Source organism: Microcaecilia unicolor, chromosome 6, assembly GCF_901765095.1.
Source record: "Microcaecilia unicolor chromosome 6, aMicUni1.1, whole genome shotgun sequence".
In the NCBI taxonomy this organism is placed as follows: Eukaryota; Metazoa; Chordata; class Amphibia; order Gymnophiona; family Siphonopidae; genus Microcaecilia; species Microcaecilia unicolor.
In genome coordinates, this window is record NC_044036.1 from 334,205,474 (window position 1) to 334,277,562 (window position 72,089).

General features: G+C 44.1%; 1 protein-coding gene across 10 annotated transcripts; it reads left to right on the top strand.

Moving 5' to 3' along the window:
* Positions 1-6,653: 6,653 nt before the first annotated feature.
* Positions 6,654-59,070, top strand: KCNJ16 (potassium inwardly rectifying channel subfamily J member 16). Of its 10 annotated transcripts, XM_030208509.1 has the most exons (5): positions 6,659-6,837; positions 7,113-7,197; positions 16,236-16,320; positions 25,220-25,273; positions 54,107-55,471. In XM_030208509.1, the coding sequence occupies exon 5, from the start codon at positions 54,189-54,191 to the stop codon at positions 55,395-55,397; it is 1,209 nt and encodes a 402-aa protein (XP_030064369.1). In that variant the 5' UTR covers positions 6,659-6,837; positions 7,113-7,197; positions 16,236-16,320; positions 25,220-25,273; positions 54,107-54,188; the 3' UTR covers positions 55,398-55,471. The 10 variants fall into 10 exon arrangements, 7 of the variants coding, with proteins under 7 accessions (XP_030064369.1, XP_030064368.1, XP_030064371.1 ...); XR_003942672.1 differs by lacking the exons at positions 25,220-25,273; positions 54,107-55,471 and adding an exon at positions 58,709-59,070 and having other exon boundaries at positions 6,654-6,837; XR_003942671.1 differs by lacking the exons at positions 25,220-25,273; positions 54,107-55,471 and adding an exon at positions 29,491-29,522 and having other exon boundaries at positions 6,654-6,837.
* The last annotated feature ends 13,019 nt before the right edge of the window (positions 59,071-72,089 follow it).

The window sequence follows — 72,089 nt, forward strand, 5'->3', positions numbered from 1 at the left end:
AATCCCATATCATTTCAAATGAAAGCACATCCCTAGTTCATTATGGATACCCTGTAAACCGTGTTAACTGTGCCGAGAGGACAAGGTTGAGAACCACTGCCTTATCCTATTTTGTTAAATCCAACCCTTGCTGCCAATGCCCAATTTTCACTTGTTCAGCATTTTTTTCAGACCTTGCAGCTTGTATCAAAACTGTGCTTGGAGGCGCTCTGCCAAATGGCACAGCAGAACTCTCAGTCATTCCATAACAGTAGGTGTGGTTGTGGGAGAGGCCTTAACATGGTTGAAATGACGATTGCTTCTCTGTGAAGACACGCAAACCAGGGAAAACAGCTACAGTGCTGTTTGTCTGTTGCAGCTTCCAGATGAATGACTGCAAAAGAATTTCCTTTCTAGTTAAACCAAGGTCTTTGGAAATTGCTTGTATTTTAGAGGTTTAACAAAAAAAAAAAAGTATTCCTGGTAATATGGAAAGTATTTAATTGGGTTCCCCACATAAGACAGACCCTCTGCTTTGTAGGCAGCAGGGACTAGAACACAAGGACTGAGATATTCACAGTAATCCCCAAACATTTAGCAGAAATGAAAATGTCCAAAGTTCAAGAAAGAAAGAAAGAAAGAAACATCAAGAATCATAAAAGTGTTGTGAGCTGGAATTGATGAAAAGGGTGGTTCCAACAAGGACCCAACTTGATCTCAGAACAAAGGGTTTCCTTCACCTTTTTATTTTTAAAAGCAATCACCTGAAGAAAATGTTTCTCTTCCCAGCTCTTCTGCCTCAATCCCCATGAAAGTCAAAGAAAAGTCTCACCTCAAATGAAGGGTTAAATAGCAGTTCGTCAGTGGAGACAAAACACAGCGACGCACAGACAGTCTGCAAACGCCAAGATCTGACAACCACCCGATCTGAAAGAAAAACCTCAGAAGCTAACTGAACGGAAAATTAACAAATCCAATTCTGGGCTTTATTTCATAATTCTAATCCCTTTGTGCTTCTGAGTGTAAGGTTCCCAAGGCAGGAAAGTTCATAGCTACCATGGAAAATAACATTGTCAGTATTCTATTTCTTGGGATGGGGGGAGGGATTTGTAAATGTTTTCATTTTCTAGCTCTTAAATAAAATGTACTTAACTAACTGGCACCAAATACATAAGAATGACCTATTAAGGGTTTTAGTCTTTTGTTGCAGCAGGAAAAGTTGTCATAAATTAGTTTAGACAATAAATATAAATCAGAAACTTGCAAAGCTAATTGAATTCATCCTAACCCACAACTACTTCATCTTCAATAATGACTTCTATTTACGGATTGTGGGAACTTCTATGGGCACCAAAATGGCATCACGGTATGCCAAGCTTGGAGGAAACATTCCTATCAAACCTTTCAGATATTACCAGTACACAGACGATAATCATCATAATTGGGAATGATGGAGAAGAGAACCTTAAAAGTTTCTACAACTCCTTCAGTGCATCCCAGCCCATAATCGAACTCAAAATGGACTACTCTAATGAAAATATCAATTTTTTTAGACATTACAGTCTCGACCTGCAATGGTTATTTAACATCAGTACACAGAAAACCTACCAACAGATGCAACTACCTTCATAGCTCCAGTTATTGTCCTTCACACATAAAGGGGGGGAATTCTATAAATGGTACTCAAAATTCATCACTGAAAAAAATTGGTACTGAACGGTATTCTATAACAGGTGTTCTGGGATTAGTGCCCTTTAGCAGTGGGATTTGCACTCAACTTTGGGCGTGTGGTGTTACACCAAATGAAATCAGATGTAAATCCCAGCACACAAATTGGGCATGGCTCCCTGAATTCTATAACACTGCACACATTTTAAGGGAACGCCCATGGCCCTCACATGGCCACGCCCCCTTTGCTGATCTGTGCGGAAACAATTAGGCACTATTCTGTAAATGAGCTAGTAAATGTGTTTACATGTGGCTCTTCCATTCTGCCTTGTTTTGCACCTTGCATTTATTAGAATGCTTTTTCATGTCAAAAATTTGGCACAGAAGTAGCACCTAATCTTCTGCACCATATATTGAATTTTCCCCCGAATCCATTAAATATAGTCAAGCCATAAGATCACTGCATTTTCTCTGACCTAGAAGCCAGGAATAAACACCTTAAAGTTCTGACAGACTACTTTAAACAAAAAAGTAAGAAAATACCATTCCTCACTCAAAGCACCTAGGGAAAGCCTACTAGAATACAAGGAAAGGAAGACTGCGGAATGTGGTCCACTTGTATTAACATACAATCCAGAACTAGAAAACCTAAGAAAAATTAAGGGGTCCTTTTACTAAGGTGTGCCGAAAATGGCCTGCGACGAAAAATGGCCTGCATTGTTGTATTGGATGCACCCAGGTCCATTTTTCAGCAACCCTGTAAAAAAGGCCTTTTTTTTGCCCCAAAATTGGTGAGTATCCATTTTGTGCCTGAGATCTTACTACCACCCCACTGACTTAGCGGTAAGGTCTCACGGATTAACTAGGCGGTAATTGTCAGTGGGCATACAATGCCGATTACTGCCTGGTTAGTGCCACGCGCAGGAAAATAAGAAATATTTTCAGGCGTGCGTACTGGATGCGCGTAAAAAATGAAATTATCACCTGGGCCACGTGGTAGCCAGGCGGTAGTTACAAATGTACATGCATTGGACATGTGTAGGCACCTATGACGCTTATTTTCAAAAGAGAAGGACGCCCATCTTCCAACACTAATCCGGAGATGGGCGTCCTTCTCTCAGGGTTGCCCAAGTCGGCATAATCAAAAGTGGATTTTGGGCATCCTCAACTACTTCCTGTCATGGGGACGACCAAAGTTCACGGGGGCGTGTTGGCACCGTAGCGAAGGCAGGACTGGGGCGTGATTAAGAGATGGGCGTCCTTGGCTGATAATGGAAAAAAGAAGGGCGTGCCTGACGAGCACTTGGACGACTTTACTTGGTCCATTTTTTCTTGCGACCAAGCTGTGAAAAGGTGCTCGATCTGACCAGATGACCACTGGAGGGAATCAGGGATGACCTCCCCTTACTCCCCCAGTGGTCACTCACCCCCTCCCACCCTAAAAAAAAAACTTAATTTTTTTTTTTTGCCAGCCTCAAATGTCATACCCAGCTCCATCACAGCAGTATGCAGGTCCATGGAGCAGTTTTAGTGTGTGCAGTGCACTTCAGCCAGGCGGACCCAGGCCCATCCCCCCCCTACCTGTTACACTTGTGGCGGTAAATGTGAGCCCTACAAAACCCACCAGAAACCCACTGTACCCACATGTAGGTGCCCCCCTTCATCCCTAAGGGCTATGGTAGTGGTGTATAGTTGTGGGGAGTGGGTTTTGGGGGGGGGGGGTTGGGGGGACTCAGCACACAAGGTAAGGGAGCTATGCACCTGGGAACAATTTCTGAAGTCCACTGCCGTGCCCCCTAGGGTGCCCGGTTGGTGTCCTGGCATGTGAAGGGGACCAGTGCACTACAAATTCTGGCTTCTCCCATGACCAAAAGGCTTGGATTTGTTCGTTTTTGAGATGGGCGTCCTCGGTTTCCATTATGGCCGAAAACCGGGGACGCCCATCTCTAAGGTCGACCATTTCAACATTTAGGTCAACCATCTCTAAGGTCGTCCTAAATGTTGAGATTTGGGCGTCCCCGACCGTATTATCGAAACGAAAGATGGACACCCATTTTGTTTCGATAATACGGGTTTCCCCGCCCCTTCACGGGGACATCCTGTGAGGACCCCCTCATGAAAACTTGGGTGCCCCATTCGATTATGCCCCTCCATGTGACTCTTTTGGTACCAAATTCATTTCCAAGGGAATATTCAACAGCTGAGGCATGGAGGGCATAAGACTGTGCAGGTACGTAATTTGGGATCATTTAAATGCACCCCTCTCAAAACAAATGCATATCATCACAGTTTCCAAGTGCTTGAGTAAACAACAAGAAACATGCAGAAGAAAAGCCGAGGCAGACATGTGATAATCCCTTGCTATGTATGGAAAAAGTACAATAGAAAGCAATTTGAATTATGCGTGCTTTTTCATGTATTTGATTTCAAATGCTGGTGTAAACCACACAGGAATAAGTGGTTTTGTTTATGACAGAATTCAATTCCACAGCTTTCTGAATAAGCAAGGGATTACTGGAGGAGAAAGCGAAAGAGAACTGGTTTATGAGAGGTGGGAAAGAATTTCTAAATGTGCAGGAGTTACAAACTCTTAGTTAAAGGAAAACTATTAGGATCGCTCTGGAAAAGAAGGCACGAGGGCACTTGGAATGTTCTCCCTGGCTCCTTGTGTCTGGGATACGCTGACATCCTGTCTCAGCAGCAGGTAAAGTACTGCAGAATCAGTTCATTTAGAGGTACTTTTACTAACATGCGCTGAAAAATGGCCTGCGGTAGTGTAGACAGGGCCGTCGAGAGACTGGTCCGGGCACGGGGCAAGGCCGCCCACGTGGACCCGCCCCCGCCGCCCCCCCGAGGTCGTCGTCGTCGTCGCCGCCCCCCTCTGTCCACCACTGGGCCGGGCCCTCCTGAATTCAAATCATAGCGCCTCACCTCGACCTCGCTTCGTGTGAAAGAAGCGCAGCAGCGGCAGTCTGCAGATCACCTCCCTTCGGGCCTTCCTTCCCTGTGTCCCGCCCTCACGCAAGTTACGTCAGACGAGGGCAGGACACAGGGAGGGAAGGCCCGAAGGGAGGCAATCTGCAGACTGCCGCTGCTGTGCTTCTTTCACACGGAGCGAGGTCGAGGTGAGGCGCTATGATTTGAATTCAGGGGGGCCCGGCCTGGTGGTGGACAGAGGGGGCAGGTGGAGGGGACTACGGCGCCGGGCCCTCCTTGGAGGCCCGGAGAATTTTGTCCCCCCTGCCCCCCCCATCTCGGCGGCCCTGAGTGTAGACGCGTGTTTTGGGTGCGCGTAGAATTATTTTTCAGCGCACCTACTACAGACAATGCCTTTTTAATATTTTTGCTGAAAATGGACCTGCGGCAAAAATGAAAACTGCCAGGCATCCATTTTGGGTCTGAGACCTTACCGCGGCCATCGACCTAGCGGTAAAGTCTCATGCGGTAACCGAGTGGTAATGACCTACATGTGTCAAATGCCACTTGGCATGCATCCGATACGCGCATCCAATAATAAAAATAATTTTTGGGACAAGCGGCAAAAATGAAATTACCGCAAGAGCCATTTGGTAGCTGGGTGGTAATTCCATTTTGGTGCGCGTCGGGCACGCATCGATGCTTACGCAGCTTAGTAAAAGGGCCCCCTCGGGATTTCAAGTTTTAACAGAAATATGTTCAGGTCTGCAAATTTTGGCCTTGTGGTCACCATGTCTTCGGCCTTTCCCTGGGAATGGAGAACAAGAAGATTGGTTTTGGACCTGGGTGCCTATCACGGGAGGCAGCCTGATCTTTGCAGGTGCTAAATGCATAACCGTGGCGATGCTGATAATGGAAGTAGGGATTGCGATCTTATTGGAGAATCAAATTCAAAAATTTCATATGACTTCAATCCAAGCAGGGTGGGTGCTGTGTCTGGAAGGAAAAAGAACCCCCAAAGTAACCCCCCAAACAAAAGAAACCCTGTGAAAGATCCTGTGTGCTTCTGAAAACCATATCAACAGTGGGGGAGCAGCTCACTGAATTGAAGCGGTGCAAAGAAAAGCTAGGAGAATGGTATGGGATTTGCGTTACAGGACGTATGAGGAGAGACTTGCTGAACTAAACATGTATACTCTGGAGGAAAGGAGAAACAGGGGTGATATGATACAGACGTTCAAATATTTGAAAGGTATTAATCCGCAAACGAACCTTTTCAGGAGATGCGAAGGCGGTAGAACGAGAGGACATGAAATGAGATTGAAGGGGGGCAGACTCAGGAAAGATGTCAGGAAGTATTTTTTCACGGACAGAGTAGTGGATGCTTGGAATGCCCTCCCGCGGGAGGTGGTGGAAATGAAAACGGTAACGGAATTCAAACATGCGTGGGATAAGCATAAAGGAATCCTATGCAGAAGGAATGGATCCTCAGGAGCTTAGTCGAGATCGGGAGGCGGGGCTGGTGGTTGGGGGGGCGGGGATAGTGCTGGGCAGACTTGTACGGTCTGTGCCAGAGCCGGTGGTGGGAGGCAGGGATAGTGCTGGGCAGACTATACGGTCTGTGCCAGAGCAGGTGGTGGGAGGCGGGGATAGTGCTGGGCAGACTTATACGGTCTGTGCCCTGAAGAGCACAGGTACAAATCAAAGTAGGGTATACACAAAAAGTAGCACATATGAGTTGCCTTGTTGGGCAGACTGGATGGACCGTGCAGGTCTTTTTCTGCCGTCATCTACTATACTATGTTAATATGTTACAACCAGGGAAACCCAGTTCAAATCAACACTGCTGCTCCTTGTGATCTTGGGCAAGTAGTTAATTAACCCTCCATTTTCTCAGGCACAAACTTAAATTGTGAGCTCTCCAAAGACAGGGAAATACCCAGTGCACCAATGTAACTCAGCTCAAGCTGCTACTGAAAAAGGCGTGAGCAAAATGCAAAGAGATAAACATCCCATTTTTCTTTTTTGCTTGTCACTCCGCCATCCCTAGCAGGTAATTCCGGTTATTTTCTAGGATCGTCTTACAAGGCTGGAATAACAGGTTGCCCTGAAGCTGCTGGTACTGCTTAACATTATCACCCCAAATCAATCTCAGTCTTTCAGGGACCTTGATCACTAGAAGCTCTGTGCCAGGTTTGCTTCTTGGAAAATGGCTTTAGAAAAATGGAAAACAACCTTTTCAAATCTTTGAAATGCTCATTGTTTTTTCAGCAGGTATTCAACTATAATGCATGATACTTTCTCCTCTGGGTTCTCATTGATGGGATGAAACCTTAGTGTTTCAAAGTACAGTGTTAATGTTGTTTTGGTTTTTTTTGTCTTATTCCCAACGTAGCAATAAATTTTATGGCTGACTGACTCACCTGTTTAACAAGATGCCATTCACTACCTAACCAGATCGTTGGGGTTAAAATGTAAAAGAAAACTGAAGTAAATATTTAACTTGAATTCCTCTGTCATAACTTTTATTTTTTGCTTATTAACCCAAGCAGTTCTTTACGATTCCATGTGTGAAGATACACAGCCAAGAAAGGGGCATTTAAACCTACTTCAGGTACAGAAGAGCGAGTTAAGGTAAGAGTCATAGGTTTTTTAAAATGTATTATTTCCGTATAAATTTGATAGGACCTAAATGCTTATGTGTTTAATTTTGCTACAGGTGCTATGAAATATCTATTCACACTGAAAAAGAAGAATCAACCCTACGCTTGCTTACTCTTTCCAAAAATAGTAGGACTAGTTACTAAGTAGCAAATTTGAAACAAACCGGAGAAAATATTTCTTCACTCAATGTGCAATTAAACTCTGGAATTCGTTGTCAGAGAATGTGGTAAAAGCAGTTAGCTAGCAGATTTTTAAAAAGTTTGGATACTTTCCTAAAAGAAAAGTCCATAAGCCATTATTAAGATTGGAAAATCTACTGCTTATTTCTAGGATAAGCAGCATAAAATCTGTTTTACTGTTCTGGGATCTTGCCAGGTATTTGTGACCTGGGTTGGCCACTGTTGGAAACAGGATGCTGGGCTTGATGGACCTTTGGTCTGTCCCAGAGTGGCAACACTTATGTACTTGGGATTCTGAATGGAATCTTGCTACTCTTTGGGGTTCTACATGGAATGTTGCTACTCTTTGGGTTTCTGCCAGGTACTTGTGACCTGGATTGGCCACTGTTGGAAACAGGATGCTGGGCTTGATGGACCTTTGGTCTGTCCCAGTATGGCAACACTTATGTACTTGGGATTCTGAATGGAATCTTGCTACTCTTTGGGGTTCTACATGGAATGTTGCTACACTTTGACATTCTGCATGGAATCTTGTTGTTCTTTAGAATTCTAGAATCTTGCTACTCTTTGGGGTTCTACATGGAATGTTGCTACTCTTTGGGTTTCTGCCAGGTACTTGTGACCTGGATTGGCCACTGTTGGAAACAGGATGCTGGGCTTGATGGACCTTTGGTCTGTCCCGGTATGGCAATACTTAGGGCTCTGTTTACTAAGGTGCACTAGCGTTTTTAGCCCGTGCACACAATTAGGGCATGCTGTGTAAGCACCCATAGGAATATTGTGGGCGCTTACACAGTTAGTGCGTGCTAATGGTTGGCGTGTGCTAAAAGCACTAACGCGCCTCTAGCATGGCTTTAGTAAACAGGGCCCTAATGTTCTTATCTACATTACCTTTTAAAATGTAAATATTTGCTCAACTATGTCAGATACAATGAAGTAACATTAAAAAACAAATATTTGGAAAACAAAGTAAGAGTTGTTCTTTTTTTATGAAGCTTATGGGGGCTCTTTTTCAAAGAGGAAAAATGTCCAAAAAGTGTCATAAAGCACCATTTGGATGGATTTCTCCTCAAAATGTGCAAATCGGTATTTTCAAAACCTGTTTTTTTTATGTCTATTTATGCATTTCATCTGCAGTGTGTCTAAATCAGAAGGGGGCATGTGGGGGCATTCTGAAGGTGGGCTTAGGGCAGGCCTAACACTTGGATATTTTACAGCCATAATGGCACAAAACGAAAACATCTAGGGTGAAAACTTCAACGTTTTGGTCTAGACCTGTTTTCCCAACAAATAAGACACAAAATAGTGTCCTAAATGACCAGCTGACCACTGGAGATATTCAGGGACAACCCCCTTACTCCCCCAGTGGTCACTGACTCCTTCCCACCCCTCAAAAATGTGAATAAAAATAGTACTCACCAACCTCTGTGACAGCCTCAGATGTCATACCCAGGTCCATTAGAGCAGCATGCAGGTCCCTGGAGTAGTCTAGTGGTGGGTGCAGTGCACTGTAGACGGGTGGACCCAGGCCCATACCTCCCCCTTATCTGTTACACTTGTGGTGGAACCTGTGAGCCCTCCAAAACTCACCAGAAACCCACTGTACCTACAAATAGATGCCCCCTTAACCCATAAAGTCTATTGTAGTGGTATACAGTTGGGGGAAGTGGGGTTTGGGTAGGTTTTGAAGGGCTCAGCAGACAAGATAAGGGAGAAACAGTGAGATGTGTACCTGGGAACATTTATATGAAGGCCACATCAGTGTCCCCTAGGATGCCCCATTGCTCTCCTGGGATGTCTGAGGGGGGGGGGGGCAGTGTGCTAAAAATGCTGGCCCCTCCTACATCCCAATGGCTTGATTTTCTACATTTTTTATTTGAACATTTTTTTTTCAAAAATGGCCTGAAAAAAATAAATGCACAGAGCACAAAACCTTGTTACAAATGATATTAAAAAAAAAAAGATAGAAATATTGCGATTTCGAAAATTGTCATGTTTTCAATTTGGATTTGGGATGTTTAGTGAAAAGCGTCCAAAGTCCGACTTAGACGTCGTATTAAAAATGACGCTCTTTATTTTCCATCAATAGTTATTACCTAAAGGTAGATCTATTAAATCGATTATCTCTCTGCTGAATGAAACTGCCGCAGTCATTATTGAATATCGCTTGAGAATGAGAGATGCAGAAATTTAGGGTTACCATATGGCTCCAGAAAAAGGAGGACAGATTGAGCCAGTCTGGGTTTTACTTCCATTGCTTTCAATGAAAGCAAAACCCGGATTGGATCAATGTGTCCTCCTTTTTTCTGGAGTCTTATGGTAACCCTTTACACCTTCCCAACTGCAAAGGTATTAAGTACAAGACCTCCTATGCATTCAGTTTCTCCTTTTTTGGGCAGCCAGCTTTGGAACGCTCTGCCAAGATCCATCCGAACAATCAACAGCCATCTACCATTCCGAAAAATGTTGAAGACCCATCTCTTCAAGAAAGCTTACCCTAATGACCCAACTTAACTTTTTAAGCCCACCCACATGATTCCTGCCCCGAATATTATTATACCTTTGACCATGTCTCACAATCTCCATATGCTCATTCCTCAATCTCTTCCTCTCCATCCTTCCTACTCCTTACCCCTCCTTTTGCTCATCCTATCTTTGTTTACCTCTCCGTGCCCAATTTACATATCCTCAAAACCCCACTACTACTATGTTTACTACAACTTATGTACTTATGTACGTATTCTCCTTCAAGACTTTGTAATTCTATTTACTATATAAGCCGCATTGAACCTGCTATGTGTGGGAAAGCGCGGGGTACAAATGTAATTAATAATAATAACCCTAGCAGAATTACCGCTTGATGTCTCTGTTATATATTTTTGCCCCACCTCACTCTGCTATGTAATTATTCACATGCATAGAACAAAGAATGCCTTCTAGGAGGTGGAATTGCAATCTTTGTTTGAGAAACCGAACAAACACACAATGCCTTGGATGCAAAACATAGAGAATGATATCAAGAAGCCCAGACATTTAGAATGTGCCACACAAGAGAGTTCTGGAATTCATACTTGCTTTAATACATAGACAGGTGACCCCCACCAACAAAATGTATTAATAGGGTTCTGATTTTAGACTTTACTGATAAATACTGATAAAACATATCTGGTGTAAAAACATTTTTTTTAAAATACCTTTTTATTGGATAAGTACCAGAAAAACACATCCACCAATTTCCCTGGTACTCTCCTCACTCCCCCGGCATGTTTTGTATCTTCCATTCAATTTTCATGCCTTTTCTTTGCTTAAGGCTCCTGAGTAACACAACTGTACATATTTGATTCACTGGAAAAGATAATCAATAGAAATCAAACAAAATAAAACATGGAAAAGAAAATAAGATGATACCTTTTTTATTGGACATAATTTAATACATTTCTTGATTAGCTTTCGAAGGTTGCCCTTCTTCGTCAGATCAGAAATAAGCAAATGTGGTAGATGACAGTATATATAAGTGAAACATCAAAGCATTTCATTGACAGTCTAACAGGATGGGGGTGGATAGGTGAGGGGAGGGTGATAAACAGAGAAATACAACTTTATGGTTTATAATGGGCCAGAAAACCCAGATCCTTGTTAAGTCCTGTCTGTTGGGTGTTAAAATATTCAATCATTCTGACTTCAAAGGTCTTACGTTCCTGTATTGTTTTAAAGTTACCTTTGAGGGTTCTTACTATGAAATCACTGGTACAGTGTTCTGGTTTTGTAAAGTGCTGCCCCACAGGGGTGGGAACCTGGCTGGCACCGGCATTCTTCATGTGATGTCTATGTAAATTAAATCTTGTCTTTAGCATCTGGCTTGTTTCTCCAATATAGCATCCTTCGTCACATTTTTTACACTGGATACCACATTGGAAGATGAGCATGTGAAAGATTCCTTTATGTTGAATATTTTTCCTTTGTGAAGGACTGTGGGGTCCTGTGAAATGTTTTGGCATAGCTTGCAGCTGGATATATTGCAAGGATGTGTGCCCTTCTCTTCTTTTTCAGTCTGTGTTTGCAGCTTACTTCTGATTAGCTTGTGTTTTAAGTTGAGTGGTTGTCGGAAAGCCAGCACTGGTGGGGATGAGAATATCTCTTTCAGTAATTCATCCTCTTGGATTTCTATTGATTACCTTTAAAAGTGGACTAACACGGCTACCACACCTCTCTACTGGAAAAGATACAAAGAATAGTACCCTCTAGTATAAAAGCACCGATAAACACTGCTATTTTGTACCCAATGCCCTCAGGGAGGAAGTTATCAATGTGGGATACCTTTAAGAAGTGTTATTTCACTGTTAACCCCAGTTATTACTCACTTGGTCTCACTGCATAAAATGGGACCTGTGCTAAAATTGCACGAGTTAGTGGTAAAATAAGACATCTTAACAGTAGACCACAACTTAGTAGGCCTATACGAAGCAAAAAGAGTGGATGGCAATAGTGCACAAACTAAATGCAGTCTTCCACACGGATAGAGATGTGGAAGACTTCAAGCGCAAGTGGAGGAAGTTTAAGTGGGATTTTATTTATTTTAAAACGTATACCCTGCCTAAAAATCTAAGCAGTTTACAGAAATAAAATAAAATAATATACAAAAAATAACATTAAATATAACAAAATACATATAAGTACACTCAGTGATGCTATGGTGTCAGGCATGCCCCCTGGTTGTTGGATACACTGTTGGTAGATTTTGGCTATTTTGAGGGTGGTGCTGGCTGACTGCTGGCTCCCCTGGTGGCAGTTAGGGGGGAAGGGGCCCACTGGGTAGGCTGAGCAGCAGTCTGGCCTACCAGGTTAGCCTGTATGTCCCTCCAGAGACCCACAAACTGTATCAAAAAGGTTTCCCAAGCCTCCAGGGAGTCCTGCGGCATCTCCTGCAGTGCCAGCAGGCTGCTCTCCTGAGCCTCCATGCCACAGTGCTGCAGCTGCACAGCCTGGAGGAGCAGCTTGACCTTTTCACAATGATAGCCCACCATCAGCTGGTTTTGCCATAGAATTTTGCAGGCTAGATTGAAGACCTGGAGTTGGTGTAAGGACAATCCCGTTCAGGACCCCCTTGGCTCATCATGCTGCTCAGCTCTCTTAAATGAGATTTACTCCCACCTTGACAGACACAAAGCTGCACTGCCTTCCGGTACTATGTAAGCCACATTGAGCCTACAAATATGTGGGAAAATGTGGGATACAAATGCAACAAATAAATAAATAAATAAACTTCCCCCCCACACCCCCAGATTCTGTATAGGTCGCCAAAACTTATATGAATGAATTTGCGCAGATGCACTTGCAAATCGATTAATTAACAAGGCATAAACAATCAGCAATTAGATTTAATTGGCACTATTTTATGGCATCTACTCGTTAGGGTGTGGCCATGGTAGAAGCAGGGTCGGATCAGGGCATATAAGTTTGGTGGGATATTATAGAATAATATGATTTGAATGGTCAACTCCCCAAAATTAGGTGCTAGCAATTTACCTCAGGTTTTAGCAGGCATTAATGCTGATATCTGGGAATCATCTCTAAGCCTTATTCTGTAAAGGGTGCTCATCCAGGAGCGCCCTTTCTAGAATAGTGCTTATTGCCAATTTTTTCCCGGCACTGATTTTTCAGTACCATGTATAGAATTCCCCCCTGAGTTTGAAGAGTTTCGGGCTCTGGTAACCAGAGCTGATATTGTGATGTCATAATGCCTCATTCCACCAACGCCTAAGAGCCAACCTCATCAATGATGTCACAATGGTTTAATTGCCCTATTACATATAGCAGTGGTTTAACCAGAGCTGATATTGTGATGTCATAATGCCTCATTCCACCAATGCCTAAGAGCCAACCCCATCAGTGATGTCACAATAGCTTGATTGTCCTGTACTTGGCTCACTTTTATTATATGTAACAGTGATTTCAAATTCTAGAAACATTTATTTTTTCTTTAATTAAGGGGGAAGTTATCAACATGGGCCGCTTCAATAGTAAAATAACATGTCTTAATGGTAGCCCACATTGATAAATTGTCCCTCTATTTTACAATTTGTAAAATCCTAAGAACAGAAACCCTAGTTTTGAACAGCACCAAAAAAACAGCTCTTATTTTTGCAGTATAAATATATTAATTATTATAAAGGACTTAGGGGCCCTTTTAGTAAGCCACATAGGCACCTACGTGTTCCCAACGTGCGCCAATTTGGAGTTACCACCCAGCTATCACATGGCTTTTGTGGCAATTTCATTTTTGGTGCGCATCTGCTACACGTGTCTGAAAAATAATTTTCTGATGGGCATCCAATATGTGCTTCAACTGGCATTTGGCACACATGTCATTACTGCCTGGTTACTGCGTGAGACCTTACCGCTAAGCCAATGGCTGGTGGTAAGGTCTCAGACCCAAAATGGACGCGTGCCTATTTCTATTTGCCGCGTGTCCATTTCCGGCAAAAATTAAAAAAGGCCTTTTTAACAAGCGCACTGAAAAATGGATCTTCGCGCGCCCAAAACCTGCGCCTACACTACCACAGGCTATTTTTCAGCGCACCTTAGTGAAAGGACCCCTTACAATTAAAATACGTCAATAACAGTAAACATTTGGAAACTTTTCACTGTTAAGCTTTTCTGTTTTTATTCACTTTTATCTTTGCATTTCCTTTACCCTGCTTCTTTGTCAAGTAAAAAACCTTCTGTGAGTTTATCTAACAATAGGATTCCGAATTCTTTGTCCATAACCAGGAGCATTGAAAAGGGCATATTGGCATTTCTTGCATGCTTGACTTTTTCTAATCCATTCTAAGCTTGAAGTTTGAAGTTAGCCAACCTTTGAATTGATTGAGAAACTTACCCTAAATCTCTCCCTTTCTCAGTTGATGCGTGATCCTTAAACATGCACACAAACTTTATGTTCATGCATTAAGCCCAGTCACGCACCCACGTCTGCCAACCACACAATCAAATTAGTTAAAGAAATTCAGAAAACCAGTTTGGTAATCATGAGGTGTTTATATAGCTACTCGTGAATATTTCAAATGAAAACGTTCAGTAACAGTAAGATCCTTTTCTCAGGTAATATCAGAAACTTACTTATTAGAGGGGTGCAGAAAATTTAAGATTGAACTGAAAACTGGTGGTTTTCACTTAACCTATTTAGGGGCCCTATAACGAAAGCGCGGCAAACCTATCGTGGGCTTGCCGTGCAGCAATTTGGCTCTACCGCTGGTCTCCTGGGGAATCCTGGCGGTAGTTCCTATCCCCACTGTGTGCCATTTCCGGAACACCAAAATTTTTTTCTTCAAGTGTGGGGGTGTGCCCAGTTACCGCCAGGCGGGTAAGGGCTCCCGCAGGAAACGGCCACACAGTAAGTGTTGAACTTACCGCACGACTATTTCTTTCCTTTAAAAAAATATCTTTTTTCTGGCAGCAGTAAAAGTGGGCCTCAGTGCGTGGCAAACTCTCGGGTCAATGCCTCCGCAGGGTCCTTTTTACCGCCGCTTGATAAAAAGAGCCCAACATGCGCACGCCCAACATGCGCCAAAATGGAGTTACCACGTAGCTCTTGCAGCAATTTCATTTTTGGCCCGCGTCCGATACACGCATCCAAAAGTAATTTTTATTTTTGGCCGCACGTATCAGCCGCGCACCAAGTGGTATTTGACGCACGTAGGTCATTACCGCCCGGTTACCATGTGAGATTTTACCGCTAGGTCAATGACTGGCGGTAAGGTCTCAGACCCAAAATGGACGCCCACCAATTTTGATTTTGCCGCACATCCATTTTCGAAATTTTTTTGAAAAAGGCCTTTTTTACAGGCACGCTGAAAAATGGATCGGAACCTAAGAAATTACAAGAGTTTGTGGAGTTGAAAGAACAGATGAAGAACCTTCTGCAGCAACTTCTTTTAGTTACCACTGTACCGGCTACAATTACCGATTAACCTTCCTTCCTCAGAAAAAGTGAATTGTAAGATTAACCATTTTGAGTTTTTCTTATTTTCTTTGAGATTGTTTTCCTGATCTTGGATCTCCCAGTTGTGGACGATTATATAACATATATTGATGGGAGAAAATGTTTTCTTTTTTAATATCAATTTCTGTTTTCCCTTACATTTATGTGATAAATGTGACTGTAATTAAGTAAAATGATTTAAAAAAATGAAAAATGGATCGGCGCATGTCCAAAACTCGTGCATACACTACTTCAAGCCATCTGTGAGCGCGCCTTTGTAAAAGGACCCTTTGTTTGCTACAAATTTTAGAGCTTCTCTTGATTCACTGGGAAAATCCATCAACATTTTCCCTTGAGAACTTGGAGAAAATAGGAAGAGACTCAACATGAATTTGCCACAGTTTTGCTGATTTATGGGCATCAATGCCTGACACAGACCCTACAGTTAAAACTGCAGTATGAATTTGATGAGACAAGGGAGTCATGGTGGTTTTGTCTTTTAGAGGTTCACCAAACTAGTTCCACGAAAATGTAAGCTTCTTGTGCGTTCCTCAAACTAGCTAGGAAATTTTTTTTTTAAACTTAGTTCAACTAAACCCGATTTCATCATCTGTTTTCTATCTGATCTTGCATTTGATCTCACCTAATAGAATATACCCAGACTGAAGCTGAGGGGTCACAACTCAAAATTTCTCACCGGTCTTTATAACACCAAAATCATTCTTTTCAAAAGTCCTTCTTTCTATTCTTAACAACCCCGAGGCTGTTCTCTAAATATAAATGTACAGTTCAGTGAATGACAATGCATGATCAAGATTACAATCTTCAACATTTCTTTTTTTTACTAGACATATGATTGGATGAAATTTCGGGAACGTTTTGGATATGGTTGAAAGATGCCTTTCTCATTGATTGGCTAGATGCATTGTAAAGGTAAGTCAATGAACAACCAATGCTCCTGAAATAGAGTAAGTTGTAGGAGCTGATTCTCTGTCTCATGGGTATAGATCAAAGCTAAAAACATATCAGTCCAGAAAGAGATAGACTGGAAATTATAGATCATTTTGTGTTGTAAATGCTTAGTATGGTGGAAGCCCTTATGGAATCATGATACCTCTACCCAATCCACGAGAAAGGCAATAAAGACATCAAGTTGTGTCCTAAGCATGGCGAGGAAGTGTAAGTAAGTCTGGGAAATCAACTCCCCCACCCAGCCCCACCTTGAGCAAAAGGAAATGAATTAAAAATGAATAGAAAATGGGCAATCACGTATATAAAATGTATAGAATAATTCAGAGCTGTAGAGAATCTTCTAGTTTTGGGTGTGGAAGCTCATCTTTTGCCTTCATGTCTGAGCTTGAAATTTGTTCCTCAAATCGTTACACATCTCAGTAAATATAGAAGCCACCTGGTGTCTAGACATACATAATTTGGGGAACTGAGAAGCCATTAACAGGTGAAATCTACAGGATTCTGGGAGTTGCCCACTTAAATGTCGGCACTGCCTACGCCCTGCTCATTCCCCTCCCCTATGAATGCCTCTCTAACACGTATGCACTATGCCATTTAAGCACATATAGAAGGGCGCTTCATCATGCTCCTGCCAGTTTCACACATAGGGTGGCAGGGATGGCAGTATTCTATAAATTTGAGCACGCAAAAGGGGCATAAATTTCAGTCGAATGAGGGGATTGAGGGCTATTTTAGAAGCATGTCCATGTGTAACTAGCAGCATTGGAGGGTGCATGTAAATTCTGATTTCAGAAAGCCACTCTTTACTTGTGGAGATCCACCCCAAGCAGAGATGTCAAGGGGGAGGATAGTGGGGGGGGGAGGGGGGGGGTTGGATATGCCTTGTATGGGAAAAATTCTACACATGTATTCATTGTATGTTTATTTATTTGTTACATTTGTATCCCACATTTCCCCACCTAATTGCAGGCTCAGTGTGGCTTATATGGTACCGTAAAAGCGATCGCCAGTTCCGGTGTGAACAAATACAAAGTGATGTAGTGGTAGAATAAATATCATGTGTTACATACACATTAGGGAATCATAGAAAAGAAGGGTTAATTTGTGTCCAGTACTAGCTTTGGTTTAGTTGTCTTGCGGTTGTTCAAGCATTTACATTCAAGCATTTAAGTTGGGTCGGTGGGGTATGCCTTTTTGAACAGGTTGGCTTTTTAGTAATTTCTGGACGTTTAGGTGGTTATACGTTGTTTTCACGGTCTTCGGTAGTGCGTTCCATAGTTGTGTGCTTATATAGGAGAAGCTGGATGCATAAGTTGATTTGTATTTGAGTCCTTTGCAGCTTGAGTAGTGGAGATTTAGGTATGTTCGTGTTGATCCTGTTGTGTTTCTGGGTGGTACGTCTATGAGGTCTGTCATGTATCCCGGGGCTTCGCCGTAGATAATTTTATGAACCATAGTGCAGATTTTGAACGTGATTCGTTCTTTGATTGGGAGCCAGTGCAGTTGTTCTCGGAGGGGTCTGGCGCTTTCGAACCGCGTTTTTCCAAATATAAGCCTAGCTGCCGTGTTTTGGGCAGTTCGAAGTTTCTTTATGATTTGTTCTTTGCATCCCGCATAGATTCCATTGCAATAGTCTACATGGCTTAGTACCATAGTTTGTATCAGGTGGTGAAATGTTTCCCTCGGGAAGTAAGGTTTCACGCGTTTGAGTTTCCACATTGAGTGGAACATTTTCTTTGCTGTAGATTTTGCTTGGTTCTCTAGCGTGAGGATTCGGTCGATTGTAACTCCGAGAATTTTCAAGCTGTCTGAGACTGGGAGGGTGTAATCTGGGATAGTTAGGTTGGTGGGTTTGTGCGTGTTGTATTGGGATGACAAGATGAGACAGTGTGTTTTTTCTGTGATGAGTTTCAGTTGAAATGCATTCGCCCAATGTTTATGGGAAAACATTTCCCTGTTGGGGTTTACAGGAGCTCAAAGGCATGCATCAAATTTTAAAAAGAGCTCATTTTGGCCAGGGCTATATTTCTCTTAGGGGCCCTTTTACTAAACCATGGCAAAAACTGGCCTGCGGCAGTGTGAGCGCATCTTTTGAGCGCACGCCGGGTCAGTTTTTGCTGTAAGAAAAACGTCCAAAAGCTGCTATATGCCACTTTTTAGACGTTTTTCTCTTTTGAAAATGAGCTACTTAGCCACTCTATTTGACTACTTAACTTCCTTATCTAACAAGAACCTCTCCAGCTGATCTGGTTCAAAGAAAACCTATTGAGCTTCAGAAAAGGAAATTAAACATTTAAGAGGAAAATTTAGCTGCCAGAGCCAATACTCTAGATTTAAACTGAAGAAACTCTAGCCTATGTGGCTCTGGAAACATCAGGAAGTATTTGGAACTTACACCCACAAAAAAAAATCCTTTTTCCTAAAATAAGCTTTCAAAACCATAACTTTATCTATATCTAAAGCAACGGAAACTAGCAGGGTGGAGCGTCGAGTGATATCATCATTTGCAGTCTCTAAAAAAGCGGTCAAATTTTCCATCAAATTAAACTGAGACGACAAAACATTACACTCTCCATCCTGCAGAGATTTCAGTGTTTTATTTGGCAGGAAAAAAAAAACATTTGGAAATCAGAATAGAATCAGCATTTGACAAAGCCAATACTTCTTTGAAGTATTTCCTTAACAAGATCGCAGATGATAAGAAGAGACAAACTGGAAAAATGTAAGAATCTCAGATTAGAGGACCTCAATTGATTTTCCGCAACCTCAAGTTGCCTATGCAGGTGTAGGCTATTCTTAATATGGGAAGCCCCGACCTGTTGAACACCACCAAGCTGAGATTCTACTTTCTTAAAGGAAGCATCAAGAAAACCACGAAAAACTTAACCAGTTATGTCGACATTCAGTGCTAACCAGGACAGCTATTTGTGCGGTCCTAAATGACCGCTAAATGTATCCAGTTAGGCGCTGAATATCGGTGCCTAACTGGGGATCCTTTAACTAAGCTGTGGGAAAAAGGGACCTGCAGTAACAGCCGGAGCCATTTTTCCCACGTGCCAGGGCTTTTTTTGCCCCCCCCCCCCAAAATGGGCACGTGGTGAGAGAACTCATACTGCATGGCCATGCGGTGGGGAGCCCTTAGCACCACCCACTGAGGTGGTGATAAGGTCACCCACGCTAACCCAGTGGTAACCGGGAGCATGCAGCGATACCCAATTACCGCCGCGTAAGTCATTTCTTTTATTTTACCCCAGAAATGGCATGTGCTCTGGGCGGGACTACCACCAGGGTTGGGTTGGCAGTAGTCCCGGAAGAGCGAGCGGTAAGCCCGTGTTGGGCTTACTGCCACTCTGTAAAAAGGCCTCTGGATAAATCGTATGATAGAGCCAGTTATCTCCAGCTGAATATTGCTGGTTAGGTGCTGATATGCTATCCGGTTTCACTTTTGACCAATGCACATTAACCAGTTAAGCTGATACTCAGCGCTAACCGGTTAAATGCTTAGCTGTTAAAGATAGGCCTGTTATTTATGCGGCCTATTGTAACCACTAAATATAGCTGGTCTGATGTTGAATATTTTATTTATTTATTTATTTATTGCATTTGTATCCCACATTTTCCCACCTCTTTGCAGGCTCAATGTGGCTTACAATACATCATGGATGGTGGAAATATATAAGAAAATAGACATTTAGTATTACAGAAGGATCTTGGGTACATGATAATGATAAAGCATGATAATAGTATAACAAGCAAGTATTATACGACAATTCTGGATATTTGTGGAGGAGTTCACATTTGTTGATCTTTGTGGTATGCCTTGTTAAAGAGATGGGTCTTCAGTAGTCTGCGGAAGTTAGTTAGTTCATATATCGTTTTCAGGCTGCGCGGCAGTGCGTTCCAGAATTGTGTGCTCAAGTAGGAAAAGGTTGACGCATGCGTTAGTTTGTATTTTAGACCTTTGCAGTTGGGGAAGTGAAGATTGAGGAATGTGTGGGATGATTTTTTAGCATTCCTGGTCTGACATGTAGGCTGGGTCATCTCCTTGAATGATTTTGTGAACTAGGGTACATATTTTGAACTTGATGCATTCTTTAAGAGGGAGCCAGTGTAGTTTTTCTCATAGGGGTTTAGCGCTTTCATATTTTGTTTTACCAAATATGAGTCTAGCTGCAGTGTTCTGGGCTGTCTGGAGTTTCTTGATTATTTGCTCTTTGCAGCCAGCGTAGAGTGCATTGCAGTAGTCTAAATGACTGAGTACCATTGATTGAATATCCACATCTAAAGGGCTATGTCACGTGGTATATAGATGGTTAGTAGCTAGCCACTATCCACAAATATTCAGTGGACAGAACCGGTTATTTCCCACTGAATATCCGTGGTTAGGTGCAGGTGAAAAAAAACCCGCTATTTATCCAGCCAGGAGCTATTCCTGGCTGGTTAAATAGTTTCAAGCATCAGCCAGACACTATTTTAGGTTCTTGACCTCATTTGGTCTCCAAACTCAAATTTCCAGTCTTAAGATATCAAAACCTTTGCATCACATGAGCTATAAACTGAAGACACAGTGATAAGATTATGTACTGAGGAATTAAGGTAAGACCCTAAGAACGGCAGTACTGATCAGTTCAAAGGTCCCACTGTGGCCAGTCCAGGTACCTGGCAGTATCCCAATTCAAGTTTACGAAGTGTAGAAATAGCAACAAGCAGCCCATGACGTGAAAATCCAACTAAGGGCTTGATATTCAACACAATTTAATCACTTGTTCCTGCCTAACCACTGATATTCAGTGACCGTTAACCCAACAGTGCCATGAATATCAGCTCTAACCCCCCCCCCCCCCCCTACATTCTCTACATAAGTACATAAGTACATAAGTAGTGCCATACTGGGAAAGACCAAAGGTCCATCTAGCCCAGCATCCTGTCACCGACAGTGGCCAATCCAGGTCAAGGGCACCTGGCACGCTCCCCAAACGTAAAAACATTCCAGACAAGTTATACCTAAAAATGCGGAATTTTTCCAAGTCCATTTAATAGCGGTCTATGGACTTGTCCTTTAGGAATCTATCTAACCCCTTTTTAAACTCCGTCAAGCTAACCGCCCGTACCACGTTCTCCGGCAACGAATTCCAGAGTCTAATTACACGTTGGGTGAAGAAAAATTTTCTCCGATTCGTTTTAAATTTACCACACTGTAGCTTCAACTCATGCCCTCTAGTCCTAGTATTTTTGGATAGCGTGAACAGTCGCTTCACATCCACCCGATCCATTCCACTCATTATTTTATACACTTCTATCATATCTCCCCTCAGCCGTCTCTTCTCCAAGCTGAAAAGCCCTAGCCTTCTCAGCCTCTCTTCATAGGAAAGTCGTCCCATCCCCACTATCATTTTCGTCGCCCTTCGCTGTACCTTTTCCAATTCTACTATATCTTTTTTGAGATACGGAGACCAGTACTGAACACAATACTCCAGGTGCGGTCACACCATGGAGCGATACAACGGCATTATAACATCCGCACACCTGGACTCCATACCCTTCCTAATAACACCCAACATTCTATTCGCTTTCCTAGCCGCAGCAGCACACTGAGCAGAAGGTTTCAGCGTATCATCGACGACGACACCCAGATCCCTTTCTTGATCCGTAACTCCTAACGCGGAATCATTCTCTAGATGCTCACTGTTGAGTTCTGCTGTCATTAAAACTTCCACACTATGAAACCACCAAATCTTTAGCATTTTTTTTTGTTTTTTACTTGGCACCAAGACTATGGAATGACCTCCCCCTGACATCAGAGCCGAACTTTCTTTACCAACCTGTTCAAAAAGGTATATCATAACGAGCCATCATAAATGACCTAACACCATAACTCTACCAAACCAGATAAAACCGAATTATCTACACCCGATCGCTTCAATCAATTTTCACATTAACGCATCACCCCCTTATTTCCCATGCCTGAAATGAACTGTCTATCCAACGTACTTTATAAGTTACTTCAACATTTTTGAACTTTAATGTAACACTATTTTGTATTTCTCAATCTGGAAATGGCGATCGCCATTGCGACATAATGTAAGCCACATTGAGCCTGCAAAAAAGGTGGGAAAATGTGGGATACAGATGCAACAAATAAATAAATAAATAAAATGTAAGTCCTTATTAAAAATGTATTAATTAATTTAATTTACCTGTTAATTAGTTGTTGTGGCAGGCAGCCTACACTGTTTCCTAGAGAAGCAGCCTACTTTTAGTGGAGGAGTAGCCTAGTGGCTAGTGCAGCAGACTCTGATCCTGAGGAACTGGGTTTGATTCCCACTGCAGCTCCTTGTGACCTTGGGCAAGTCACTTAACCCTCCATTACCCCAGGGACCAAAACTTAGATTGTGAGCCCTCTAGTGACAGAGAAAGTACCTGCATATAATGTGTACAGCACTGTGTACATCTAGTAGCACTATAGAAATGATTAGTCGTAGTATTTATTAATTGTATATGCTGTTTATATTTATGCAATCTGTCCTGTCTTAATTGGAGTTCTTTTCCATTCTTATTCTATTTGGAATTATTATTGTACACTGCGCTGACCTTTTATTAGCTAAAGCAGTATATCAAATTGTACAATAAATATAAAAATAGTGCTGGGGAGGTTCGAGGGAAGTGCTTGGGAAGATCCTGGGAGGAGGATGGATATTCAAACCACTAACCAATTAAGTCAGAAGCAACTAAAGTTAGGATAGCAAAATGGCCGTCCTAACTTTAGGCACAGAGCTAACCAGGCACTGATCTGAATATCGGTTGGTGCCTGGTTAAATTCTGGGTAGTGGCATTAGGGTTTCTGGGTCCCCGTCCCTCCCGTCCCCCCGTCCCCAAAGACAAATCAAATCCCATTCTGAGTTTCCCCCCTAAGGCTCCTCTGGGTTTACCTTTAATCTCCCTGTTGGTCTAGACCAGGGGTCCTCAAATTCAGTCCTCAAGGTCCACAACCCAGCCTGGTTTTTCAGGATTTCCACAATGAATATGTATGAGATCTATTCGCTGTACATGCAAATAGATCATCTATTCGCCGTACATGCAAATAGAAGCCATACATGCAAATAGATCATCTATTACATATTCATTGTAGAAATCCTGAGAACCAGGCTGGGTTGTGGACCTTGAGGACTGGATTTGAGGACCCCTGGTCTAGGGGGGTCCTATGGGTAGGAGCAATGCCCACTCTCTGTTGCCCATTGCAGATCTGGCCTAAAAATGGCCTCTGCTACCCTTAGCAGCAGTCTCACATTACTCTACCCCATGTGCTTCATGATAAAGATCATTGACCATTTTAGTGGCCACCAGGGGCGTAGCCAGACTTCGGCGGGAGGGGGGTCCAGAGTCCAAGGTGAGGGGGCACATTTTAGCCCCCTCCCAACGCCACCGACCCCCTCCCCCCCCTGCTGCCACCACCACCAACAACTTTGAACCCCCCCTGCCGACGACCCTCTCGACCCCCCTCCCACCATCAACCCTCCCCCCCTGCCGCCTACCTTTGCTGGCGGGGGACCCCAACCCCTGCTTCGTTCTGTTTCTGTGAGTCTGACATCCTTGCAGATCAGCCAGCAACCTCAGACTCTCAGAAACAGAACGAAGCCTTGCGCTGGAAGAAGAGGACCTCGGCTGGCGGGGGGTTGGGGTCACCCGCCAGCAAAGGTAGGTGACGGCAGCGAGGGAGGGTTGGCGGTGGGAGGGGGGTCGAGAGGGTCATCGGCAGGGGGTCCAGGGCCAAATCTATGGGGGCCCTGGCCCCCATGGCCCCACGTAGCTACGCCACTGGTGGCCATCCTCTGAACCAATTCTATCCTGTTTATATATTTTCAAAGGTGCGGTCTCCAGAATTGTATGCAATACTCTAACCCCTCATTTACAAACCTGCATTAGTAGCTGCTGGAGTGGTAATGCTGATACAGCCCAGTGAATGGGCTGTGTCGGCATTACCGTGCGGCTTTGCAAAAGGGGGGGGGGAGGAGTAAATGAGGTCTCACCAGAGACTTAATACAAAGGCACTATTACCTCACCTCCTTTTCCCTGCTGGCCATTCCTCTCTCACTCATCATTGCTCAGCACTTTCTCCACCCTCTGTTTGGCTTCTGTTTGCTGGGCTGCCCTTTTTAGTTCATTTGGACCTTGAACCTTTGAGAACGCCATCAAGCTGTTTGAAAATAATAGGTGTATAGAATTGATTGAAGCATTTGTGAATGCCACAAAAATTGCTGCAAAACCTGTAGGAAATAGAACAAGAATGAGTGGAGTGGAAAAGGTGGATGTGAAGCGTCTGTTCACGCTTTCCAAAAATACTAGGACTAGGGGGCATGCGATGAAACTACAGTGTAGTAAATTTAAAACAAATCGGAGAACATGTAATTAAACTCTGGAATTCGTTGCCGGAGAACATGGTGAAGGCGGTTAGCTTGGCAGAGTTTAAAAAGGAGTTAGACGGTTTCCTAAAGGACAAGTCCATAAACCGCTACTAAATGGACTTGGAAAAATCCACAATTCCAGGAATAACATGTATAGAATGTTTGTACGTTTGGGAAGCTTGCCAGGTGCCCTTGGCCTGGGTTGGCCGCTGTCGTGGGCAGGATGCTGGGCTCGATGGACCCTTGGTCTTTTCCAAGTATGGCATTACTTATGTACTTATGTAAGAAAAGAAACGAGGTCAAAGAGGGTGGAAAAAAAAACCCCACTGACCAAAAATGATATGTAAAAGTACAGTTCTTGCAGAATTTCCAAGCTGATCCTGTGCCTTTTTGAAGCACAAGACGCTCTCTTGGGTCAACCTGGAGCAGCCTTACTGAATTCTGATTTTTTTTTCCAGACTTGAAAATATTGTTTAAAAGAAAAGAGCAAATGAGGCCTCCACTGGGGTGAGGTGAGGAACAGAAAACATCATTCTTTTCCCCTCTGCTGTCATTTGTGGTACTGAAAGGATAGCGCTCAGTCAGAGCTCTTGCTTCCTTTCACCTTGGACCAAAACAACATAGAAAGAGCCCGCTTTGCGCTTCTTGTATCTCAGAGCCACCTGCGCAGGCCGATCTTCAGCTTAATTAACATCTGGGCAGAGGAACTTCAGCACTGTGACCTGATATTGCAGTGATAGACTGTCTGTCTTCAGGTGACAGTCTGAATCCCTCTTGTAAACAATACTCCCTTGTATCTAGATTTCACAAAAAATTAATTTAACCTGCAGAACAAAAGTCATATACACAGTTATCTAGCGTATCTTTTCTTAACTGCAAAGCATTGCTCATTCTGCTTGTGATACCCCATACGGGAGATTGAGGGTGGGCCTGCGAAATAATACAGCCGGACAAAGGTATATAAACGAAAATAAGTGGTTTATTAACTGAATCCTGAGCAGTGGCGTTCCTAGGGCGGCTGACACCCGGGCCGGATTGCCGATGCACCCCCCCCGGGTGCAGCGCCCCCCCCAGGTGAAATGACCCCCCCTGGATGCATTTTTACCTGCTGGGGGGGGGGGGGGGTGCCACACACCTATTCGGCTTTGTTCGTTCCATGCTCCCTCTGCCCTGGAACAGGAAGTAACCTGTTCCGGGGCAGAAGGAGCACGGAACGAGCGGAGCAGACAGGCACGCGGCACCCCCCCCCCCCAGCGGCGTGCACCCGGGACGGACCGCACCCACCGCCCCCCTAGGAACGCCACTGATCCTGAGGCCTGTTACGTCACAGAGCCAGGAACACAAGGTGAAACATCTCTGTAGTTCAGTAAATATGGTCTCAAGCAGGCCCAAAACACAGTCTGTAAGTTCTTCTCGGTTCTTTTCCGAGTTCCAGGTCTGGCTCCAGTCAGAGCAAGGCTTCCTAGTCTCAGATCAGAAAACAAAAGTGGCTAACCACAGCCAGGTCACAATTGTTAGACATAAGCTGTAGCGGCATGTGCTGGGGCTCCCATTCTTCCTTCCCTGGGCCTCCTTAACCTCAGTCTAGTCCTGCCTTTTATACTTCCTGGTTCTGACTCCACCCCTCCCAACTCACTTCTTCCCAGGGCGGGACCAGTGATCTTAAGGTGGCTCAGATTATTGGAGGAACTATTCTTTTTTTCTTTTTAAAATCTTTATTTATAAGTTTTTAGAATAATACAAAAATAATAATACACATGTTTGTAAGAAATGAACAAGCGCTATATGGTATAACCAATAAATCATCAAACATTTTCAAAAACTAAAATAAAAACAATAAACAAAAAAAACAAAAAAGCAAAAAAAAAAAAACCCAAACCTATTATATCAGTAGGTTAACAGAAAATAAAACAAAACAGTATATCATATATTTAAAAGAAGTTGTCTAGCAATGACCATGTTTTAAGGAAGGACAAAATATGACCAAATTTTATGGCAGCTATTTCCTCATAACGCCTATATGAACAAAGCAAATTCCACCATTCATGAAATGAGACATGCAGATTATTTTTCGAAGAACTAGTTTTAAGGGTGCGGGGCAATGTTCTATAAACACCCTCACACAGCTTTATGCAATGGTAGCTTGTCGACTGGACTACTGCAACCTCCTTTACAAAGACGTTCAGAAACCTCTGCTTAGAGACAATTACAATGTGTGTAGAATATTGCAGTTCATCTCTTGTTCAATCTCCATTTATCAGATCACATTACTTCTTATCCCGAAAACTTCACAGGCTGCCAGTAGTGTATAGACTTGTGTATGATTCACTTGTGTCCTTACACAAGATGTAATGCATTGCATCTTGCGTAAGGACACAAGTGAATCACACACAATGTTATGAAAAGACATATGAAATAAATGTGTTTTGATCTTATGTCTAAAATCCCTGTAATTGATGACAGTTAATGGGTATTTCACAAAAAGCAATTTCTAGTGTCCATCTGACCAGCAATTTTATCTCCAGCCTCCTAAGATATTTTCCGAATTGGCTTCCCCTGCTCTTATTATCAGACCTGTTGCACCACTGCACGGTGCAGGCAGATTCCCCAGAAATGCCAGAGAAACTGTGAGACTGCTGCAGCCTTCTGACCACTGTTCCCTCTACGGTCCTGCCAGTGTGGGGGGGGGGGGGGGCGCTGTTTCACTTTCACGTTTTCAATAGCGAGGGACAGGCAAGTTTTGCAGACTCCAGGGAACCCGCCTGCCTCTAGAGATTGAAAGCACAGCATTGAAACAGCACCCCCTATTGGGAGCAAGGAAGTTAGAGGACACCACTCAGCTTAGAGGGAATTGTGCCCCTGACAGTAGGAATGGGAAGGAATTTGGATACAGTAGTACCTCAAAACAAGTTGCTTTCATGAATACTAAGGGGGTGATACTCTGTGGGAGAAAAGCATTGTCTGGTGATCCCCAGATTTTCAGCAGCATATAATGAGATAGTGTGGGAGGTGTGTTTGGAGGTGGAGAGTAGGAGTGCCCTCTGCTAATCAGGTAGCGTGGGGGTAAATCACCATTTATTTATTTTTATTTTATTTACAGTGGGGGAAATAAGTATTTGATCCCTTGCTGATTTTGTAAGTTTGCCCACTGACAAAGACATGAGCAGCCCATAATTGAAGGGTAGGTTATTGGTAACAGTGAGAGATAGCACATCACAAATTAAATCCGGAAAATCACATTGTGGAAAGTATATGAATTTATTTGCATTCTGCAGAGGGAAATAAGTATTTAATCCCTCTGGCAAACAAGACCTAATACTTGGTGGCAAAACCCTTGTTGGCAAGCACAGCGGTCAGACGTCTTCTGTAGTTGATGATGAGGTTTGCACACATGTCAGGAGGAATTTTGGTCCACTCCTCTTTGCAGATCATCTCTAAATCATTAAGAGTTCTGGGCTGTCGCTTGGCAACTCGCAGCTTCAGCTCCCTCCATAAGTTTTCAATGGGATTAAGGTCTGGTGACTGGCTAGGCCACTCCATGACCCTAATGTGCTTCTTCCTGAGCCACCCCTTTGTTGCCTTGGCTGTATGTTTTGGGTCATTGTCGTGCTGGAAGACCCAGCCACGACCCATTTTTAAGGCCCTGGCGGAGGGAAGGAGGTTGTCACTCAGAATTGTACGGTACATGGCCCCATCCATTCTCCCATTGATGCGGTGAAGTAGTCCTGTGCCCTTAGCAGAGAAACACCCCCAAAACATAACATTTCCACCTCCATGCTTGACAGTGGGGACGGTGTTCTTTGGGTCATAGGCAGCATTTCTCTTCCTCCAAACACGGCGAGTTGAGTTCATGCCAAAGAGCTCAATTTTTGTCTCATCTGACCACAGCACCTTCTCCCAATCACTCTCGGCATCATCCAGGTGTTCACTGGCAAACTTCAGACGGGCCGTCACATGTGCCTTCCGGAGCAGGGGGACCTTGCGGGCACTGCAGGATTGCAATCCGTTATGTCGTAATGTGTTACCAATGGTTTTCGTGGTGACAGTGGTCCCAGCTGCCTTGAGATCATTGACAAGTTCCCCCCTTGTAGTTGTAGGCTGATTTCTAACCTTCCTCATGATCAAGGATACCCCACGAGGTGAGATTTTGCGTGGAGCCCCAGATCTTTGTCGATTGACAGTCATTTTGTACTTCTTCCATTTTCTTACTATGGCACCAACAGTTGTCTCCTTCTCGCCCAGCGTCTTACTGATGGTTTTGTAGCCCATTCCAGCCTTGTGCAGGTGTATGATCTTGTCCCTGACATCCTTAGACAGCTCCTTGCTCTTGGCCATTTTGTAGAGGTTAGAGTCTGACTGATTCACTGAGTCTGTGGACAGGTGTCTTTCATACAGGTGACCATTGCCGACAGCTGTCTGTCATGCAGGTAACGAGTTGATTTGGAGCATCTACCTGGTCTGTAGGGGCCAGATCTCTTACTGGTTGGTGGGGGATCAAATACTTATTTCCCTCTGCAGAATGCAAATAAATTCATATACTTTCCACAATGTGATTTTCCGGATTTAATTTGTGATGTGCTATCTCTCACTGTTACCAATAACCTACCCTTCAATTATGGGCTGCTCATGTTTTTGTCAGTGGGCAAACTTACAAAATCAGCAAGGGATCAAATACTTATTTCCCCCACTGTATTTCACTTGTATCCCATATTTTCCCACCTATTTGCAGGTTCAATGTGGCTTTCAAAGACCTGTTGTGGCATCGCCATACAGGATGAAGTATACATTTGGTGTTACAAAGAAGTCAAGGAAGACAAAAGGATTTGATCAAGTAATTGTAGAGAGATACATTCTGCTTAAAGTTGGAAAGGTGTTGTGTTATGGTTAGCTATGGGTTCTCGTGATAGGCTTTGTCAAAGAGGTAAGTCTTCAGAGATTTGCGGAAGTTACTTAATTCGTTGATCGTTCTCAGGTGAGTTGGAAGTGCGTTCCACAGCTGTGTGCCCATATAAGAAAAACTGGTCGCATGAGATAGTTTGTATTTTAATCCTATACAACTGGAGAAGTGTAGGTTGAGAAAGGTGCGGGAAGATTTTTTTGCGTTTCTGGGTGGAAGATTCACTAGGTCTAGCATGTAGGTCAGGGCATCTCCGTAGATGATTTTATGAACAATTGTGCAGATCTTGACCGTGGTGCGTTCTTTAAGTGGAAGCCAGTGTAGTTTCTTTCTGAAGGGTTTTGCACTTTCATATTTTGTTTTCCCAAATATGAGTCTAGCTGCAGTATTCTGGGCTGTTTGAAGTTTTTTGATGGTCTGTTCTTTACAACCAGCATAAAGTGCATTGCAATAGTCTAGATGACTTAATACCATTGATTGTACCAGGTTCCGGAAGATGGCCCTTGAGAAGTAGGGTTTTACTCTTTTGAGTTTCCACATGGAATGGAACATTTTCTTAGTTATATTCTTCACATGGTTTTCAAGTGAAAGATTTCGGTCAATGGTAACACCCAGAATTTTCAAATTGTTTGAGATGGGGAGGGAGAAGTTTGGGGTGGTTATGGTGGAGAATTTATTTGTGTTGTGTTGTGAAGTGATTATAAGACACTAGTAAAAAAGGCCCGTTTCCGAAACCAATGAAACGGGCGCTAGCATGTGGTTTTTTTTTTGTGTGTGTGTATGTGTCACAGAGTTATTTTGTGTGTGTGTGTGAGTGTGTGAGGGTGCGGTGTGTGGCTTTGAGGGTGTGTTTCTGTTGTATTGTGTGTGTGTGTGTGGTTTTGTCTGTCATGGAGGTTTGTGGAGGGGGGTCTTTCTGTTGGTGAAATGTAAATGTGGTTGAAGGGGGGTCAGTCTTTGCTGAGTGTTTTTTTTTCCATGTTTTTTTTTTTGTGTTGTGCTGAGGCAGCAGTGTTGTTTTAGATGGGTGGAAGGTAGAGGAGCACGTTCTTAGTCTGTCGGTATTTTTTGGCCGTTTCAGGGCTGCTGTAGGGGAATGCTGGAACATTTATGCGCTGTAGGAATCAGCGCCGTCTTTTTCCGGGTGCTCGGGGAATCCCCGAGGTGGGAGACAGCTTGCCTGAGGCTGGGGATGGTTGGGCACGTCCTTGGCCGCTTCGGCAAAAGGGGAAGAGGAAGGGGGTGGGGAGTTACCTGCAGCCGCCTGAGAAACCATGTATTCTTTGTTTGTTTTGTATTATTAGTTTGCATTTCTGTTGAAGAAAGAGTGGATGCCTTTCAAATGATGGAGGTGGTGCGTCGGTGTGCGGTTGTTTCATTAGTTTGGTAGTCAGTCTCCAGCGATTCCTAGGCAGGGAAGGAGTACTCCTACCCCTTCCTTGGTCGTTGTTTGCTGCTGGCTGGGTCGTGGGTAATCCTTCCAGCTGGGCCGCAGCTTGTCCTGTTCGCCCACGTCCCAGATGGTGACGGGCACGTTGTTTTCCGGCTCCTCCGACTCCATGTCAAGCGATCCCAAATATAGTCTTTGCTATAGGCCCTCTGGCACTCTTCAGTACTGGCATTAGGCATTTAAAAATTCCCCCCCCCCCCGGTCTATTTTTGCACATACCCACAGCAGGAATATTCTTCTCTCGTTCCAGCGGTGGTTCTGTGCTCTCCGTGCTGCACAGATAATGAGCCATTCTGCTGGGGAATGCTCCTCCCTTATTGTCACGTAGTTTCCTCTGATTGGTCCGTCTTACGTTGCCTAGTGTTGCCTGGGAACGGTGTTGTGATGGTCCTTTGTGTTTCAGAATGTTGAGGGTGTTTTTTCTGATTGGTCCGTCATGCGAGGGCAGGGCAGAGAGACATGGTCAGTGTTGTGGCTTCACCACCATGAATCCATGAACCCTTCAGTGAGTGACTGAGTGACTTCAGAACGTTGTCTTCAGAACGTTGAGGGTGAGTTTTATTATAGTAGATTGTGTTTTTTCTGCATTGAGTTTTAGTTGAAATGCATCCGCCCATGAGTGCAAGATTTGGAAGATTGTGTTGCCTGATTAGCATGAGGTTAGCGCTGGAGTCCTTACCACCTAGTAAATAGGTGGCAGTTAGGGCCATAGGCGCCAACTTCGTGGGTGCTGTGGGTGCTCAAGGACCCGCAATATTTTGACCCACCGGAAGTTCCCTTCCCAGCTAGCCCGACCTGCCCGGTGCCTGCCCTCTTCTCCCTCAACAGTCCTCCGCCCTTGCCTTCCTGCGTGCCGCCCAGAATTTAAAACTCATCTTACCTCGGGGTCCCGGCGGCAGCAGTGAAAGGCGAGCAGGCTCGGCGCTTCAGCCTTCCCTTCTCTCTCAGTTCTGGTCCCCCCCTTGTGGAAACAGGAAATGAGGGCCCCTTCGCCGGGACGTCCTGCGAGGGCGTCCTCAGGAAAACTTGGGCACCTTTCAATTATGCCCCTCCAGATATGAAGGCATACAATGTGGCTGCTCTTATGCGATGGACTCATGAGGAATATATAGGCCCATAGGAATAAAATAGGCCCTGCAGCAGATAACTCAAGCTAAGTTTTAGTAAGAGACCCCCTTAATTACCTCAATATTTATACCTTGGAAGAAAGGTAGGAAAGGGGATATATGGCAATCTGGTCTCTCCTAAATTGCTTTGAATATCGAGTGATATGTTTCTCCATTTAACCCTGTGGTCTAACAATTAAGCCAGCTGCTGTATTCTGAGGACTAGCAGACTCCTTGCAGCTAAGAGGAAACAGAATTTAGGAGTCTCATTCTTTACAATTTCACTCACTTTAAGTGGCCCTACCTTGATTGATTTCACCAGGAATCCACCTGATTTTGTAATTCTCAACTTCCCTGTTTTAACTCCAAGTCTAATATTTGCTCTTTTATCTGTGCCTCTCCAGTGAGTCTGTTTTAAGTAAATTGTAATCTCCAAGGAATGTGCATTATCTATTCTATGTGTCTGCAATGGGAAAGGACTTGATTTACAGCCTTTCTGTGGTTTTTACAACTACATTCAAAGCAGTTTACTTAGTATATACAGGTGCTTATTTGGACCTGGGGCAATGGAGGTTTAAGTGACTTGCTCAGAGTCACAAGGAGCTGCAGTGGGAATTAACCTAGTTCCCCAGGATCAAAGTCTGCTGCACTAACCACTAGGCTACTCCTCCACTTAGCGTTCCATGTAGAATCTCAAATAGGCAAAGGGAAATGGAACTTGATATGCTGCCTTTCTGTGTTTTTTTGCAACTACATTCAAAGTGGTTTACATAGTATATACAGGAACTTATTTGGACCTGGGGCGATGGAGGGTTAAGTGATTTGTCCAGAGTCACAAGGAGCTGCAGTGGGAATTGAACCCAGTTCCCCAGGATCAAGGTCACTTTATGAACCACTAAGCTAGTCCTCCACTCTGTAAATTCTGTACGGTGCTGTGCTCACCTATTAAATCAAATAATAAGAAGCATCATGATAACAAATGTAGCAGGGGTCTATAAGAAAGGAATTCTCATGTACGTAGATGTTTTCATGTATGGTTATGCCTGTTTGAGGATCTGAGAGAGATGAGATGGATTATCTGATGCTCAGAAGACGTGATGTTTGTCACATCACATCTGCAGGACTGGTCTTAGGCAGGGGCGGTTGCACAGGGCCTCACACTCTTAGGGGCCCCGTATCTCTGGCACGTCTGTCCTCCTGTCTCGGAACACCTCCCTGCTCCGTACCTTAAAATGCAGCAGCAGCGATTTTCAAATCCTGTCAGCTGCCAAGCCCAGAGTCTCCTCGCTGCTGTGTCCTGCCCCCTTTTGATGTCACTTCCTGCTTCCGCAAGGGCGGGACAGAGCAGCGAGGAGACTCTGGGCTTAGCAGCTGATGGGATATGAAAATTGCTGCCGCTGTCTGCCGCTCTCTACTGAAACGTGGTGGATGCATATCAAGGTATGGGGTGCGGTGAGGTTCCGAGAACTCTTAATCTCCTTTTAAACTGATATGTTATGGCTTATTGTGACGGGCGGGGGCAGGGGGCCCACTGAACTGGTCCGCACAGGGCCCCGCAATTGCTAAGACCAACCCTGCACATCTGTATGTCTTGATCGTTATTAAATTTTGGGTTTTTGCCAGGTTCTTGGGGCCTGGATTGGCCGTTGTCAGAGACGGAGTACTGGGCTTGATGGACCTTGGGTCTTTTCCCAGCGTGGCGGTGCTTATGTGCTTATGGTAAACTGTGGGGCAGTAAGGGACTGGTTGCCCAGTTAAACACAGAATTAGGGGGAAAGCACTTTTGTGTGAATCATTATTACTTACCTTTGAAATGGAACCAGTGTGGGCCAGCTGTGGCCAGCTTCAGTTTTGCTGTTCTACAGAAAGCGAGAGTGAGGAAGCATTTCAAGCACTTATATAGCTGTTAATTAATCTAAAGCTGGAAGCTAATTACAGTGCATCTGACCTGGCAAATATGGCTGTTATCTGATCAGAGTGGGAATGAGCCGTGGATTAATGTGTGCAAAGAAATAATTCTTTTGAGTCAGAAAATGCTTGCACTTTTGAGATCTGTCTTTGTAGGGATGGCGAATGTGTCAGATCTCAAGGGAAAGCACCAGGAAAAGTTGAAGCTGGAAGAGCCCAGCCAATATTTACTCAATGCTCAACTGCATTGCACCATAAACTTTCTCTGACAACAGCACAGACTGGCTTTCAAACTTATCTCAGAGTTTCTAATTACCAGAAGTGAAAAAAAAAAACCCCAAAACAATTACAGCTTGCTTTTATGTTCTAAAAATAGTTTGGGTTTTAAATTTTGTTTTGGTGGAAAGTTCCTTTCAAGACCATGTCTGCAGACGTGCAATTTATCGGTGCCTGAGTGTAATTAGAGATTGAGCGCCATTATGGGGAAAAGCGACAGGTCTGTGTTTGTTGGGCTGGAGCACTAAGGAATGGGTGAGAGCGGGAGGTTTTGAGGGTGGGGGAAACCAGGTAATGCTTCTCAAACAAAGCAGAAAAGTATAAAGATGAACAAATTGAGAAGGTAAAAATTTCTAAGGTGAAAATGGATGTTAAAATGGGGCCTCCAATTCTAACATTCACTGGGTCAAACCCTACAAAACCCCCTTCAGATAACCCACAAGTGTGCTGCAGGCAAGTGACACAGGAAAGAAGCACCAGAACACAAGAATCCAAACAGAGAGGTAAAGTTTATTAACAAGGGACTGCCCTTAACACAGGAAGAACTCAACATGGCCACGTTTCACCACAGCAGGCTACACCCAAGGTCACGATCTGTTGGAAATTGTATCAATTAAATAAAACTTTATGGGGCTTCTAAAAGCTGACACATCAAACAGTCACACAATCCAAACTGTATCCTGTGCATTGCCATCCAGCAAGCATGATGTAGAGGGGCATTTTCGAAAGGGACGTCCAAGTTGCGATTTGGATGACCTTGCAAAACGGCGAAATCCAGGGGTGGGGAAACCCGTATTTTTGAAACAAGATGGACGTTCATCTTTCGTTTCGAAAATACTGTCAGGGACGTCCAAATCCTTAAATTTCACCGTCCCTAGATTTGGACGTCCCTAGACATGGACGTTTCTGACTTTCGGCGATTGTCGAAACCAAAGACGTCCATGTCAAAAACGGCCAAATGCAAGCCATTTGGTTGTGTGAGGAGCCAGCATTTGTACTGCACTGGCCTCCCTGACATGCCAGGACACCAACCGGGCACCCTAGGGGGCATTGCAGTGGACTTCATAAATTGCTCCCAGGTTCAAAGCTCCCTTACCTTGGGTGCTGAGCCCCCCAAAACCCAAAACCCAAAACCCACAACTGTACACCACTACCATAGCCCTTACGGGTGAAGGAGGGCACCTAGATGTGGGTACAGTGGGTTTGTGGTGGGTTTTGGAGAGCTCACTGTTTCCTCCACAAATGTAACAGGTAGGGGGGTATGGACCTGGGTCCGCCTGTCTGAAGTGCACTGCAGTACCCACTAAAACTGCTCCAGGGACCTGCATGCGCTGCCATGGACCTGAGTATGATATCTGAGGCTGGCATAGAGGCTGGCAGACAAAAAAAATGGATATTCAATGCCAAAGCCCAGATAGGACCTGGTATTGAATATCTTGGAATAGCCCTGTTGGTGGGCAGCAAAATGCTCACCATCTCCAAGTGAATATCTGGGGGAAGGATTTCCTGGTCCTGTACTTCAGACCACACACCTGTGGAAGACTCAGTATATGCTCATTTTTGTCATACAAATAATTGCAGATATTATTTTTGTTACATTTGTACCCCGCGCTTTCCCACTCATGGCAGGCTCAATGCAGCTTACATGGGGCAATGGAGGGTTAAGTGACTTGCCCAGAGTCACAAGGAGCTGCCTGTGCCTGAAGTGGGAATTGAACTCAGTTCCTCAGTTCCCCAGGACCAAAGTCCACCACCCTAACCACTAGGCCACTCCTCCACTGTTGCTACTATTTGAGATTCTACATGGAATGTTGCTATTCCACTAGCAACATTCTACGTAGAAGTCGGCCCTTGCAGATCACCAATGTGGCCGCGCAGGCTTCTGCTTCTGTGAGTCTGACGTCCTGCACGTACGTGCAGGACGTCAGACTCACAGAAACAGAAGCCTGCGCAGCTTTCTACTTGGAATGTTGCTAGTGGAATAGCAACATTCCATGTAGAATCTCCAATAGTAGCAACATTCCATGTAGAATCTCCAATAGTATCTATTTTATGTTTGTTACATTTGTACCCTGCACTTTCCCACTCATGGCAGGCTCAATGCGGCTTACATGGGGCAATGGAGGGTTAAGTGACTTGCCCAGAGTCACAAGGAGCTGCCTGTGCCTGATGTGGGAATGGAACTCAGTTCCCCAGGATCAAAGTCCACTGCACTAACCACTAGGCCACTCCTCCATTCCATTATTAGAAAAACTCAGCTGGTTTTGGGTCCCCAGACAGGTTCGAGCAACCCTGCTATGATAAGACAATATGCATTGATGACATATTTCTGTTTTGCACGAAAGTATTTCAGAGATGAGATGCAAATTGCAGATCCATGCCACACACTCCTTAAAGAACTGAATGTTCTCACCAGCGAGCTGTTGTAAGGATAATAACACAGAAGATGAAGTTTTATTTTTTGCTTTTTTTCAGGTTGCCTGGAGACATCTTCAGTCTGGTCAGCTTGTTGCTTTGTAATTATGAAAGACAACTTCATTTCCAGCCCTCTTTATGCACTATTAAGATAAGGTTTTCTGGACTGAGAGATACTGTAGGTATTAAAAGGTGCTGTTCTTATGCTCCAAGAATACATCACAATATTGCTTAGGTCTCCACCCCCCGATAGTCCCCCTACTCTAGCCTCTTCTGATGCGTCATTTCCTCCTTTTTTGCAGATAGATATTTCCTGTTTCCTCAGGTGTCCACTTAGATGGTGAGGTCTTTGGGACGTGGATTTGTTATACCAAATACAGACAAGGCATGCTCAAAAATAGAGTTGAAAATCAATCGAAGGAAGACGTAGAGGGGCATAATGGAACAGAAACGCCTATCTCCATGGGCGTTAATCTCCGAGAACGGGTCCGTGAAGGGGTGGACCGAACCGTATTATCGATAAAAAATAGACGCCCATGTTTTATTCGCCAATGTGTGAGCTGGGCGTTTTTGCTTTTCAGCGATAATGGAAAAGGAAAGTGCCCAGCTCAAAAACGAATAAATCCAAGGCATTTGTTTGTGGGAGGGGCCAGGATTCGTAGTGCACTTGTCCCCCTCACATGCCAGGACACCAACCAGGCACCCTAGGGGGCACTTTTACAAAAACAAAAAAAAAGGTAAAAGAGCTCCCAGGTGCATAGCACCCTTCCCTTGTGTGTTGAGCCCCCCAAATCCCCCTCAAAACCCACTGCCCACAAGTCTACACCATTACTATAGCCCTAAGAGGTGAAGGGGGGCACCTACATGTGGGTACAGTGGGTTTGGGGGGGTTGGACGACTAAGCATTAAGCAGCACAATTGTAACAGGTAGGGGGGGGATGGGCCTGGGTCCACCTGCCTGACGTCCACTGCACCCCCTAACAACTGCTCCAGGGACCTGCATACTGCTGCCTGGGAGGAGGGTATGACATTTGATGGTGAAAATAAAAAGTTGTGAAACATCATTTTTTGTGGTGGGAGGGGGTTAGTGACCACTGGGGGAGTCAGGGGAGTTCATCCCCGATTCCCTCTGGGGGTAATCTGGTCATTTAGGGCACTTTTTGGGGCCTTATTCGTGAAAAAACAGGGTCCAGGAAAAGTGCCCTAAATTCTAGCTACAAACGCATCCATTATCGGCGAAGGGCGCCCATCTCTGTTCGGGTGATAACCACGCCCCAGTTCCGCCTTCGACACGCCTTCGACACGCCCCCGTCCACTTTGTCCGCATCCGCGACGGAGTGCAGTTGAAAGCGTCCAAAGTTCGGCTTTCGATTATACCGCTTTATTTGTTTTTGTGAGAAAGACGCCCATCTCCCGATTTAGGTCGGAACTTGGGCGTTTTTCTCGTTCGATTATAAGCAGGTTAGTCACCTTCTGAAAGAAAAGGATGACTTGCTTACTTAATCTGGTAATGAACTACAAGGACTCTATTCGTGATTCCTAAAAAATGATCATTAGAGAAAGAGATCATGCTTGGCAAGGTTGAAGGTCAACTCAAAAGATGAAGATCACCAATGAGGCAGATTAATATAAAACAACATCTATGGACATCCCTTTATCAAGTGAGCTGTCTGACTGAAGACCAGACGCAGCTCTGAGCACCTATCGACTCAACGGCATGTAACGACAACATAACATTTGTGTACGTAGGGGATCTATACCTATGCTCCAACCATTATGCTGTTCCTTCTCCCAGGTAAGAAACAGACCTGATTGCAACGTTGTTTTTCCACACAATGCATGCGTTTGCCACAGCAGGTATTAACTAAGAGCTGATTCAGATCCAACTAATTTTCAAATGATGACAGCTTGGCAAAGACTCTACAGTAAATAAAGATCCCCAGTTGCTTGGAACCAAGGTGAATGGGAACCATGGAAACATTTTGGTGATGTTGCTGGCTCTGGCACAAAACAAAAGCACGGGTAGGAAAAGAAAGGTCAATTCTGAATATCACTGAAGCCTCAAAGTGATTGTGAAGTAGGCATTCAACGGTGGCTGAAAGGCTAAATGAACCCCACTCAAACAAACATACATGGACAACCTAGAAAAGGCATCACTGGAAATAACGCACAGCTACAATGGATGACCTCTCTCATCAAGGCTTTCGTGCTGTTACATGTTGGGGAAGGGAAGTTTTGTACCGATTGAGCCAGCTTGTTTCCAGCAGAATCATGCTGCCTTCTTTATCTTTCATTCACCCCTGAATAAATAGCAGAGTTATTTTTCACATTTATATCCAGCTGGCCTCGACACAATTCAGACAATTTGTGGCAACTAACGTTTTTACTATAGGATGCAATGAGAGGAGCTCTTTCATTATTTCAGTAAGGGAAGTGAAGGGCAGTAACACTTTTCGATTTAATTTAATGTGGCATTTATAACCCACTTTACCAACAAGTTCTAATTAGTAATAACTTACAGTGGAACTGTTCAGTATACAGTAAACAATATTATATTACATCTTATTAACTAGCTAGACATGGTTGAGCATAATTGTTTATGTAAGATCATATTTAATACGAAACTTGATAGTCTTTGGAACTCATAGTCTATAATGTAGACCCTTCACCATTTTTATCGGGACAAGTTTATGTTCCATGTGAGAGTTCTGCTGGGTTTAGCAGGTGGTTCTGTGTTTTATCTTCTGTGTTTTGTGTAGAAGTGGGGCTAGTTTTCCTGAGGTTGAACCAAAGTGTTTCAAGAATAACCAAGTTTTAACCAAGCATCTAAAAAATACTAGGACTAGGGGGCATGCGATGAAGCTACAATGTAGTAAATTTAAAACGAATCAGAGAACATTTTTCTTCACTCAACGTGTAATTAAACTCTGGAATTCGTTGCCAGAGAATGTGGTAAAGGTGGTTATTAAATGGACTTGGGGAAAATCCACTATTTCTGGGATAAGCAGTATAAAATATTTTGTACTTTTTTTGAGGTCTTGCCAGGTATTGGTGATCTGGATTGGCCACTGTTGGAAACAGGATGCTGGGCTTGATGGACCTTTGGTCTGTCCCAGTGTGGCAATACTTATGTACTTATGTATGTTATTAATCTTATGTCTCACGGCACTAAGTTCCACATTTCCACTTCTTTGCCTGTAATTGTCATGCTGTGACTTTTCTTTCTTCGGTATTCTCGTGTAGCTGATATAACCAGTTTGATTTCCTTTAAGGATCTTAGGGTTCTTTTGGGTTGATGTAGTTGGATGAGGTGCAGCCCTATTTTGGCAAGTTGGGGCCAGATGTGCTATAGAATTTTTCCCATATTTTGTCCATGGGAAAATGCTTAGTACAACTTGGTAACGGCTCAATACCAATCAGCGGCTTTATGATCTGCCACTAAAGATTCGCTGGATATTCCATCTTTTTATACTGTAAGCCTGGATGAATGTAAGTCTTCGATCTTTTATAGCACAGTTTTATACGTTTCTAATATCCTTGAGAACAAGCAGAAACATTGAACACTTTAAGAAAGGTTTAAAACCATTTCTGTTTCAACGGGTGGGCATGAGAACCCCACCCCTCTCCCAACATCACTTCCTCCCCCCTCCAGGCAATTGGGAGGTTCTTAACTCCACTCCCCTAACCCCTGGGTACATTTTAAGTCCTTTAGTCCTTGCCAGCAGGGAGCAGTGACTCACACCTGCTGCTTTCACTAGCCCTAAGCCTTCCCTCTGACACAAATTCCTCAGTCCTGTAGATGGAGCCTAACAGAGAGCACTGCGCAGGAATGCTTCAGCCACGGAGTCAGCTTCAGAACGTTGGAGGTGCGTTTTATTATATAGGATGTTAATACTTAGAGGACCTTTTACGAAGCTGCAGTAAAAAACACTAATGCGTGCATACCACAGCAAAAAATGGTGTACCGATGGCAGTGACGATCCTAGGTCGGCTGCCACCTGGGGCGGATCGCCGCTGCGCACCCCCCAGGTGCAGTGGCATCCATACCCCCAGGGTGCAGCACAACACCCCCACTGGCACATCAAAATCCCCTCCCCCGGGTGCATTCTTAGCTGCTGGGAGCAGCCGCGTGGCTCTTGGCTCTGCTGGTTCCCTGCTCCCTCTGCCCTGGAACAGGAAGTAAGCCGACAGGCGCGCGGCTGCTCTTTGCACCCCTCCAGCAGCATGCACCCAGGGCGGACCGCCCCCACCGCCCCTCCCTCGGTACGCCACTGACCGATGGTATGCTGAGACATCCCATAGAAATGTTGGGCATGTCTGGGAGCATAGAGTGGGTGTGTTCTGTGGTAATCATTAGCACAGCTTCATTGCCGCACAATAACCATTTAGTGCATGGTTAGCAAGTGAACCTTACCGCCTAGATAAGGAGTGGAAGTAAGGGCTCATGCAACAATCACATGCAAATGGCAAAATTAGCACCTGGGTATTAATACCAAAAGTAGGAATTTCAGTCATTTTACCCCAGCGGTAAAAATGGCATTAGCACATGGGAATTTATTATTATTTATTTATTAGCATTTATTTACCTTTATTTCCTTTTTGAAGGAATTCACTCAAGGCAGTGTCCAGCAAGAATAAATCAAACATGAGCAATAGTTACAGCAGAACAAATATTCAAGTAACAATACAAAGTATGGCATAGTTACTACTTACAATGTCAACACAATACGTAATAGAACATTTTAATTGATAGTGTAGGGTATAAGCGAAGGTGGAAAGTATATGGGCCCTGTTTACTAAGCAACAAGCAACATTATAGGTGCGTTAGCATTTCTAACGCGTGTTAAATAAGTACATGCATTAACTGTGTACGCGACTACAATATCCCTATAGGCACCTACACAGTTAGCGCGAGCAGTAATTGTAGGTGCATTAAAAATGCTAACGCACCTTAGAAGGGCCCATAGATAGGTAAGAGAGTAAGAGGATTTAAAAAAAATAAGGTGACTAATTTAAAGAAAGGTGCACTTGAGGTCAGAGAAGTGGTTAAATATTATCTCAGCTAGGGTAGGAGTGGATAAACATGTCCTGCTGCAGTATGTATAGCCCAAGTCACTCCTTGTATGTGTGACTGAGACTAACAAGTTAGTTACTACTTTTTTTGCTTACATTTGTACCCCACGCTTTCCCACTCATGGCAGGCTCAATGCGGCTTACATGGGGCAATGGAGGGTTAAGTGACTTGCCCAGAGTCACAAGGAACTGCCTGTGCCTGAAGTGGGAATTGAACTCAGTTCCTCAGGACCAAAGTCCACCACCCTAACCACTAGGCCACTCCTCCACTGTTGCTACTGAGATTCTACATGGAATGTTGCTACTATTGGAGATTCTACATGGAATGTTGCTATTCCACTAGCAACATTCCATGTAGAAGTCTGCCCTTGCAGATCACCAATGTGGCCGAGCAGGCTTCTGCTTCTGTGAGTCTGACGTATGTGCAGGACGTCAGACTCACAGAAACAGAAGCCTGCGCAGCCTTCTACATTCCATGTAGAATCTCCAATAGTAGCAACATTCCATGTAGAATCTTCAATAGTATCTATTTTATTTTTGTTACATTTGTACCCTGCGCTTTCCCACTCATGGCAGGCTCAATGCGGCTTACATGGGGCAATGGAGGGTTAAGTGACTTGCCCAGAGTCACAAGGAGCTGCCTGTGCCTGAAGTGGGAATCTTCCCGCATAAGGGCACATTAAGGCCACTTTATACCACAATTTGGTAAAAGGATCACGTCTATCTTCAGAAAGGCAGTAATAGGTATTCTTTTTGAAACCAGATGTTATTATGTTTTCCAGCTGCTAATAAGGTTAGGTCTTAATTTTTAACACCCTCTTTTCTGTATCAGGCAGCTTTGAAATGGAATTCTCTTCCACCTTCAGCTAGATTGCAAACAAATTATGGGCTATTTTGAAAATCGGTGACAACATTTTTATTCCAATAATATCTATTAGCCAGAAATGATAACAGGTTATGCTTTGATATCGTTTTTAATTGCTTCAGTCTGTAGTTACGTGAGGGTTGTTTATTGACAGATGTTTATGTATGTCCTGGATTGTCTCAGCAATATAATTGTTTTCCGCTTAGAACTGTGTAGGTTATTGCAGACTATAAGTAGTTTAATGTAATGCAATATAATTTGAGTTTCAAGGAAAAAAGGAAAACTTATTCAGAGGTGGGTTTTTTTTGTTTGTTTTTTGGCTCAACAGCTTCATCTTACTCCATTTCGGTTTCCAGTTTAGAACGGGGATTGTGATGTGGGTGCTTTTATTTGTAGTTCCCTGGGGATTATTTCTGCCTCTTTTATATCCACCTTCCAGTAATCTCTGCAACAGTTGGAAAGGTTGAGGAAACCAGGAATTTTGCACCAAGAATCCCCCTCCCCCCCCTTTCAGAACCCTGCAATCAAGGGCCCTAACTCTGGCCATTAGATGTCACTGTTCCCCTCAGGAGCTGTTAACATGTCTCTGCAGGAAGCCCAGTCACAGCTATGCTGGGACACAGAAGACCTGACCTGGGAATTGAACCCAGGTGCTCCACTGAGCAGGTCCTGATCTCCTTTTTGTTTTTTAAAGTGATTTTGTAGTACAATTAATGACTTTCTCTGTTTGTTTTAGATGACTTAATAGATACCCAGACTTTTTCCATAAAAGAATCTATTAGAATTATATATAAAGAGGAAGTGGGAAAAGATAAATTGCAGCACACCAGTCTCAAGGTTAGGTGCTGTTATCGTGCGTCTTAGGAAACGGAAATTTGTTTTTCCCTCAGTTATTTTGGCATGCGCCTATGATTAAGCCAAAGCATACAAAACCTACACATTGATATGCACAAAGGTTGCCAAACAAAGAGGCGTTAGTTTAGAGGCTGCGTTCATCCAAAATATAAATCTAAAGTGATATTTAGGAGGTCATTTTATAAATCTATTAAGTGCATATAGGGGACCTATTACAAAGCCACTCATTCCCAATTCTCCAAAAATGAAAACAAAACACTAAGGTGGACTTCTAATTAGAATGGGATTATACAAACTGAATTGCAGGAACCTCCAAAATATTCAGAGGCCCTTTTACAAAGGCGCACTGAAAAATGGCCTGCGGTAGTGTAGGCGCGTGTTTTGGGTGCGCGCAGAATCATTTTTCAGCGCACCTGTAAAAAATGCCTTTTTCAAACTTTTGCCGAAAACGGACATGCAGCAAAATGAAAATTGCCGTGCGTGCATTTTGGGTCTGAGACCTTACCGCCAGCCATCGACTACTGCACGTCCACACAAAACACAGGTAAAAACTTGTGTGGGTACTTTTTGGTGGGTGTATACTGTCTATTGAATTATCATGGCCAACCCAATGGACAAAAGATACCTGTGTGGTTTGCTGAAATGTGGCAGAAGAATTATCTATCCTTAATTGACTTTCTCTATATGGACTGTGCTTATGAGTTCTCACATAGTCCAGCATGGATCCTGGCTGGCACCATTCACTCATCTGTTTGTTAGTGCAAGATGCAGAGGAATGTTCGTTCCTGTGTCCTTTTCACTTCTGTTCTCGTTTACATCCAGGGCCAGGCCCCAAAGCTCAGTAGGTCATATTCAGTTCACGTCAGCTGCCAATGTAAAATCTTACAGATGACAAACTTGGAAAAATATAGATGGACACAGAGAGCTTCCTTCCTCGGAGCAAAAGAAGTGCTCCAGAAATTGGCTGAGTTGTACTTTGTGTCTATTTCAAGTATTAAAGATATCATTTAAAAAGCAGCAATGCTCCCTCCATGCCACACATGTGGCACTGACCACTGCTGCCCCTGAGTGCCAGCCTACTACTGATTCTTGTACTGCATCTACTGCTACACATGTGGAACTACAAACTCTCTTTTTTTTATCTTTCAGTTGCGAATTTCATGACACAAGTACAGCTGGAAGGCGCAGGTTAGTAGCTTTGCAACTAAGTCCAGTGTTCACATTACAGATGCCAGGGACACATTCCTAGAGGTCACCATGGGTTAAAAGTGGCTGAAGTGATGCTCTTCTCTCCTGCCTCTCCCCAACAGCAGAAGGGGATCTGAAGATCTTGTGCCCTGAGGTTCCAAATGTAAATTGGGCCAGACCAACAGGCTGGTGAAAGGGAAAGTGGGAAAAGAGGTCTCAGACCTGGGATGGCTGGAGAGACAGGAAGACCGAACAGGTGAGATGAAGAACCGAGGAGAGAAGAAAAACGAGGCGAAGTGCCCCACCACCGGTGCACGGAGCCGACATTAACATGGCGCCGTGCACCGATGGGCCAGCCTACCCGAAGCAGCGGGGAAAAAGCGAGGGGAGGAGGTCAGGACCCCGCCTCGCAGGGGCTCCCCGCTGTGAGGGGCTGGGAAAAGAGGGGGTTTATGTTGATGCAATTGTTTGGTTTAAAATAAAGCTGCGGCCAAGTTGTGCCATGTTAAGAAATTATCCTGTGTCTCGAGTGATTATTATACAATGTAATGAATGCCCTAGGCCCGAGGCGTCTCGGTTGCCTATGTTATGGAGAGTGGGAAAGCGATAGAGATTGGAGTAGAGAGCAACTGAAGAAAGGTGGTTAGGAAAGACTAGGAGACTGAAGGGAAAGGAGCCTAGAGTGAATAGGAAGGAGACATCGAAAAGGAGAAGGAGGAAGATTTGGAAAGAGGCAAACAAATTAACTGAAAGAAAAAAGGGAAAAAGAAGAGAGGTCAGAAAGAAAGGAGACGTAAAAGGAAAATGGGACAGCAGAGACGGGGAAGCAGGTAAGCAAGGACGGGGAGAGAAAAAGAAAGAGGGGCAAGAAAAGTAGAAGAGAAACAGGAGGAAAACTGAAAAAGGAGAAAAGGCAATAATAAAAAAGGAGGGAAATCAAAGAATTGTGAAAAACGTATCAGGGCTGTACTGACCTATAGTTGTTCCCTTTGCAACTCCCCAACAGTGCACCTGTCCTGGTTGCTTCACCATCACCAGCGAGAGGAGAAAATGGACTGGGAACAATTTTTGCACGGCTTCGTATTCAGTCCACGTGTGACTGCACCATTCGCATGGCACTGCTGCTTACTTTGGTTTTCAATTCACGTATTTCGGCGCTGAAAGATTTTATTTAAAAGAGGTTACTTTTTTTCTGCATGTTTGCTATTTTTAGTTGACTGTGATCTGCCTTAGGCTCTAGAAGTAGGTTACAAACAGACACTTAAGGATAAAGTAAATGATAAAATCAATAAATAATATACATAATCGTCATATGCTAATATAGACAAATAGCACATGACCAAAAAATTGATAAGATGGAGTTTTGTAGCCTTTGCCCTAGAATCTTCCATGGTTTGTCTTGGCATTTTCATTGTGGCTTACTCTGCATTCCCTCTGTTTTGTCCATATTTCTCCAGTTATACAACATCCAGACCTGGGTGCACTAATTCAGAGGAGGTCCTGTCAATTTATTTTAAAAAAACGTATTACCCATGTGATACACACTTCTTGGCAGTGGAGGAGTGGCCTAGTGGTTAGGGTGGTGGACTTTGGTCCTGAGGAACTGAGTTCAATTCCTGGTACAGGCAGCTCCTTGTGACTCTGGCAAGTCACTTAACCCTCTATTGCCCCATGTAAGCTGCATTGAGCCTACCATGAGTGGGAAAGTGTGGGGTAGAAATGTAACAAAAAAAAAAATTAAACATACATAGCAGTGGCATAGCCACAGGTGGGACTGGATAGGCCCAGGCACACCCACTTTGAACTCAGACCCACCCAACAGCAGCCCAGCTGAGATGTGGCTGGCAGGGATCCCCAAGCCCTGCCAGCTGAAGACTCCTGGCATCTCTCCCTAACCTTCTCCCCCTCCCCCAAGGTGATCGGGGTCATCTAAATTTTTCCAGGCTAGTCATCTGTAAGATTTTACATTGGCAGCTGACGTGTACTGAATATGACCTACTGAGCTTTGGGGCCTGGCCCTGGATGTAAACGAGAACAGAAGTGAAAAGGACATAGGAACGAACATTCCTCTGCATCTTGCACTAAAAAAACAGATGAGTGAATGGTGCCAGCCAGGGTCCATGCTGGACTATGTGAGAACTCATAAGCACAGTTCATACAGAGAAAGTCAATTAAGGATAGATAATTCTTCTGCTACATTTCAGCAAACCACACAGGAATCTTTTGTCCATTGGGTTGGCCATGATAATTCAATAGACAGTATACACCCACCAAAATGTACCCACACAAGTTTTTACCTGTGTTTTGTGTGGACGTGCAGTAGTCGATGGCTGGCGGTAAGGTCTCAGACCCAAAATGCACGCGCGGCAATTTTCATTTTGCTGCATGTCCATTTTCGGCAAAAGTTTGAAAAAGGCATTTTTTACAGGTGCGCTGAAAAATGATTCTGCGCGCACCCAAAACACGCGCCTACACTACCGCAGGCCATTTTTCAGTGCACCTTTGTAAAAGGGCCCCTGAATATTTTGGAGGTTCCTGCAATTCAGTTTGTGTAATCCGATTCTAATTAGAAGTCCATCTTAAGGTTTTGTTTTCATTTTTGGAGAATTGGGAATGAGTGGCTTTGTAATAGGTCCCCTATATGCAGTTAATAGATTTATAAAATGACCTCCTAAATATCACTTTAGATTTATATTTTGGATGAACGCAGCCTCTAAACTAACGCCTCTTTGTTTGGCAACCTTTGTGCATATCAATGTGTAGGTTTTTGTAGGTGCATTATCGGTTTTGTATGCTTTGGCTTAATCATAGGTGCATGCCAAAATAACTGAGGGAAAAACAAATTTCCGGTTCGTAAGACGCACGATAACAGCACCTAACCTTGAGACTGGTGTGCTACATTTATCTTTTCCCACTTCCTTTTTATATATAATTCGAATAGATTCTTTTATGGAACAAGTCTGGGTATCTATTAAGTCATCTAAAACAAACAGAGAAAGTCATTAATTGTACTACAAAGTCACTTAAATAAAAAGGAAATCAGGACCTGCTTAGTGGAGCACCTGGGTTCAATTCCCAGGTCAGGTCTTCTGTGTCCCAGCATAGCTGTGACTGGGCTTCCTGCAGAGACATGTTAACAGCTCCTGAGGGGAACAGTGACATCTAATGGCCAGAGTTAGGGCCCTTGATTGCAGGGTTCTGAAAGGGGGGGGAGGGGGATTCTTGGTGCAAAATTCCTGGTTTCCTCAACCTTTCCAACTGTTGCAGAGATTACTGGAAGGTGGATATAAAAGAGGCAGAAATAATCCCCAGGGAACTACAAATAAAAGCACCCACATCTGAATCCCCGTTCTAAACTGGAAACCGAAAAGGAGTAAGATGAAGCTATTGAGCCAAAAAACAAACAAAAAACCCCCACCTCTGAATAAGTTTTCCTTTTTTCCTTGAAACTCAAATTATATTGCATTACATTAAACTACTTATAGTCTGCAATAACCTACACAGTTCTAATCGGAAAACAATTATATTGCTGAGACAATCCAGGACATACATAAACATCTGTCAATAAACAACCCTCACGTAACTATAGACTGAAGCAATTAAAAACTATATCAAAGCATAACCTGTTATCATTTCTGGCTAATATATATTATTGGAATAAAAATGGTTTCACCGATTTTCAAAATAGCCCATAATTTGTTTGCAATCTAGCTGAAGGTGGAAGAGTATTCCATTTCAAAGCTGCCTGATACAGAAAAGAGGGTGTTAAAAATTAAGACCTAACCTTATTAGCAGCTGGAAAGCATAATAACATCTGGTTTCAAAAAGAATACCTATTACTGCCTTTCTGAAGATAGACGTGATCCTTTTACCAAACCGTGCTATAAAGTGGCCTTAATGTGCCCTTATGCGGGAAGATTCCCACTTCGGGCACAGGCAGCTCCTTGTGACTCTGGGCAAGTCACTTAACCCTCCATTGCCCCATGTAAGCCGCATTGAGCCTGCCATGAGTGGGAAAGTGCGGGGTACAAATGTAACAAAAATAAAATAGATACTATTGGAGATTCTACATGGAATGTTGCTACTCTTTGAGATTCTACATGGAATGTTGCTACTATTGGAGATTCTACATGGAATGTTGCTATTCCACTAGCAACATTCCATGTAGAAGGCTGCGCAGGCTTCTGTTTCTGTGAGTCTGACGTCCTGCACGTACGTCAGACTCACAGAAGCAGAAGCCTGCGCGGCCACATTGGTGATCTGCAAGGGCCGACTTCTACATGGAATGTTGCTAGTGGAATAGCAACATTCCATGTAGAATCTCAAATACTAGCAACAGTGGAGGAGTGGCCTAGTGGTTAGGGTGGTGGACTTTGGTCCTGGGGAACTGAGTTCGATTCCCACTTCAGGCACAGGCAGCTCCTTCTGACTCTGGGCAAGCCACTTAACCCTCCATTGCCCCATATAAGCCGCATTGAGCCTGCCATGAGTGGGAAAGCAAGGGGTACAAATGTAACAAAAAAAAAGAAGTAACTAGCTTGTTAGTCTCACTCACACACACAAGAAGTGACACGGGATGCACATACTGCAGAAGGACATGTTTATCCACTCCTACCCTAGCTGAGATAATATTTAACCATCTCTATGACCTCAAGTGCACCTTTCTTTAAATCAGTCACCTTACTTTCTAATTCCTCTTATTCTCTTACCAATCTATATGTTCCATCTTTGCTTATACCCTATACTGTCAATTAAAATGTTCTATTACTTATTGTGTTGACATTGTAAGTAGTATACTATCAGGCTTATTTTCGAAAGAGAAGGGCACCCATCTTTTGACACAAATCGGGAGATGGGCGTCCTTCTCTCAGGGTCGCCCAAATTGGCTTAATCGAAAGTCAATTTTGGGCGTTCCCAACTGCTTCCCGTCACGGGGATGACCAAAGTTCCCGGGGGCGTGTCGAAGACGTAGCGAAGGCGGGGCTGGGGCGTGCCTAACAGATGGGCGTCCTCGAGCGTTAATGGAAAAAAGAAGGGCATCCCTGACGAGCACTTGGCCGACTTTACTTGGTCCATTTTTTCTTACAACCAAGCCTCAAAAAGGTGCACAAACTGACCAGATGACCACCGGAGGGAATCGAGGATGACCTTCCCTGACTCCCCCAATGGTGACTAACCCCCTACCACCCTGAAAAAAAACAACTTTAAAAACTTTTTTTGCCAGCCTGAAATGTCATACTCAGGTCCATCGCAGCATTATGCAGGTCCCTGGGAGGGGAGGTATGTGGTACTTTAGATGTATACCCGAGTTTGATTTGTCCTTGCCTTTCTCAGGGCACAGACCTTTCATGCTGGTCATTTCCTGCACATGAACACCCATATCATGCATTTTTGAACAGGCTGTATCCTGTTCGAAAACACATGTGAGATGGATGTCTGTTTGGGACATTCTGACTTGCACGTCCTTTTGAAAATGCCCCTCCATGTGACTATAAGCTTAAAGTAATTTGTGCCTGATCTTGGGACTGATTATGGAGGTTGCTGGTAGGGAAGTGGTTGAAAGATCATGTAAATGGCATTGTGTATATGTGTGTGGGGGGAGGGGGCGGGGGGAGGACGGACAGTGGGTACCTGGAGCACTGCTGTTGGGTTGCATATGAGATTTATGCTCATCTACCAGAGTGGAAGAGCCATAGATGGACTGGATGGGGCAAGTAGGGCTATCAGATTATGTGAAAAAGGCTGGTCAAACTGGATCAGCTCCCTCAACACTGCAAGTCGTAAACTGTCAACTGAAATTATTTTCAATTGCCTTTACTGTCAGCTTCTAGTGGCTGCGTCCCATTGTTTAAGGTCTGGTTTCACTTAGAAGTATTAAATGTCACTGTGTTTGTTTCTGTTGACTCTTTATGTGCAAATTAGTGCTTCATTGCATGACTTCTGCTTTTCTGTGACTGTCTGTCACTCGCTGCTCTTCATGTTTCATATAAACGCTTTCATACTGGCATTTTATATCTTCTTTCTCTTCATTGAAGATTAAATGTCTTAATCCCAGAAGGATCATGCACATAAACCAAGGACCAGCCCATGCAAAGCTTGTTTTTGATTTAATTGCTTGAGGTATTTGTTTTGCTTAAATAAATGCGTACAAACCATCCCAGAAAAATATGCATTACCAGGAATAGAACACACTTGATTCACTATCAAATGTTTCCTACATAATGTGGTCTGGTAAACATCTTACTCATAAAAACAAACAAACAAAAAATAGTTTGCGGCCGATATTCAGACCACGGCAGATAGCCCGGCTAACTTCTGGGGTCAGCGCCAAACCCAGATATCCAATTCCAGGCCATTCCCGATGACCGGCATTGGATATCCGGTTTGTTTTGGGCCGGTTTCAAGATAACCAGCTGAGTTGATATTTACACTTAGGGGTCCTTTTACTAAGGTGCGCCGAAAAGTGGTCTGTGCTGGTGTTGACGCACGTATTGGACACGCGCAGGTTCATTTTTCAACGCACCTGCAAAAAAGGCCTCTTTCTTTGGCTGAAAATGGCGCGCGTCCATTTTGGGCCTGAGACCTTACCGCCATCCATTGACTTAGCAGTAAGGTCTCATGCGTTAACTGGGTGGTACTTGTCAGCGCACGTACAATGCCGACTACCGCCCGGTTAGTGCCATGCGCCGGAAAATTTCCGGCATGCCTACTGGACGCATGTACAAACTGAAATTACTGCTTGGGCCATGTGGTACCCGGGCGGTAGTTTCAAATTGGCGTGCGTTTGGCACGTGTAGGAGCCTCACGCGGCTTAGTAAAAGGACCCTTAAGTCGGTTATCTTTAAACTGGCCAAAGATATCCCATGTTTTCAACCGGCTTTAAAAATAGGCGTAATGCCAGTTATATCAGGCGATATAATGGTTATCTTCTAGGCGCTAACCGGGTTATTCGGCAGGGGATAGCCAGTTATCCGACGCAGAATATCTGGGGATAGCCAGTTAAATGCTATTTAACTGGTCAGCAGCAGTTCTGGCCATTCGAATAATGCTGAATATGGGGGGGGGGGGGGGGGGGAGGATGTTTAAATCATGTTTATTAAGAATATAATAAAGGAGAATACAAGAAGATATAAATCTTTCATTACAATAAGTGAAATAAACAAACTCCCAAACAGAGATCCATACCAAGAAAAACCAAGAAGCATCCCCCCTAAAAAAATAAATACTTAAAAAAAAAAAAAAAAGCTAGATATATTTGAATATCAAGTTCAAACTTCAAAACTTTTGCCTTGCTGATGTCTCATAAATCAAAGAAACGGCTGTATCTCCTGGGAGACAGGTCTATGCAAGCATGTGGTAACGTTTCAGTTTACTAAAAACAGTAAGTTCTCATGGGGTCAAATTCTAGAAATGCTACCTTAAAATTTGGTGCTGAAAAACCACACGATTAATGTGATACTATAAACTACGCCTAAAGTTAGGTATAGCTTATATCATATACTCAAAAGCTATTCTTGTGACTAAAATTTAGGCGCACCCCTTTAAGCCACCTAAAACCAGACCTAAATATAACTTAGGCACAGATCGGGTGTATTCCATAATAGTGCGCATAGTTTTTTGAAATGTCCACAATGTGCCCATTCCATGCCCTTGGCCACACCTCCTTTTGACTGCACACATTCGAATTTATGCGCACCATGTTGTAGATTACAGCTAGGAAGTTGTGCGTGTACATTCTAATTAAAGCCAATTAGTGCCACTAATTGGCACGTACTGGACATAACGTAACTCTTCCTCTATACGATTCCCAAATATATTTGTTCCACATGAACCTTATTCTACCACAACATCACTGTGCAACTGTTTATACCGGAATTGGCGAACGCCTTTACGGCACTCTCCAGCTTATTTTCGAAGGAGATGGCTGGCCATTTTCTGACACAAATCGGTATAATGGAAAGCCGATTTTGGCCGGCTCCAACTGCTTTCCGTTGCAGAGCTGGCCAAAGTTAAAGGGGGCGTTTTGGAAGGGTATGGGAGATGGGACGGAGGCGGTTAGTGGTTAGTGTATCTGGGTTTAAAAAAGGTTTGGACAAGTTCCTGGGATCAGTAACATGACTCTTGCTTCTTTTTGGGATTCTGTCAAGTACTTATGACCTGAATTGGGCACTGTTGGAAGCAGGATACTGGGCTAGATGGACCATTGGTCTGACTCAGTATGGCTATTCTTCTGTTCTTACCTTGGTTTAAAGAGAATTGCCAATATTGAGCATTGGTACTCCAAATAAATTATGACATTAAAATAGTTCCATAAGCACTATGTACATCAGTTTATCAGCACATAGAGCAGGCAATTTTTAAAAGCTCATTTCGATGAATAATTCTCTGCTTTGCCCTCCCTTTGGCCAGTTGAGCAGATATTATGAGAAGTTTTCCTATGTTTATATTGACCCCATGTCCAATACCCTCATCTCGAATGTGAAAATTGGAGTCTGTGCTATGATTATGAGCCTAATAGAGTGGTGTTCTTTTGTTTGAACATTTTTTTTATTTATTTTGAAAATGCCATGGGCAAGAATGTTGCTGCATGGTTGCCCTTACATGTAACGACTCAATACAAGACAAGTCCTAACTTATGTAAACAACAGCTAACTGAGGGGTCTTTTTACAAAGGCACGTAAGGGCCTATGTGTGTCTAGTGATTTCCAGATCTGCATTACCACCCGTCTACTGCATGCCCTTGGCGATAATTCTGAATTTGGCGTGTGCCAGAAATGTGAAAGAACACATTTTCTATTTTCTATCATGGGGCGCCTAGTAGGCGGTAAACGGCAGTTGGCGTGTGCTGTATGCTTACTGCGCGGGTAGCGTGTGAGACCTTACCGCTATGTCAACGGGTAGTGGTAAGGTCTCAGTCCATAAATGGACATGCGCTGGTTTCAATTTTAGTGCACATCCATTTTTTGGCCCTTTTTCCTAGACACGGTAGCACTCACCCAAAAGACGCGCTTACACTACCGCAGGCCACTTTTTTCTGTGGCTTAGTAAAAGGACCCCTTACAAAATAGGCATCAATACTGCCACCCTTCAACTTACCCCCCCTCCCCATACTCTTTACCCAACAATGACAACTGACCATCAGTATTGACATTATTTATTTTAGTGCGGGGTTCATCTGCAGGAAGTGTCTAGTCTTTGTGCCACACCACCACTTCAGGATAGACCTTCCTGTTGTCCACTAGTCAAAAGAAATCTCTAATTGCAGTCTCCTAAAAGAAACTAAATGTGCTGCTTTCTTCATCGTTTTTCTAGGTTTGGCACGAAGCAAGAAAAGCAATCCCCCGTGAGCATTAATAGCATGCTTTCCCTGGTTCTCTGAGTGCCCACCGTCAACATGCATCAGAGCAGCAGTAGCCATGGACCAAGGAACGTGAAAGAAAATAGCAATTGGACCCAGAAGAGATTTCTTCAAAAAGATGGGAGTTGCAATGTATATTTCAAGCATATATTTGGAGAATGGGAGAGCTACGTGGTAGATATCTTTACCACTCTTGTGGACATCAAGTGGCGACACATGTTTATTATCTTCTCGTTGTCATATATTCTCTCGTGGTTGCTCTTTGGCCTCCTATTCTGGATTATAGCTTTGCAGCATGGTGACCTAATTGATCTAGAAAAGACACCTTGTATCGATAAGGTCCATTCCTTCACTGGGGCTTTCTTATTCTCTCTAGAAACACAAACTACCATTGGTTACGGCTATCGCTGCGTGACAGAGGAGTGCTCCTTGGCCATCATCACGGTTACGCTCCAGTCAGTCTTGAGCTGCTTCATAGACACTTTCATAATTGGTGCCGCCCTGGCCAAAATGGCGAAGGCCAGAAAGAGAGCCCAAACCATCCGCTTCAGTGATTTTGCTATTGTAGGTATAAGGGATGGCAAACTTTGTCTTATGTGGCGCATAGGTGATTTTCGACCGAATCACATGGTAGAAGGAGCAGTAAGGGCTCAGCTTCTTCGTTACAAGAATGACACTGAGAAAAGAATTACAATGGAATTTAAGGATCTCAAGTTAGTCAATGAGCAAATCATCCTGGTGACACCGGTGACTGTTGTACATGTGATAAACCGTGAGAGTCCTCTCTATGAACTGGACAGGAAAGCACTCGCCGTGCAGAATTTTGAGATTTTAGTTACGTTCGTCTATACTGGTGACTCTACTGGAACGTCCCACCAATCTAGAAGTTCGTATTTGCCTCAAGAAATTATGTGGGGCTTCAGGTTTAATAATGTCCTACAGGTTAAGAAAAAGTACTATAAAGTCTACTGCACTGAATTTGAAGAGGTGACTGAGTTCTACACCCCTTTCTGCAGTGCCAAACAGCTGGACTTCAACGAGCAAACATATGATGAAGCTGAAACCCCACTGGACCAACAGGTAGGGAACAGTGTGTCGCATGCTGAGGCTAGGTCAAATAACACCATTATCACCGCCACGAACACCGAAGATCCAGAAAATACCACAGCAGTTAGCAACCAAACTGTGCATTATCACCAGGATCTTGTGTCCCGAAGTAGACGTTCAACGGAATTACAGGCTTAGGGGCTTTTTACTAAGACATGTAGACGCCTACGCACATTCAACGCATGTCAAATTGGAACTAGCACGTGTCCTGGGCAGTAATTTCATTTTTGATGGAGGTCCAAAACACACGGTAGAAAATATTTCTACCATGTGGTGCTTACCTGGCAGTAATTGGTATTTTAGGTGCACTGATGCTTACTGCCTAGTTAGTGCGTGACACCTTACCGCTAAGTCAGTGGGTGGCGGTAAGGTCTCAGGCTGAAAATGGACGCGCACCGGTTTTAACTTTGCTACACGTCCATTTTCGGCCACAAAAAAAATTGCCTGTTTTCCAGACCTGCTGAAAAATGGACCGGTTCGTGTCCAAAACAGGCACCTACACCAGCGCTGGCGTTTTTTCTGGCACGCCTTAGTAAAAAGGCCCCCTTAGTCACTGACTGCAAAAACTGAGTACCCATGCTTTTATTTGGAGATTGATTTTAAAAGTCTTTTTGAAAATGTCATTTTAGTTAATAAACTTGTAACTCACCTGGACAATGATGAACCAACTACTTTATTTTTGTACAAAGAAGATAAATGAGAGCAACATAGTTAAGAAATGCTACGCCCTTTGGACGCCTAGAAAGAGTAAATTGTCTGGGCCCTCTAATTGCGATTTATGTTGGTCTTGCAAAAAAACCTACTGGAACTCTTGTGCATCTTTTGCTAGAATGCCCTAACCTAGTCTTATTCTGGTCAGATGTCTGGGATAAACCAATAAGAATTTTTGGGTTTCAACAATCTTTTTTACCCAAGTATATAATCTGGAAGTCCCCTTGCATTCCGTTTTTATTTTCAGAGAACGATAAACCACTGTTTGACTTCTTAGTTTCTGTTGCAGTGAAACTAATAATGTCGCATTGGAAAGATAACTCTCAAGTCAATATCGTCCTTTGGTGGAAATGGATTTTACTACACAAAAAATATGAGCAATTCGCAATAAACTCTATACCTGGACATAATATTGGTCTTCAGAAATGGAAAACTCTAGACCTTTTTCTCTCATCTACGGCTTAACTTTAGAGAACTTTTTTGTTTGAACTCAGCTTTGTGTATTTTATTATATTATATTGTACTATAGTCTATAGTGCATGTTGTTGTTTTTTTTGTTTGATGTATCTTTAAAAATCTAATAAAAAATATTTAAAAGTCAGAAAAAAAAGAAAGAAAGAAATGCTACGTGAATATTGTGAAAAATAATTCTTGGATTTTGATAAGCTTTTATTGATGCATTTGCTTACCACCTCCAGCCTTAGTCAAGCACAATGTTTGGAGTCTGAAGGTCACCCCGAAATGGCATTTGTAAAAATTGCAGCTTATTGCTGAGAAACAGATCAGCACTGCCAGAAAAGTGAATGTGGATATTGTTATGAGCTGAAAGTTCTTCGAAGATATGGGCATGTCACTGCCTCCAGCAATGGCGTAGCCATAGGTGGACCTGGGTGGGCCAGGGCCCATCCACTTATGGCTCAGGCCCACCCAACAGCAGCACATGTTTAGCAGTAGCTGGTGGGGATCCCAAGCTCTACCAGCTGAAGACTTCCCCCTGATGGTAATGAAAACGCTACTCTCCACGATGCTGGCACCTACGCATGCTCAGTTTTCAGCGCATGCCTGCTGCAGACTGCCAAGGTGGAAAGAAGCATTTTCCTGCCAGCTGAAATGTATTTTGGTGGTGGTGGGGGGGGGGGGGGGGGGGGGGGAGAACATTTGGTGCTCACCCACTTCTTGCCTAGGCCCACCCAAAATCTGTTGTCTGGCTACGCCCCTGGCCTCCAGCCTTCCCTTTTGATTACCTGCGGTGATCTGCTTAATCTCTTGGGTTATTTCCTTAAAAACATGGAAACAGAGAACAAGATGGCAGAGGATGACCAGAAGACCAACATAATCTGTACAGTGCACATCTTTTTAGATAAATTATGGTTATTGCCAATGACATTGGACATGCATTTTGTAATATCTTGACGTCCAATATTTTGACTAGGAAGGCCTCCCCACCGAGGAAATGAAGGAAAGTGGCTTGTCACAGATGGATTGAGTTGGTTCAGTAAATAGGTATCATCGTTTGTTGACTCTTATTTCTATATGTTTAAGTGGACTAACACTGTAAGGAGGCAATGGAGGGTTAAGTGACTTGCCCAGAGTCAGAAGGAGCTGTCTGTGCCTGAAGTGGGAATTGAACTCAGTTCCCCAAGACCAGAGTCCACCACCCTAACCACTAGGCCACTCCTCCACTGTTGTACTATTTGAGATTCTACATGGAATGTTGCTATTCCACTAGAAGTTGGCCCTTGCAGATCACCAATGTGGCCGCGCAGGCTTCTGCTTCTGTGAGTCTGACAGTCAGACTCACAGAGACAGAAGCCTGCGCAGCCTTCTACAAGGAATGTTGCTAGTGGAATAGCAACATTCCATGTAGAATCTCCAATAGTATCTATTTAATTGTTTTGTTACATTTGTACCCTGCGCTTTCCCACTCATGGCAGGCTCAATGCGACTTACATGGGGCAATGGAGGGTTAAGTGACTTGCCCACAGTCACAAGGAGCTGCCTGTGCCTGTAGTGGGAATCAAACTCAGTTCCTCAGGACCAAAGTCCACCACCCTAACCACTAGGCCACTCCTCCACTCCATATATATACCCTACGTTGTCTATTAAAATGTTTTATTGCATATTGTGTTAACATTGTGATGTACCATATTATGTCATATGTTGTATTGCTATTTGAATATTTTTACTGCTGTAATTATCCATTGCCTATGTTCATTTTATTCTTGCTGTGCACTGCCTTGAGTGAAATTCTTCAAAAAGGCAGTAAATAAATCCTAATAAATAAATAAAAAGTAAATAAATATACTTCTTTGCTACCATTTCTGTAAAATAGGGATGAGATAATATATATCCATACAAAATATAGAGATAATTATATTAAAAGGCAAAAGAAGGTTTTCTGTGTTTCAGATGACAGCTTACTGCATAGAATACATCCTGATGGACAACTTATGAGCAGAATGTATAACAATGTACCAGGTGAACAGAGGCCATAAAAAGCAGTGAAATTATTTTTTATATTAAAATGTTGCTTTGAGGGAAAGGTTAGGCTGTGGCACATGAAACCAAGAAGGTCAACTGCCATACGCAGACATTTTTCCGCTCCTAACCAAGTCCCACCCACAAACATCCATTAACTACCGGGCATTTCATGCAGCATTTGGTGCATATTTTCTGTGCAGCATTTTCAGTTGTGGAATATAATTTAATTCTCTGTTTATTTCGTGTTTCTTAAACAGCGTGCAGACAGGAGGAGGACATTTTTCCATAACATCTGTGCAATGCAAAAAAAAAAACCAAAACATTGTTTCCAGTAACTCCGGGTGAGGAACAGGTGCTGTGTAGTCTGGAGGCGTCTCCTGGGCTAGTTTTGAAGGACCGATTGAAGGCAAACTGGTTGTAGACTTCAATGAGTGGAAACCACTATTTATGACTTTTAAAAAAATGCTCAGTTGTTTTGAATCTCAGGGAGGAAAGTGGTTAGCATGACTGTACTAGGAAACCAGCTATGGCAATGCAAATGAGTTAAAGGGAGGGTTAGAATAAGAATTATGCAATAAGATTATCTTTAAAAAAAAGTACATGTGTAGGGCAATCAAACATATAAACGGCGAGTGACTGTACTCACTCGCAAATGCGCAGTAGAGCCTTCCCTCTCTGTCCCGGCCCGTCTCTTCGCTATTCAACTTACATCTCCGCAGCAGGCAGATCAGCTGAGCTGCCGTTGGCCTTCTTTCCCTGCCTGTGTCCCGCCCTCGCCGACGTTACGTCACACGAGGGCAGGACACAGGCAGAGAAGGAAGGCCGACAGGAGCTCAGGTGATCTGCCTGCTGCGGAGATGTAAGTTGAATAGCAAAGAGACGGGCTGGGTGGAGGGGTGGCGGCGGCGGCGACTCGGGAGGGGTACCAGCAGTGGCGAACTCGTGGGGGAGGGGCCAGCGGCAACCTCGGGGGAGGGGGCAGTGGTGACCCACTAGCCCGTTTTAACGGGCTCAACGGCTAGTTCTACAATAAATTGTCACCATCTAGGTGTTCCACTAATGTGGGGTGAGGAGACTTGGGGACCCTTTTACTAAGACATCAAATTAGAACTACCGCCCGGCTACGGCAGGCCCTTGGCGGTAATTCTAATTTGCACATGTGTCCAATACGCACGGCAGAACATCATTTCTATTTTCTGCCGTGTGGCGCTAACCAGGTGGTAATCGGCAGTGTACGCGCGCTGACGATGACCTCTCAGTTGACGTCTGAGACCTTACCGCTAAGTGGCGGTAAGGTCTCAGGTCCAAAATGGACGCGCTCTGATTTTTTATCAGAGAAGGGCGATGAAAATGATAAAGGGGACGGGATGACTTCCCTATGAGGAAAGGCTGAAATGGTTAGGGCTGTTCAGCTTGGCGAAAAGACGGTTGAGGGGAGATGTGGTAGAGGTCTATAAAATAATGAGTAGACTGGATCGGGTAGGTGTGAGTCAATTGCTTTTTCTAAAAATACTAGGACTAGGGGGCACGCAATGAAGCTACAAAGAGGTAAATTTAAAATGAATCAGAGAAAATATTTATTCACTTTACGTGTAATTAAATTCTGGAATTCTTTGCCAGAGAATGTGGTAAAAACAGTTAGTCTATGGGTTTTAAAAAAAGGTTTGGATTATCTTCCTAAAAGAAAAGTCCACAAGCCATTATTAAAATGGACTTGGGGAGAATCCAATGCTTATTTTTTAGGATAAACAGCATAAAATGTATTGTACTGTTTTCGGATCTTACCAGGTACTTGTGATCTGGATTGGCCACTGTTGGATTCTGGGCTTGATGGACCTTCGGTCTGTCCCAGTATGGCAACACGTATGTTCTTATTATGTTCTTATGACCCAGTAAATGAAGTTGACAAGAATTCTCATGTCACAAGGGTTTTATTGCATTGCATCTATGGACTTCTGGTTCTGAATTTTAATTCATGCTATAACCCACCAGCATGCCCTCCTACCCTCCTTTCTTCCCTGTCCTTCTCTGCCATACATATCTCCATCTTCCCCACCTGTGCCATTCTGCTTCTCTCCTCTCGCTCACACCCCTTCCTAAACACAGAGAAAGCCTCTCTCCACTCACAAAGTCTTTTGGGGGGAGTGCAGCAGCACCAGCCTGTCTTTGAGCATGGGAGTTTGAGCTAGTGCTGGTCACACTCTCTGCTGTAGCCCCCCCCCCCTTCAAAGGGAGGAGAAGAGGCTTCCACAGAGACAGCTCCATGGTTTCAAAATAGATATGACAAATGAGTTGGGAGGTTGTGGAGGTGCACAGAGAGTGGGATGAGTGAGAGGCTGGGAGTGAGTGCAGGTGTATGGGATGTGAAGGGGCTACAAGGGAAAAGATCCAGAGGGCAGTCCGAGATGCAGATTAGTGCAGCCTGTTCCTTATGACGTCAAACAAACAGATGATCACCTGAAGTTACAGCACTGCCTATGTCTAGTAGCGCTGTACAAATGATCAGTAGATAGTGGTAGCTATTCTGTGCTGACATGGAAACATGTAGATGACGGCAGAGAAAGACCTGTACGGTCCATCCAGTCTGCCCAACAAGATAAACTCATATGTGCTACTTTATATGCGTACCTGACCTTGATTTGTATCTGCCATTTTTCAGGGCACAGACCGTAGAAGTCTGGCCAACCACTAGCCCCCGCCTCCTAACCACTAGCCCCACCTCCCTACCAATCTCTGCTAAGCTTCTCAGGATTCCTTCCTTCTGAACAGGATTCCTTTATGTTTATCTCACGCGTTTTTGAATTCCGTTACCGTTTTCATCTCCACCACCGCCCGCGGGAGGGCATCTTCGCTGTGCTATGACAAATGAACTCAGCCAGCCTGTGAAGCAACAACCAAGCGCGGGCACCAAGAAATGGAGCCGCTGGGTACTGGTGAGACAGACTGGCCACAGTGCCGGAATTATGAGCCTTTGGTCTGCGTCAGTGTGGCGTTTCTTGTATTCTTATCACCTGACAATTGTCTGGCGATCCACTCGCAATCTTCTCGGATGCTACTTACCTAAACCTCCTTTCTACTACTCTCTCTTTCCTATTAAAAAAAATGCCATTCTTTTTTTTCCTGATTTTATTTATGTATTTGTTCACTGCCTTGTTATCTTCTGAGGAAAGGAGGCATATTAAATACGAGTGAACCACAAACCATAAACTTAATCATGAACTATGTCTCTCTGAATTTATGCAACCCAGCACAGGTGAGCTACGAGAAAGAAAAACAAAAATTTGACAAGAGATCTGATAACAGGCAGTGCTTTGGCTCATAAACAGCTTAACAAATATTACTTGTCATTAGACCTCAATGTTCTGCTAAGATAAAGGATTCAAAAACAAAAGAACCCGTGTAACTTGATTGCTTTTAGTTTTAATGGATCCACATAAAATATTTTTGATCATCAGTGCACCACCTTGTGGCAAGAAAGGCAAATTGTGATTTTTGGACAACTGAGATGTCAGGAAGTTGTGTGCAGAGACTAGATTTTGGTTTTTCTTTTGTTTTGGTTTTTTTTCCTGCATAAAAATGAAGGGGTTCTTTTATAAAGCTGTGGTAAAACGTGGCCTGTGGCAGTGTGGGGGCATCTTTTGGGTACGCGCTGGGCAACTTTTTACCATGGCTGAGAAAAATGCCATTTTTTAAAAATGGGATGGGAAATGGGCATGTTCAGTGGCGTACCAAGGGGGGGCGTTGGGGGCGGTCCACCCCGGGTGCACGCAGCTGGGGGGTGCCGCGGCACACGCCTATTGGCTGCGACTTTGAATCGCTACGCTAAATTCTCTCGTTCGCTGCAGCTCCCTCCCTCTGCCCCGGAACAGGTTACTTCGTGTTCCGGGGCACAGGGAGGGAGCTGCAGCGAACGAGAGAATTTAGCGTAGCGATTCGAAATCGCAGCTGACAGGTGCACGCCATGGCACCCCCCCTAGCGGCGTGCACCCGGGGGGGTGTCATTTCGCCGGTGGGAGGGGCGCACTGCACCCGGGGGGGGGGGGGCGCATCGGCGATCCGCCCCGGGTGTCGTCGACACTAGGAACGCCACTGGGCATGTGCAAGAATTAAAACTGGCAAATACCTATCTATATCCTGAGCCCTTACCGCCAGCCATTGACTTATTGGTAACCATGCAGCACACATCAATATGGCCATGCTGCCGACTACCACTGGAAATTACTCCCCCTCCCCCTCCCTGTGGTATTTTCTACCCTGGGATTTGGCATGTGCCAAACTCAGAATTATTGCTGGACACACATACTACTCTGGTAGAAGTGATGATTGGGCCTATGCTACCCACAGCTTTGTAAAAGGGGCCCCTCAGACTGCTGGGAAAGCAAAAGGAGACTTGATATACCACATTTCTATAGTTTTTGCAACTACATTCAAAGTAGTTTACATATTACATACAGGTACTTACAGTGGTGGAAATAAGTATTTGATCCCTTGCTGATTTTGTAAGTTTGCCCACTGACAAAGACATGAGCAGCCCATAATTGAAGGGTAGGTAATTGGTAACAGTGAGAGATAGCACATCACAAATTAAATCCGGAAATCACATTGTGGAAAGTATATGAATTTATTTGCATTCTGCAGAGGGAAATAAGTATTTAATCCCTCTGGCAAACAAGACCTAATACTTGGTGTCAAAACCCTTGTTGGCAAGCACAGCGGTCAGACGTCTTCTGTAGTTGATGATGAGGTTTGCACACATGTCAGGAGGAATTTTGGTCCACTCCTCTTTGCAGATCATCTCTAAATCATTAAGAGTTCTGGGCTGTCGCTTGGCAACTCGCAGCTTCAGCTCCCTCCATAAGTTTTCAATGGGATTAAGGTCTGGTGACTGGCTAGGCCACTCCATGACCCTAATGTGCTTCTTCCTGAGCCACTCCTTTGTTGCCTTGGCTGTATGTTTTGGGTCATTGTCGTGTTGGAAGACCCAGCCACGACCCATTTTTAAGGCCCTGGCGGAGGGAAGGAGGTTGTCACTCAGAATTGTACGGTACATGGCCCCATCCATTCTCCCATTGATGCGGTGAAGTAGTCCTGTGCCCTTAGCAGAGAAACACCCCCAAAACATAACATTTCCACCTCCATGCTTGACAGTGGGGACGGTGTTCTTTGGGTCATAGGCAGCATTTCTCTTCCTCCAAACACGGCGAGTTGAGTTCATGCCAAAGAGCTCAATTTTTGTCTCATCTGACCACAGCACCTTCTCCCAATCACTCTCGGCATCATCCAGGTGTTCACTGGCAAACTTCAGACGGGCCGTCACATGTGCCTTCCGGAGCAGGGGGACCTTGCGGGCACTGCAGGATTGCAATCCGTTATGTCGTAATGTGTTACCAATGGTTTTCGTGGTGACAGTGGTCCCAGCTGCCTTGAGATCATTGACAAGTTCCCCCCTTGTAGTTGTAGGCTGATTTCTAACCTTCCTCATGATCAAGGATACCCCACGAGGTGAGATTTTGCGTGGAGCCCCAGATCTTTGTCGATTGACAGTCATTTTGTACTTCTTCCATTTTCTTACTATGGCACCAACAGTTGTCTCCTTCTCGCCCAGCGTCTTACTGATGGTTTTGTAGCCCATTCCAGCCTTGTGCAGGTGTATGATCTTGTCCCTGACATCCTTAGACAGCTCCTTGCTCTTGGCCATTTTGTAGAGGTTAGAGTCTGACTGATTCACTGAGTCTGTGGACAGGTGTCTTTCATACAGGTGACCATTGCCGACAGCTGTCTGTCATGCAGGTAACGAGTTGATTTGGAGCATCTACCTGGTCTGTAGGGGCCAGATCTCTTACTGGTTGGTGGGGGATCAAATACTTATTTCCCTCTGCAGAATGCAAATAAATTCATATACTTTCCACAATGTGATTTTCCGGATTTAATTTGTGATGTGCTATCTCTCACTGTTACCAATAACCTACCCTTCAATTATGGGCTGCTCATGTCTTTGTCAGTGGGCAAACTTACAAAATCAGCAAGGGATCAAATACTTATTTCCACCACTGTATTTGGACCTGGGACAATGGAGGGTTAAGTGACTTGCCCAGAGTTATAAGGAGCAGCAGTGGAACTTGAACCCAGTTCCCCAGGATCAAAGTCCACTGCACTAACCACTAGGCTACTCCTCCACTATCAACACTCCATGTAGAATCTCAAATAGGGAAAGGGAAATGGGACTTGATATACTGCCTTTCTGTGGTTTTTGCAACTATATTCAAAATGGTTTTCATAGTATATGCAGATACTTATACCTGGGTTAATGGAGGGTTAAGTGACTTGCCCAGAGTCACAAGGAGCTGCAGTAGGAATTGAACCCAGTTCCCCAGAATCAGTGTCTGCTGCACTAACCACTAGGCTACTCCTCCACTAACAACATTCCATGTAGAATTTCAAATAGTAGCAACAGAATCTCAAACAGTAGCAACATTCCATGTTCCACTCCACCACAGGAGCCAACTTTTCAAAATTATTGTTGGTGCTAAGCCCAGTGGAAATTACCCTTCCTTGGACGCATACAAGGAATTTTCTCAACATTGGGGGTGCTCAAGCACCCACAGCGTTGGCTCCTATGCACTCCACTAACCACTAGGCTACACCTCCACTAGCAACATTCCAAGTAGAATCTCAAATAGGGAAAGGGAAATGGGACTTGATATACTGCCTTTCTGTGGTTTTTGCAACTACATTCAAACTGGTTTTTCATAGTATATACATGTATTTATTTGTACTTGGGGCAATGGAGGGTTAAGTGACTTGCCAGAGTCTCAAGGAGCTGCAGTGGAAATTGAACCCAGTTCTCCAGGATCAGCATCTGCTGTACTGACCACTAGGCTATTCCTCCACTAGCAACATTCCATGTAGAGTCTCAAATAGTAACAACAATCCATGTAGAATCTCAAATAGTAGCAACAGAATCTCAAATAGTAGGAACATTCCATGTAGAATCTCAAATAGTAGTAACAATCCATGTAGAATTTCAAATAACCAGTAGGCTACTCCTCCACTATCAACAGACCACCCAAACCCTCGTTTACTCGCTCGTTACCTCTCGTCTTGACTATTGCAACCTTCTCCTCGCTGGCCTCCCGCTTAGCCACCTATCCCCCCTTCAATCTGTCCAAAATTCCGCCGCACGTCTTATCTACCGCGTGAACCGATACTTTCATATCACCCCTCTCCTCAAGTCGCTTCACTGGCTCCCAATCCACTACCGTATACAGTTCAAGCTTCTCCTATTGACCTTCAAGTGCACTCAATCTGCTGCCCCCCATTACCTCTCTACCCTCCTCTCCCCATATGTTCCCACCCGTAACCTCCGCTCTCAGGACAAATCACTCCTATCTGTACCCTTCTCCACCACCGCTAACTCCAGACTCCGCCCCTTCTGCCTCGCAGCACCTTATGCCTGGAACAGACTTCCTGAGCCCTTACGCCATGCGCCCTCCCTGCCCATCTTCAAGTCCTTACTCAAGGCCCATCTCTTCTCCCTTGCTTTTGGCGCCTAACCACCTTCCCCATTCCTGTTACCTACACTGACTACATAGTCTGTTACCGTTAGATTGTAAGCTCTCTTGAGCAGGGACTGTCCCTCCCTGTGTTTAAACTTGTACAGTGCTGCGTAACCCTGGCAGCGCTATAGAAATGCTAAGTAGTAGTAGTAGTAGTAGTAAATAGTAGCAACAATCTATGTAGAATCTCAAATAGTAGCAACATTCCATGTTCCACTGCACTAACCTCTAGACTACTCCTCCACTAGCAACATTCCATGTAGAATCTCGAATAGTAGCAACAGAATCTCAAATAGTAGCAACATTCCATGTAGAATCTCAAATAGTAGCAACAATCCATGTTCCACTGCACTAACCACTAGGCTACTGCTCTACTCCAAGCGCAGCCTGTTGTAAAAATAATTACTGGATAGTGAACCCACCAGAAATAACACCACCGTACACTCCCCCAAAATAGAAAGGAAAGCTGTCAAGAACAGCTCTGTTCACCTTCAGCTAAATTGGGGGTGGTGGGGGGATGCAGATGTCTCCTGTTATAGACAGCAAGTGCTAACATGGGATTTGTCTATTAAAAGTGATGTTTACCTAGAAACGGGAATGCTGCAGTTTATTCCAGGGACTAGAACAGGATGCAAAGAACATTTGCAGAGGCAAATTCTTACATTAAGCCACTACCTGCTGGCATTTACCCTTTCATGTAGTTGAGTACAGCTGTAAGGAAGTACCACAGTGCTTCAGGGAGATTGATGTAGTGAGATGTCCTTGTGTGGTGGGAATTTGCAAGAGAAAAAGTTTTGGTTTATTTTCAGGGGGTTTTGCTCTGTTTTGGGGCATTTACAATTTGTTTTGAAAATTAAAGCACATACAATTTGATTAAATCATATGAAATTATTTTTAACATGCAGAAGCTTGACTTGGGGAAAATCCACTGCTTATTTCTGGGATAAGCAGCATAAAATGTATTGAACGTTTTCAGGATCTTGCCAGGTATTAGTGACCTGGATTGGCCACTGTTGGAAACAGGATGCTGGGCTTGATGGACCTTCAGTCTGTCCCAATGTGGCAATACTTTTGCAATTCTATACATTAATTCAGAGATGCTACGTACATAATGTTGATTTAGTAAACATTCTTTGAGATCATAACATTTCACAAACCAAGGACCTCTTTTACTAAGGCTGTATAGAGAGAGGTGTGACCAGCAGAAGAAAGGAAGTGTTGATGGCGCTGTATAAGTCATTGGTGAGGCCCCACCTGGAGTATTGTGTTCAGTTTTGGAGGCCGTATCTTGCTAAGGATGTAAAAAGAATTGAAGCGGTGCAAAGAAAAGCTACAAGAATGGTATGGGATTTGCGTTACAAGACGTATGAGGAGAGACTTGCTGACCTGAACATGTATACCCTGGAGGAAAAGAGAAACAGGGGTGATATGATACAGATGTTCAAATATTTGAAAGGTGTTAATTCGCAAACGAACCTTTTCCGGAGATGGGAAGGCGGTAGAACTAGAGGACATGAAATGAGATTGAAGGGGGGGGGGGGGGCAGACTCAAGGAAAATGTCAGGAAGTACTTTTTCACGGAGAGAGTGGTGGATGCTTGAAATGCCCTCCCACGGGAGGTGGTGTAGATGAAAATGGTAACGGAATTCAAAAATGCGTGGGATATACATAAAGGAATCCTGTTCAGAAGGAATGGATCTTCAGAAGCTTAGCGGAGATTGGGTGGCAGAGCCGGTGGTGGGAGGCGGGGCTAGTGGTTGGGAGGCGTGGCTAGTGGTTGGGCAGACTTCTACGGTCTGTGCCCTGAAAATGACAGGTACAAATCAAGGTAAGGTATACACAAAAAGTAGCACATATGAGTTTATCTTGTTGGGCAGACTGGATGGACCGTGCAGGTCTTTCTCTGCCGTCATCTACTATCTTACTATCCTAAAAGGGAGCCTGCACTAGCATCAGCCTGTGTTTTTGATGCACGCTGAGGCTCCTGTTTACCGCTGCAGGTACAAGGCTTTAATTTTTTAAAGAAATGGCAGTGCAGTAAGTGAACCACTTACCACCCAGCCATTTCAGGGGGGAGCTCTTGCCCCCACTCATTGAGGTGGTGGTAAGGGCTCCTGCGCCAACCCGGTGGCAACCGGGCAGTGGGTGGCACTGCTTGATTACCACCAGGTAAACACTGGCACTACAAAATTAATAAACCTTTTTGTAGCGCCGGAAATGTCGCACGCTGGGGGTGGGAACCACCGCTGGGCCGCTGTGGTAGCCTGGTGATAGTTCCGGAATATTAAAGCAGTACCACCGCTTAGTTAAAGACCCCTAAAAGCACAAATCAAATGCCAATCCCTAGTGGACAGAGAGGTGGTTTACTGAATTGCAGGTGACTGCTAAAAAAAATTTTTTTATTTACGTTTATGTTTTATTCAGACTGTTAGTGGGGTCCCGCAGGGGTCTGTGCTGGGTCCGTTGCTTTTTAATGTATTTATAAATGACCTAGAGATGGGAATAACTAGTGAGGTAATTAAATTCGCCGATGACACAAAATTATTCAGGGTCGTCAAGTCGCAGGAGGAATGTGAACGATTACAGGAGGACCTTGCGAGACTGGGAGATTGGGCGTGCAAGTGGCAGATGAAGTTCAATGTTGACAAGTGCAAAGTGATGCATGTGGGTAAGAGGAACCCGAATTATAGCTACGTCTTGCAAGGTTCCGCGTTAGGAGTTACGGATCAAGAAAGGGATCTGGGTGTCGTCGTCGATGATACGCTGAAACCTTCTGCTCAGTGTGCTGCTGCGGCTAGGAAAGCGAATAGAATGTTGGGTGTTATTAGGAAGGGTATGGAGTCCAGGTGTGCGGATGTTATAATGCCGTTGTATCGCTCCATGGTGCGACCGCACCTGGAGTATTGTGTTCAGTACTGGTCTCCGTATCTCAAAAAAGATATAGTAGAATTGGAAAAGGTACAGCGAAGGGCGACGAAAATGATAGTGGGGATGGGACGACTTTCCTATGAAGAGAGGCTGAGAAGGCTAGGGCTTTTTAGCTTGGAGAAGAGACGGCTGAGGGGAGATATGATAGAAGTGTATAAAATAATGAGTAGAATGGATCGGGTGGATGTGAAGCGACTGTTCATGCTATCCAAAAATACTAGGACTAGAGGGCATGAGTTGAAGCTACAGTGTGGTAAATTTAAAACGAATCGGAGAAAATTTTTCTTCACCCAACGTGTAATTAGACTCTGGAATTCATTGCCGGAGAACGTGGTACGGGCGGTTAGCTTGACGGAGTTTAAAAAGGGGTTAGATAGATTCCTAAAGGACAAGTCCATAGACCGCTATTAAATGGACTTGGAAAAATTCCGCATTTTTAGGTATAACTTGTCTGGAATGTTTTACGTTTGGGGAGCGTGCCAGGTGCCCTTGACCTGGATTGGCCACTGTCGGTGACAGGATGCTGGGCTAGATGGACCTTTGGTCTTTCCCAGTATGGCACTACTTATGTACTTATGTACTTATGTACTTATGATAAATCACTCTGTTTACATAGCAAATCAGAGCGATGAACAATTCAAATAAAAAAAATTATAAAAGTAAGAAAAGAACATCATTAAATATAGGAAAGAGGTTTTCATTCACACAGAAACAAAGATCCCCTACCTACCAGAAGAAAAGAATATAATTAAAATCAAAATCCTACTTCTAACCTTGCCAACCAGGCTGCCAAACCACAGAAACTTTTTATCTCTCTTCCCAGTCCAACATCTCAGTTTCTGACGATATCACCATTATTTATTCATTTATTGGGATTTATTAACCGCCTTTCTGGAGAGATTCACCCAAGGCGGTATACGGCAGGATTTATGTGACACATGAACGAGGGGCCAGAAAAGCTTTTTTTTAATAAGGTATAGAAGTATAATCCTGACGATTCATCATCTAGTCGCTTAGATATGTTAGCAAACAAGGAACCAGGCTGCGAGCAAGCTACATAGAATAAACTCTGCCTTTTCAGTTAAATTCATCCCAAGAAGATCGACACAGAGAATGGATGGAGCTGATTTTCTGGGACACGCATGGGCCTGCATTTCAGCATGCATAAACCAACATTTCAATTACAGTGATACCTCGGTTTTCGTCGATAATCCGTCCCGAAAACAATCGGCGAAATCCGAAACTGACGAAAACCAAGGCAATTATTTCCATATGAATTTTAAAAAAGCACAAAAACACCGGAAAGCAAAGGAATTGTTTGGCTAGACGCGCGGGGTGATGCTCACACAACGAGAAACAATGCCACACCGAGCAGGAGAACGCGTTTCCGCAAAATTAGCAGTGAGGTCACGTTGGCACGCCGACAAAATCCGAGACAAATTTCTCGCGGAAAAAAATCAACGCAAACCGAAACCAACGATAACCGAAGTCAACGAAAACTGAGGTATTACTGTACCCCTTTCTGGGCACAATGAAGGAGCTTGCTTAGTGTTGGGGGTGAGCAGCAATCGCTGGCACCCACAGAGCTGACTCCTCTGTCAGGAGCTACAGGTGGAACCAGGGGCGTAGCCAGACTACAGATTTTGGGTGGGCCTAGGCAAGAAGTGGGTGGGCACCAAGTGCTCTCCCCCCCCCCTCCAACCACCACCAACAAAAATATCTCAGCTGGTGGGGAAATGCTTCTTTCCACCATGGCAGTGTGCAGTACGCATGCGCTGAAAACTGAGCATGCGTGGGTGCTGGTATCATGGAGAGTAGTGTTTTGGTTACCATTAGGAGGAAGTCTTCAGCTGGCTGCACTTGGGATCCCCACCAGCTATCACTAAACGTGTGGTACTGCTGGGTGGGCCTGAGCCCTAAGTGGGTGGGCCCAGGCCCACCTGTGGCTGTGCCACTGGGTGGAACACCTCCCCTCCTCCCACAATACCTCTTTCAGTATCCTTTCAAAGCCCCTTGCATGCTCTGAAACTTTGGTGTGGATAACCCACTACACACAAACGATATTATAGGGGGGGGGGGGGGGGAACTCACACACTGTGAAAGCTGAAGAACTTTTAACTCAGAATTGCAAGTTGTGGGAAGGAACTTACCTCAGCTTCTCACCTGGCTGACTGAGCTTGCAGTCTATAGAACCAAAGGAATGAACATTTTTATTACATTTGTACCCTGTGCTTTCCCACTCATGGCAGGCTCAATGCAGCTTACATATTATATACAGGTACTTATTTGTACCTGGGGCAATGGAGGGTTAAGTGACTTGCCCAGAGTCACAAGGAGCTGTGCCTGAAGTGGGAATCCAACTCAGTTCCTCAGTTCCCCAGGACCAAAGTCCACCACCCTAACCATTAGGCCACTCTTCCACTGTTGCTACTATTTGAGATTCTACATGGAATGTTGCTATTCCACTAGCAACATTCCATGTAGAAGTCGGCCCTTCCAGATCACCAATGTGGCCGCGCAGGCTTCTGTTTCTGTGAGTCTGACGTCCTGCACGTACGTGCAGGATGTCAGACTCACAGAAACAGAAGCCTGCGCAGCCTTCTACATGGAATGTTGCTAGTGGAATAGCAACATTCCATGTAGAATCTCCAATAGTATCTATTTTATTTTTGTTACATTTGTACCCTGCGCTTTCCCACTCATGGCAGGCTCAATGCGGCTTACATGGGGGCAATGGAGGGTTAAGTGACTTGCCCAGAGTCACAAGGAGCTGCCTGTGCCTGCAGTGGGAATCGAACCCAGTTCCCCAGGATCAAAGTCCACCACTCTAACCACTAGGCTACTCCACTCCACATTAAGGGGCCCTTTTACTAAGCCGTGTAAGCGTCTATGCGCGCCCAAAAACACGTCAAAATGGAGTTACCGCCCGGCTACCGCGTGCGGCAATTTCATTTTTTGGCACACATCTGATATGCACTTCCGAAAAATAATTTTTATTTTCAGGCGTGCGTAGCGGGCATGCGCCAAGTGGCATTTGACGCGCGTACGTGATTACCGCCCAGTTACTGCGTGAGATGTTACCACTAGGTCAATGGCTGGCGGTAAGGTCTCAGACCCAAAATGAACGCGCGCCAATTTTGATTTTGCCGCATGT

Coding starts and splice junctions, on each gene's coding strand:
- KCNJ16 (XM_030208509.1), top strand. CDS start 54,189: ATGCATCAGAGCAGCAGTAGCCATGGACCAAGGAACGTGAAAGAAAAT.